Genomic DNA, 72089 nt, shown 5'->3' on the forward strand with positions numbered 1-72089 from the left:
TAGATGGGAGGAAAAAGCAAAAAAAAGTATTTCAAAGTCTTAAAAAGGCAGTAAAATACTTGAATGTTCAAAATGCCTATAATAACTAGCAGAAGCAAACAGTAGTTCTTCTCTGATGCATGCCTGTTAGAGCTTGTTGTCTGGCATCTTGTATTCTCTGAGGGTACTTGTGAATACCTGTTGATTGCCCTGTTGCTCCAGATAGTTCGGGTAAAAAGGTATAATTCAAAAGATTTTGCCCGGACATTATTCTCTCAGGGAATAGTGAGGTACACCAGCCAAAGGTTAATCATGGATGTGCTGTGGGACACAGGTTCATCATATAAAGACAATAAGGTGCATATTTATACTTGGCTTGCGCCGTATTAGCGCCAAAAATTCTGACACTAAAATGGTGCATAGCTAACTCCATATTTATATTTTGATGCTAGATCCGTCTAGCGTCAAAATATTGGAGTTAGAGTCATGTTTAGGATGCGCGAAACCACCCTGCGTTGATGAGATGCAAGGTAGGCGTTCCCGTCCTATACACAACGCTCTCCCCCAGTGCAATATTTATTCCCTGATGCAAAAATGGTGCTAGCAAAGGAATGGGACTCAAAAAATGGTGCAAAGTCCAATTAGCACCAAAAATTAATGCCTGGTCAGACCCAGGCGTTAAAAAGATGCTCACACACCACCACTCATGGAAAAAACATAGAAGGAGCCTTAGAAACTGGCAGGACAACATTGTAGTGCTACAGCTCCAGCTTGACACATGCCGAAGACATCTGCAAAGACAGCAGATCCAACCACCACCACTGCAGCAACTACAAACCCCACCACAACAGCCACAGAGGCAGCGTAGAAAGAGGGAGCGAATTTTCCAACAGCAAATCACCATCTTAAGAAAGAGGGAACAGGATGTGGTCCAGATCGTGCAGACTCCACTGGGAGTCCATCAAACGCCTGCTGCACTTGATAGCACCACACATCACGGCAAGACTGTACACTCCCCATAACATCCCACCCATTACAAAACTCCTCGCTGTCCTCCAAATGATGGCGTCTGGATCATTCCAGACAATGGGTGCCTTAGTAACTGATATCTCTGAGTCATCCTTCTCCGTTTGCCTGGAAGCAATCCTATGCCTCACGCCACAACACATCTGCTTCCCAAACACCCAGCAGCTGCAACATCAGACCAACCAAGGTTTCTATCAGATAGCTGGGTTTCCACATGTGCTTGATGTGCTAGGTGCAATGGACCCATGTCCAGCTGATGCCACCTGCAGCTACAGAACACCTCTACAGGAACCGCAGGCACACACATTCCATCAATGTGCAGGCTATCGTGGACCACCGTGGGCTCTTCACAAACATCCTGGCGAAATATCCAGACAGCGTACATGACGCAAACATCTTTCACCATTGCACCATCAACCAGCTTTTCCAGGATAGTGAATATGGCAATGGCCTACTCGTAGGTAAGTCACCAAGCCAATCATACGACATAACACACAACCATCAAGTGCAAACAAGACAAACTAAAAAAACATATACACATGGGGGGGGCACAACTGATAAGCCATATGCCACACCACACAGCACACATTGCATGTCACAAACGCATGCATCCTAATCTATATAACACAGCAACTCCCTGACTGGCAAACCACGTGTGGACAGGTGGAGCCAAGTTTCCTTTGCATGCAGAAGCTGCTCACAAATTACTACAAGTGTCCACAGGTTGACAAATAAATACAGATGACACACACACATCACACCAAATAATGAAGCACACAGGCATGTCATAGTCATAGGCTATGGTCATATTGAAGAAGTCACACATAGGCACAGTCACATGTAACTCATGGTGTGTAAGCTTGGGGCAGAACCTAAATCCAATGCCACCCAAGTGGCGCCATAACCAAGTATACATCAGCTACAGATACCTGACATACCTGTAGTGTACACATATACCTATCTGCTGCATTGTGTCCTACACATATGTTTACAAACATATTTACCATTGAAGACGATGGGGTTAAATCATCAGAAATGGGGCAGCACCTACTCCAGTGTCACCTCACATGCGCCCCTAGCGCCCACTACGAACACCATGTCTGTTCCAACTTCTAGAAAGACTCCACCATGGTCTGGTGTCACTAACATTTATTGATGACATAGTTGAATGTCTTAGGTGTATAGTGGAGATACCTGACCTTAGATGCATCATACTGAGGGACACATGTGAAAAATAGCTGTCCCAAAGCTGGCACTGTGCATGTGTTGAAAGTGTCTGTCAGAAATCATGTAATAGAAGCGTGCAAAAATTACTTCATCCTAACAATGTGAGACACACACTCACACACACTGCATGGCTGGCACAAAAAAGGAGACCTTCCTGCACATAAACTGCAATGTCTGGCACTTTCCTCCTACTAAGTGTGCTGCAGTATGCAGCACATATTGAATTTGCTAAAACACGAAGGTGAATCAAAGTACTCCTTCTTCTTGTGCCTTGCTAATGCCACCCCTGGGGTGGGGTGAGGTATTGGTGCTGCATCAGGTTAATAAAAACTCCCAAATCAGAGTCATTTAGAAAATGCTATGGGTGTCGTTGTTGCACACCCACAGCAACACCCACTGCATGCCCCTTCTACGCAAAGGGTTGTGTGTGAAGGGGCCGTAGTCACAAGGTGGCATCAAGGAACAAAAAATAGTATAATACCACCTTGAAATACGGGGCAGGACATAGCGCCACCAAAGCTTGTATAAAAGTGATGCTCTGGTGGTGCTAGGTGCTCAACATTATGCCCCTAAGTGTCACACTGCATGCATAGTGCAACATGTCGAAAAGGACAGCACAATCTTGCTTTCTAGGGCAACAATTGTCTCAACATCTGACACCATTTTGCTGCTAGGAAGTGGTACGTGCCATGTAAAACTAGTACATGTCTCCAAATGTGGACTATACAATACAAGGGCCCAAATCATCACCATCACTTCTATGAACAACATGGAATCTTCCCAGGCCTTTTAGCCACTACCCAAGTTTGCCATGTCCCTCAACACAGTTCAAAGAAACCATTTCACAAGAACAGGAAAATACAGTACACCACAAGCCAGTTTGTGTCACAACTCCAATGAATATATGAAAATGTACAACTGCCATGGGACAGACCAAACCACTATCAACATCTAACAACACATCTCCTCTCTATCCTTTGCAGCTGACCAAGGGTGTGCCATCCAGCCGTGGGTGATGACCCCTTTTGCTAATCCCACAATGGTGGAACAGCTGGCCTACAACGAGGGACACATTTGCATGAGGTAAATTTCATGCATACGCATTTGCCATACAATTGCCCTGTAGGCCCTGTACGTCTAGCTCACACCCACAGTATTTTTTCACGCTAATGTTGTGAAAATACGGCACAAAACCGCCATGCATCAAAAACAATGATGCATGACTGAAAGATTTGTCACACACGCGCAGAAAGTAATGTACCAGGACATCCTACCTGCAAACATGCTACAGTGAGTGTACTTTCACTTTCACTTTGCAGTCTGTTTCCTTGTGACTATGTGTGGTTGTTTTTTTTGTGGAGTGTTTGCAATGTGTGTTGTATATATTGTGCTGTGTCCTGTGTACATTTTGTATTATTAGTGTGTCAATACTTGTATTTTATCTATTGAGTGTACTGTAATTGTCTCTGTAATGTTTGTCTGGGGTAGTTAGGTAGTTGGGGTAGGAGTAGAGGTTGAGTTTCATTTCATTTTTTATTTGTGTGAACTGCATTCACCATTGGTAATGTCTGGGAAAGGGAGGATGAGCCAGATGTCTGCTGATGAGTTGGTGGGGGGTTCACCTGGCTAGTGGCCCTGCCTTGGTCTTCCTGCTCCTCTACCAGGAGCACGAACGCCGGCGGCGAAGACCACGGTGACTACTGTACCTACGACACAGGGGAAAGAGAGTGACACACACACGGAACACCCCCACCTTCACTAACCACAACGCACACACTAATACATCATGATACATTACAGTTACACCCCCCAACCCCCTGGAAGAATGCAAAGACAAAAGGAAATTAGGTGAACGATTGTAATCTATTAAAATTCAGTATTCAAAAAATATATATACACTATTAACAAATATATACACCAATAATATAAGTCCAAGATATTCCACCATTAAAGTCCGTGGACCACTGGGTCCAAAATGCATGGACAAGGCCCACAAAAGATACCCGATCAAAACAGAGAGAACACTGCTGGGGCATAATTTTGAAATACAACAGGCACCTCAGGGGGAAGGGAAGGGGGGCACTTCAGCCGGATTAATGCACAACGCCAGATCCATGAGGGGGCTCCATGCCCATTGATGTATCCTGGGGAGTGCAAAGCCACAGTCTTACAAGTCTCTTAGGTGGGTGGTTTGCCCACTGCTTTATCCTGGGGAGTGCAAAGCCACAGTCTCTCAAGTCTCTCAAGTGGGTGGTTTGCCCACTGCTTTATCCTGGGGAGCGCAAAGCCACAGTCTCACAAGTCTCTCAAGTGGGTGGGTTGCCCACTGCTTTATCCTGGGGAGTGCAAAGCCACAGTCTCACAAGTCTCTACGGTGGTGGTTTGCCCACTGCTTTATCCTGGGAAGTGCAAAGCCACAGTCTCTCAAGTGGATAACAGTCTCCACTGGTTCTGGAGGGGGCTTTGTTTCCAGAGTGCATCATCCTGCCGACGACTGAGGTAGTGGATGGGATACTCCACTGGTTCTGGAGGGGGCTTTGTGCCCAGAGTGCTTCATCCTGCCAAGGACTGAGGTAGTGGATGTATCTCTCCACTGGTTCTGGAGGGGGCTTTGTGCCCAGAGTGCTTCATCCTGCCAAGGACTGAGGTAGTGGATGTCTTTCTCCACTGGTTCTGAAGGGGGCTTTGTGTCCATAGTGCTTCATCCTGCTTGTGGCGGCCCCAGTAGCGTCGGAGCTTTTATTGCTCATTGGCCTGCGGTGCTGGTGGCGGCTGTGTCCTGTGAAGTGGTGCTTGTGGCGGCGGTGTCCTTGGCAGCGGTGCTTGTGGCAGCGGGGTCCTTGGCAGCGGTGTTTGTGGTGGCGGTGTCCTTGGCAGCGGTGCTTGTGGTGGCGGTTTCCTTGGCAGCAATGCTTGTGGCGGCAATGTCCTTGGCAGCAGTGCAGGTTTTCGGCGACTTGCCTGTGTTTCTGTGCCCCTTCCCCACCTTCGATGGTGGCGCAGCTGTCTTCCCACTCCCAACTGTACTCTTGGGAGAGGCTTTGGTGGTAGATGTTTTCCCTTTCTCCCACCGGGCACTGGCCAACTTATTATGCTTTTGAGGTGGGGGGCTGTCCGTGGTCTGGCTCCTTGGCACACTGGCTGCCCTGCTGCTTGGCACACTTCATAAGCCGGTTACTGCTGGCACCACTGTGCCCGGTGATGTAGTGGCTGAGGTGCTGGGTTGGGACCTGGAAAGGTGGGCCCTAGGGGACTGAAGGAGGGGTGGGGGAGGTTAGGGGAAGAGGTCACGGTTGGAAAGGAAATGTTTTTGGGACACACTGGGACGGGTAGATGGAGGGGGTTTGGGAGTGGAGGAAGAGGTAGTGGTTGTAGGAGGTGTACGTTTGCTGACATTGGGTGAAGGTGCATGGGCTGGAGGCTGTCGTGAGGTGGATGGCTGTTGGGTGGTTGTGTGGCTGCGTTTGTGTACCTTGGGAAGTGGGCTCACAGACACACACACACTGGGAGAGTACACAGGGGATGTGTGAATGGTAGTGGGGGTGGTGAGTGCAAGTGAGCGGGTTGTGGTGATGGGTGTGCTGGTGATGGACGTAGTGGATGAAGATGTAGTGCATGCAGGTGTGAGTGGATACGAGACTGGGAGGGAGGAGGGAGACTTGGAGGCGGGGGACTTAGTGGAGGCAGTGGATGTTGGTATGTGTGCATGGGTATGATGCTTGTGTGAGTGCCTGTGGGATGTATGGTGCTTATGTTTGCCAGAGCTTCCCTTGTGTGTTGAGGTGTGTGCATGCTGGTCTGATGGTGTGCTTGGGATAGGGTGAGGTTCAGGGGTTTGGGTCTGGGTAGAGGAAGTTGGAGGGGGGAGGCTGGACACAGAGACAATGGTTGCCATCAGTGCTGAGGCCAGAGTCTGAAAAGCTCGCTGTTGGGCTGCCTGACCAGAATGAATGCCCTCCAGGTATGCATTGGTCTGTTGCAACTGCCTCTCTACACCCTGGATGGCATTCAAAATGGTAGACTGCCCAACAGTGAGGGACCTGAGGAGGTCAATGGCCTCCTCACTGAGAGCAGCAGGGCTGACTGGGGCAGGGGCTGCGGTGCCTGGGGCGAAGGAGACGCCCACCATCCTGGGTGAGTGGCCACAGGGCACAAGCTGAGGGGCTGCTGGGAGGGCGGTGCTGGTAGGGGGGTGGCGGCTGTACCTGTAGATGCGGTGGGCACAGAGGGGCCCGCCACCGCAAGGAGGCTCCCATCAGAGGAGGAGTCCGCGTCGCTGGTCTCAGCTCCTGTCCCCGCCGTGGAGGTCCCCTCACCCTCTGTCCCACTGGTGGCTTCAGACTCCGTTGTCTCACCCTCTAGGGCCACGTGGGATGCAGCTCCCTCCTGCTCCGGTAGCACTGCTCCTCCGCATGATGATGCTAATGCACACAAGAACAGGGAGACCACAAAAAGGACCACAAAAAGGGGGGGGGAAGACAGAAGAAAGACATGTTGAGTGCATGCAATACTGCTACCGTTGGCGGACACTACAGACACAGAAGCCCCCTGCACTACGCCGTGCACTTTGAGTTCCCTAATTAATCACAGGGACATGGGTTACAAGGCCTATGCCTGATTGCTGCACACATGGAAGTCACAGGAGCCTGACTCGGTGTAGTTGGCTCTGAACACAGGTGGGGTGCCACATGGCCTGCCTTATGACGGGACCTTGCCTACTAAATTTGCCCTGGACTAAGGGAATTCACAGCCCACCTCCCCCACCCAGACAACTCCAGTGCGTGCAGAATCAGCTGAATGTGACTGTGCTCACCCCCATGTGGCTGCTGTGATGCCCTCAAGCGCCCATCCAACTCCGGCTACGCCACCGCTAGGATCCGGAACATCAGGGGGGTCATGATGCGATGGGCACCCCTCCCACTTTGGGAGGCCATCCCCAGCTGGGCCTCCGCCATCTTCTTGCTCCAGCGGCGAATGTCCTCCCATCTTTTACGGCAGTGGGTGCACCGTCTGTGGTGGACCCCTAGGGCCCAGACTTCCTTGGCGATGCACGCCAAATATCCTTCTTCTGGTGGGTGCTGACCTAAAGGAATAGTACAGGGGAAAAGGAGAAGATATAACCATCCGCACCATCACAGTCATTGGCCCGCATCCCTACCCTTACCATGACGCACATGCACTCACCGTTGTTTCATGCACGCCTCATTCCCCCACCCTATCTTCAATCCACACCACTCCACACAGGCATTGCCCATTCGGCATGCTCACAGTGTACTCACCTGTTTGTCTGGAGGACCGTAGAGTAGCGCGTACTGGGGAAGGACCCCATCCACTAGTTTGTCCAACTCCTCCGTGCTGAAGGCAGGGGCCCTTTCCCCAGACACATGAGCCATTGTCTCTTCCAGACTGAGGTCACAGCAGCACTTGCAGTGTAGGTCAACTCCTGTCGAAGATCAGGTATCAAGTGATTGAACAGAGAGAAAATGGCGGTCACATCTGCGGCGGTGAGTACCGTCACCGCTGGCGTACATCGTCAATGGCTCCTCGGACCCATCGGGTCCAATGTTAACCAATGCAGGATTGGCCCGCGGTCTATGACCACCTACCACGACGGTGTACAATGCCAGCGCAGTTACCTCATATCCCCTTGTCCCACATTACAGGTCAGGGAGCCGCCATTTCAGGGGGCCACATGGCATTCATGTTAAATGTATCACACATATCTAGGCCTTGCATACACACTAATACAGGCACATAGCGGTTTAAAAAAATTGAGGAATAAAGTTGTGTTAACGTACCTCTTTTTGGCGCTCATTAATTTCTCGCTGGGAATACGCGCACACCGTTACTGACAGTTTTCCCTGCCTATCGGGACCGGGAGACGTCAGGTGTGGGCTTATCAGGGCCCCATTAATACACCATCCCAAAATTTCTGGATGCTGTTGATGTTTACAGTCCTTTCACCATAGAGGACCTCCGTTTCCTGTTCATTAAGGGACAACATTGGATATACCGTTCTGTATGCCTTTAAAAAGTCTGTGTGGACGAAACACGTGTTGGCTGTCTCTGAACATCGATGTTTGATGTTTCTCAACATAAGGAAATAAAGAAATCTGCATCTTTCTTCATTGTGGACTGATTACTCGGAGTGCCCTGGTTCTGTTCCGTACCTCAGTGTTGGTTGACTCTCTGCTCGCTGTTCTCCTCCATGGAGCACGTCAGCTGGGGCAGATGAGGAGGTGGCGGCATCCTCCAGTGTACAGACCGCTGGTGGACCTGTCGAAAATGGAGGAGCGACATGTAATTGTCACCTACAGACTTGATCGTGCCACAATCCTGGAACTGTGTGCTCAGTTGGAGCCAGACCTGATGTCAGCTATCCGCCATCCCACAGGAATCCCCCCTCTAGTGCAGGTGCTGTCAGTACTCCATTTCCTGGCAAGTGGGTCTTTTCAAACGACAGTGGCCATAGCATCAGGGATGTCCCAGCCTATGTTTTCCAATGTGTTGTCCAGAGTGTTGTCTGCCCTGCTGAAACACATGTGCAGCTACATCGTTTTCCCTCAGGTGGAGGATTTGCCTACAGTGAAAGGTGACTTCTATGCCTTGGGACATATCCCCAACATCATAGGTGCCATTGATGGGACACATGTGGCCTTGGTCCCCCCCGCAGGAGTGAACAGCTGTACAGAAACCGTAAGAGTTACCATTCAATGAATGTGCAGATGGTGTGTTTGGCCGACCAGTACATCTCCCATGTGAATGCCAAGTTTCCTGGCTCACTGCATGACGCTTACATTTTGAGGAATAGCAGCATCCCTTGTGTGATGGGGCAACTCCAGAGGCACTGTGTGTGAGGACATGGATCCTATACAGTGTGACTAGGTGTCTGGGTCTGGGGATGTCCCTAAGAGTTAGTGTGTGTCTAACAGATTTCCCTCGACATTTGGAGGTGACTCTGGCTACCCCAACCTGTCATGGCTACTGACTCCAGTGTGGAATCCCATGACAAGGGCAGAGGAACGCTACAAAGAGGCCCACGGGCGAACTAGGAGGGTTATAGAGAGGACCTTCGGCATCTTGAAGCCCATGTTCAGGTGCCTCCATCTGACAGGTGGTTCCCTATTCTACTCACCAAAGAAGGTGTGATAGATCATCGTGGCCTGCTGTATGCGTCACAACTTGGCTTTGCGATGACAGGTGCCTTTTCTGCAGAAGGATGGTCCAGATGGAGGTGTTGTGGCAGCTGTGGAGCCTATGGACAGTGAAGGAGAGGAAGCAGAAGAAGAGGACATCGACAACAGAAACACAGTGATTCATCAATATTTCCAGTGAGACACAGGTAAGAAGACATCACTGCCTGCTACATCATGATATCATTGTTTGACCTCTCATCTGTCTGTCACCTTCACCCAGTATATGGACCCTGAGTTGTCACTTTCCCTTTCAATTTCACAGATGTCGGTCCCACTGTGTAACATCTGCTTTGTTTCCTCATGGACTAGAGCTGCGTGAAATAGGTATGTTGACAATACAATGGATACATAATTTTTACACAGTTAAAGCACAGACTGACTCCAGATTGTTTTTGTGCTTTAAGGGTGTTTATTTAAGTGCTAAATATTGGAGGGGTTGTAAAATGGTCAGGGGTGATGGTGGAGGAATGTCCATGGCAGGGTCCAGTCTATTAGTCTCACAGGTGCATTGTCCAAAGGGGCATAGGAAGTGGAGCTAGGGCAGTTTAAGGATGGACAGGGTGACAAAGTGGGACGGAAGGATGACAATCAGGGTGGTCTAATTTCTTGGCAGGGGTCTTAGCATTGTTCTCTGTCTTTGTTCTGGATCTCAGGGACCGCTTGCGGGGTGGTTCTCCATCTGCAGGGGCTGGGGTGCTGGTGTGGTGGTCCTGTGGCGGTGCCTCCTGTCCACTAGCGCCGGCGGAGGTGGTGGGCAGTTCATCATCCTGGCTAGTGTCAGGGGCCCCTTGTTGTGCCACAGTGTCCCTCCTGGTGTTGACGAGTTCCTTCAGCACCCCTACAATGGTGCCCAGGGTGGTGTTGATGGATTTGAGTTCCTCCCTGAACCCCAAATACTGTTCCTCCTGCAGCCGCTGGGTCTCCTGAAACTTGGCTAGTACCTTTGCCATCGTCTCCTGGGAATGGTGGTAGGCTCCCATGATGTTGGAGAGGACCTCTTAGAGAGTGGGTTCCCTGGGCCTGTCCTCCCCCTGTCGCACAGCAGCCCTCCCAGTTCCCCTGTGTTCATGGGCCTCTGTCCCCTGAACCGTGTGCCCACTACCACTGCCCCAAGGTCCCTGGTATTGTTGGGGTGGTGGGTTAGCCTGGGTTCCCTGTAGTGGTGGACACACTGCTGCTTGACGTGTCCTGGGGACAGAGGCATGGGCCAGCTGGGTGAGTGCTGTGCTGGTGTTTCCTGAGGGGGGAGGCTCTGTGGTGGCCTGTGACAGTGTGAGGGGAACCGACTATCCCGAGGTCCCAGATGGGCCGGGCTGGTCATCTAGATCCAGTTGGACAGAGCTGCTGTCATCCCTGTGGGCCTCTTCTGTGGGTGGAGTGGACATGTCTGGACCCTCCTGTCCGGTGACGTTGGGTAGGAGTCCTACAGGGGTGTAAAGGCATGATTATTGCATCTGTGTGTGGCATGGTGTACAATGGGTGGGTGACCCTGTACCCCAGTGCTTGCATTCTTATGTGGGACCTTGTGTGATAATTTTTTAGAGGTGTTTGTGGGTATGTGCAGTGGCCATGCATTGGTGATGGGTGTCCATGCTTTGGTGTTGCATGCAGGGCTTGGTGTTGGGATGGGTGATATGTGATAGTGGGACATATGTGAGGAGTTGGAGTGATGGGGTTGAGGGCGAGGGTGGGGGTATGTGATGGCATGCAGGTAGGGTGGGAGATGTAATAGTTAAGATTTAACTTATCAGAGTCCATTCCTCCAGCTACTCCTGCGAGGCCCTCAGGATGCAGTATAGCCAAGACCTGCTCTTCCCATGTTGTTAGTTGTGGGGGAGGAGGTGGGAGTCCGCCGCCAGTCCTCTGAACAGCAATGTGGTGTCTGGATACCAGAGAACGTACCTTCCCCCGTAAGTCGTTCCACCTCTTCCTGATGTCATCCCGTGTTCTTGGGTGCTGTCCAACTGCGTTGACCCTGTCCACTATTCTGCGCCATAGCTCCATCTTCCTAGTTATGGTGGTGTGCTGCACCTGTGATGCGAATAGCTGTGGCTCTAACCTGATGATTTCCTCCACCATGACCCTGAGCTCCTCCTCAGTGAACCTGGGGTGTCTTTGCAGTGCCATGGGGTGGTGTGGGTGATGTGTGGGGTGGTGTGTGTTGTAATGTGTGGGGTGATGTTTAGGGGCGTGTGGTGTTTTGTGCGTGGATGTTGTGTGAGTGATGGTGTTGAGTGCCTGTGGATGCTAGTTTGTAGATGGTGGTGTCTCTCTCTGGCCTTCAGTCGCAATTGTGGTTGTAAGGTTTTGTGGGTGATGTGGGTGTGTGTTTTAAATTGTATTGGATGTGTGGGAGTGGTGTGTGTATGTGTATCAGGTGTGTGTATTTTGAATTGTCCAATGTGGTAGCATTTTGTAAATGTGTGTGTATTTTGAGCGCGACGGTGTGTACCGCCAATGGAATACCGCGGTTGAAAGACCGCTGCATGGATTCGTGGGTCGTGATAGTGTGGGCGTATTCCTGTTACCGTGACGGTGGAGGTTTTGTTATGGCCAGTTTATCACTGACCTTTGGTGTGGCGGACTTGTGTGGGTGTCTAAATTTTGGCGGATTCTGAGCTATGGGTCATAATAGCCGTGGCGGAATTCTGCGGCTGCGGTGGTGTGTTGGTGGTCTTCTGCATGGCGGTAAGCGGTATTTACCGCCAATGTTGTAATGACCCCCTATGTGTTTTAGAGTGATCATGGAAGTTGATCAGCTCCTGCGATCTACCACTAGGATGACTACATCATTCAGCCTATATAGTGAACACTGTACAATGTGGTCCATGTACTGTAACTTGCCTTTCACACTAAGCAATGTTTTCCATTCATGTCTTGCAGGTGGACTAGCCCCCTACACCATTGGAAAGGTGGCTCGTATACAAAACCCCAAATCATCCAGTAAGTGTCACATTGTGCATCCTGTGTGCCAATCCAGGGAATGCTGTGAGTCAGTCAGAGGTGTGGAAGGCAATGACAGGGGTATTTGATCTGATATTATAGGAGGATGGAAAGTGACATAATGTATGTTGGAAAGTTATGCAATGAGGATGGGCTGTATGTAGTTCATGAGCCAATGTGTGTTGGCATGGAATTGTGCATAATTGGAATAGTTATGGCTGACCACATGTCATAGCTGTCTTCCATTATGGGTCACAGGGCAGCTGGGCTTGTACATAGCATCCCTGTTGACAACCACTGTGTCACAGCACCATTGTCATCCAGTAAGTGTCACATTGTGCATCCTGTGAGCCAATCCAGGGAATGCTGTGAGTCAGTCAGAGGTGTGGAAGGCAATGACAGGGGTATTTGATCTGATATTATAGGAGGATGGAAAGTGACATCATGTATGTTGGAATGTTATACAATGAGGATGGGCTGTATGTAGTTCATGAGCCAATGTGTGTTGGCATGGAATTGTGCATAATTGGAATAGTTATGGCTGACCACATGTCATAGCTGTCTTCCATTATGGGTCACAGGGCAGCTGGGCTTGTACATAGCATCCCTGTTGACAACCACTGTGTCACAGCACCATTGTCAGCACTGTGTGCTACACATAACATACACTTATTGACATGATGATACAAATGTGCATTCTATATGTAGAAGTCACTAGGGGGAATATGTAGGAAACACACACACCCAAGGTGCCTAAGTAACCTTCAGACCTAATGTGTTTGTAGGATAGAAGGCAGCCATAATATGCTGCACAACAGGCAGTAGTATATACAGTTTGTGGACAACTCCACTCCAGATCAGTGGTAGGAAAAGTATATTATTCTACCACACCAGGGGCCATATGTAAGAGCCCCTAGCACCACAGGAGGTGAGACACAATTGTTAGCGGCGTTGTGCCTCCTTGCAAAAATTGACCCCTCCGATGCAGTGCTCGGCATCAGAAGGGCATGTCATGGGTGTTGATGTGGGTGTGCTACAGCAACACCCATTGCATTTTGATGCTGCCTCATATCTACGAGATTCTGTAACCAGAGGCAGCACCCAAATCAATTGCCACCCCAGGGGTTGCGTTAACAAGGCGCTACGAGGAGGAATTCTTTTGTCCTTCTCAGTCTTCCCTTTCCCCATGCGTGCTCCATTCTGCAGCATGCATAGAAAGAGCAAAAGTGCCAGAAATTATTGTTTATGTGCCGGAAGGGACACATTCCTGCACATGAACCACAAGAGCCCTCAACGCAGACATCTATGCATGATGGTGCAAGGATGCCTGCATTGGCGCAGACAGATACATTTAGGGCCAATGCAGAGGACAAAATGAGTGTGAATTTATCCAAATAAATAAGGAGCATCCTTGCGTGGTGAAATTGACGGGGCTCGGCACAGCAAATTTTGGGGGTGCACGGTGCACCATCATTTTCACATGAATAAGGGCTCAGATGTCTGCAGTTTTCACACCATAGTCCTGCCACCATGATAATTGTGACTTATGTAGGCCACATCATATATGCAAACTATGTGATTTGTGTGTGTGTATGAGATGCATGTGCTAATGATGTAACACCTTTCAGGATACAATTGCAGCAACCTATGATGTGCCAATATCACTGTGGGCTTAAGGCCATCCATACAGCCACCTTGTATGTGGCGTTTTACACATGTAGGTCTACATAGCACAGCATAGGGGGCTTCAGTTATGTAATGTGGACACATAATGGGGTGGCCCCTTGTAAAGTAGGTCTTACACCAGGACACATGAATGTAGATTTACTTGATCTCAGAATAGCAGGTTGGAAGTTAGCAGCTCCACAATGCTGTGGGCCACACCATGGCTCCATGTGAGTGGTCAGGCCATGCTGTCTCACCAGGGGTGTTGAGGAGATGGATAGCATGCCCACGCCCCCTAATGGCCAGGGAGAAAGTTAATTCAGATAGAGGCACATGATCCTCACAAGTTAGATAACACAAATGTAGATGAGGGTTGTATTCATTTTTCTCAGCCCTGCGCCCTTTTGCTTTTCTATGGATAACCATCATCTCACTGACATGTGCATGATACTGGTGATGTCTGGTTGGTTTTAGACATAGATGAGGATAAAAGCAGTGTTGCGGAATGTGTGGGACTGTATGTGTTAGTTGCTGTTGCAGTGTTAATTTAGTCTCAGTATAAACTCTACCCAATACTGATAATGATGCTTTCTTGTCCTCATATTTCAGCTGCCAACTTGACTTTTGAGCAGCGGCATTTGTTCATGAAGATATGCTAGAAGTGGAAGTGGGATACCACAGGATGGGCAGGTGTTACGGGCATGAGAAAGCTTCCTGGGAATGGCGTGCCTTTCCACATGGTGGTCCCACAATGTAGGCACCAAGGGACATGGGAGCCAGCACTGCAGCTGCGCAGAGACGTAGGAAGTCTCAGCTCCACCGACGCCCTCACCATCAGCACCACCTGTCAGCACACAGCCACAGGTACAGCCACCACCAGCCGGTGCCCCAACCCAGTTTGAGGTGGACCTCAGGAGGGACTTAAAGGCTATCCTCAAGCACCTGGACAAACTTGAGGAGGAATCGGATGACAACCGGAAAATGTTGAAGTTCATTAGGAAGAAGATCAAGAAACAGAAAAAAGGAAATTTAGGACAATTTGGACTGCCCTCAGTTCCTTCCCCTCCCTATTGCGTTTTTTTTAGTTTTGGTTGGGTTTTAGATAGTTAGTAGTAGGTTAGTGTAGGGTAGGCATTAGTTAGGTTAAGTATGTTGGGGGTGGGTTTTTATTCTAATGTTTTTATTGGTGGGTGTTGGGTGGGGGTAATGTTGGGGGACGTGTATGTATATATTAAGTCTTTTTTTAAATACAAATATAAAATATGTTTTTTTAAACAAAACTAAAATATATGTAAATGTATAGTAAATAGGATAAGTTAGTACATGTGTAGTTTAGTAATTGTTGTCCTACTTGTATCTTGTCTCTTAGGTGGAGTAGGGTGCCAATGGTTTTAGTGTGGTGCTCCATGTGTAAGATAAGTTCAGATTAGGTTAGGTAGATGTAGTTGTTTTATGAGTATAGTTAGTGTAGGTTATCTAAGGATAGGGTAGGTTTTAGTTTCTATATAGGTTGTTGTTTTAATAATAGCATTCATTGAGTAATTGGTTCACAGAAAACATAGACATGCTAAACGGGTACAAGGTATTTATATACAGGTGAAAGTGTGAAAGTTACTTATTTACAATGTCCAGGTCTGAGACCCCATTAGTGAAAGGCATGAATATGTGACACAATCAGAGTCCAGGGAGGGACATGTCATGAGACATCCTCAGAATTAGTGCTAATTAGTGAGGAGGAACAACAATTGCCAATTGGTATCTCAGAGACAATGACAGTACATAGCAGACACGTCAACAGTGGGTGGGTGAAGAAAGCATAGTTACTACTGCCATGACACTGGCATGATCTTGAGGCCAGATCTAAGGAGAATTGTCCATGTGGCACATACTGGTGCTACTGGGTACTCTTCCTACTGAAAGTAATTTGTTCCACATCTTCATCCTCTGATATGTGTGGTGCCTCTTGTGCCATTGGTAGTGCTGTGTTGAGGTACAGGGGACCACACACACTTCAAGGGACAAAGATGTCCAAGTTCCCAGCAGCTGCCATTTGTGGTAAGACATAAGGCATCACTGCAGCAAAGAGGAACTGCAAATTTTTCAAGATAGCTACAACATCGCAGTGGTAGACAGCCATGTCTCCACTGAGGGAGGCCACTTCCCCCTGAATGTACTCCAGCCTGTTATCTGCTATGCTGTTGCCTGTTTGGGAGGGGAATTGTTGTGGCCTCTCCCTCATGGCAATAGTCAAGTCCTCCAGGGTGTGCCTTGGATGGCAGCTGCGTTCTCTTTACTTGTTATGATTTACATCTGCACTCCCTCCAGGATGCCTACCATAGTCTCCATCCCCACCCGCACCTGCTTGGCCAACTCCCACTGGACTCATACCACTGCCCTCTGAAAGGTGGTCCCTGGGACCTCAGTATCCAGGGCTGTGTCAGTACTGGCAGTTTGGCTATTCTGGTTTTGGTTGTTGGGTTGTTGGGTGGTTCATGTGGAGACCCCACAAAGCTGTCTCCTCCTTGCAACTGTAGGTGACGTCTGGAGGAATCCTAGGACATCCTGGAGAGTTGTTTCATTGATAATTGTCAGCTGGTCATCCAGGTCATCATTGAAATTCAGGACAGGCAGGTCGGCAGGAGGGACGCCATCACCCTCTGCAATGAGATATTTTGAAATCAATCCTAGATTGTTGAGGCAGTTGACAATGCACATAATGTATATGGTAGTGGAGGCTCAGTGACTAGTTGAAGGCCCAAGGTTGTTATTGTACATTATGTGACATATATTTTTAGCCCCTAGTACCACTAGAGTGACAAATGAAGGGACGCTCCAGTGGCGTCATATTTACTAGGTGGCATTATTGTGCCTTGACACCACCATGTAAATAGGTGCATGCATTGGCTGTTGCCATGAGTGGCCCATGCCAACACCCATTCCATTTTTACACAGCCCCAGATTTACATGTTTTTGTAGACCTGAGGCTTGCCCTATATCTATCACCACCCCAGGGTTTACATTGTCAGGGCGCAATGTCGGCGTATACTTTATTTCCTCCTCATGCTCTCTTTTGTCAATGTGTGCTGCATTACACCGCACACATGGAACAAGCAGATTGCCATATCAGTTTCTTGTTGTGCAGGAATGTCCTCCTTCCTACATAACAATATTCTCCCCCTCAACTCTGCCATCCTTGCACTATGGTGCAAGTGATGCAGTGTTGGTGCTGGACAGCTAATATATCACTGGCACAGGGGTGGACACATGGATGGCCCATACACTTCACATTTCTGGTCAAGAATGTATTTACTGAATGTCAGTGCATGATCCAGCCTAAGTTGGTACACAGGCACCTACCTTCATTTCCAGGTTGATCAGCACCTCTATCTTGTTTGATGGTGTGATTGCAGCTACTTGTACTACTGCACACATGGGCACTAATGACGAGTCTGGCGGTCCTCTGACCACCTGACTTGCAGTGGTGCTCAGACCACCGCCAACTGCAGAGGTCCAACAGGAACATTGGGACCATGTGTAATCACCACGGTCCAATGGCCTGACACTGCCAGGTTGCCATCAGCCTACGGGCTGGCGGTGCCACCAGCCTTGGTCCTCCAGGCCAGCACTGCAATCAGCACTGCCCTCCAGATTATTATCCCACTTTCCCACCAGCCTTTGTATGGCAGTCAGTCCACCATGCATTGGCTAGTGGTAATGGGGTGTGGGTGCCCCTGGGTGCCCCTGCACTGCGCATGCACTTGGCATGGGCAGTGTGGGGGCCCCCATGGGCAGCCCCTTTGTGGTTTCCACTGCCCAATTTACAGGCAGTGATGAGCACACCCTAAATTTGTCGCTGGCTACATTACAAGCCAGCACCAATGTTGTGGTGAGTTTCCCACAGAGCTGGCAGCCCGAAACATGGTTTCCACCGTAGTGCCAGGCAAAATCTCATAATGCCTACCGAGGAGGGAAGACCGCACTGGAAGTCTTTCCAGCACAGGACTTTGGCGGGCAGCCTCCTCCAGAAAATTTCATAATAGGCGCCATTATGTTCACAGACATGCACCTTGTGTTGTATTTGTTCAATTGTTTGCCCGTTCCCATGAGCGTAATATGGTTGTGTCTGAGTTGTTGTTGGTTCACCCCGTATGTGTTGTGTTCCACAGGTTGCAAGCTTTAGAGCAGATATTTCTCTTGCAGCACAGTTCAGGTCAGCAGCAATATGTGTAGCTAACACTGCACCAGGTTAGTTACACAGGGTAGTGCCATGTTGACTGCCCTGCAATTCCCCCTGCAGATGCACTGATTTGTTCTCCCTGCACCAAGACAGGCATTGTTGCTGCATGATGTAGGTGTGGCTACCTTGAGAGTGTGAATTGTTTCTGTGCAGGGTGGTGTCCCTTCCTGCACATGTACAAGTAATGTTAGCTAAGGTGGCATTTCAATGTGTGCTGCAAGATGTGACACACGTGTACTGGCAATGCTGCAAGGAGGTAGGGGAGCATTTGTGCAAGATACACCACCCTGAGCCCACTCAATGTTATTGACTTCTGTCCTAGTGTTAGATGTCTAAGTTGTGTGGGTACAGGAAGTTTGACAATATTAAGGGGTGTTGTGATGGCACAGCCTCAGGCTAAGTATATACACGTCCCTTCCAGCCAATGTGCTGCTTATTTACATGGTATAGCCCAGGTGATTGGTGTATTTGTTGGGGGGCATAGCACACCCAAGGCGTGTGTACATGTGTTGTTTGTATGGGGATGGGGCAGCTGGATTCAGGGTGCATGTGTCTCCATGCACTCCTTTAGCATGCATTGGCTGTGTCCTATCTTCCTAACCCTTCTGGCATTTGTAGGATTCCCATTATTTCCCCCATGCAATTTACCCTGCAGTTGTGTTGGTGGTTGATAGTCTGAACTGTCCTGTTCTGGGATTCCTGTGACCAGATCTTCTGGGATGACCACTGAAACCATCTCCTCCAGCTCATCCAGGTGCTCCTGTGGTGCAGGACTTCCACCTCCAGTCTGCAGTGCTCTCTGTCTGTTCTTGGCCAATTTCTCCTTAGTTCTCAGCTTGCAATCATGCCAGCGCTTCTTGCACTCACTGGCAGTTCTCTTCACCTCTGCCATGCAGTTGATGTTGTCCACTATTTGCTGCCATATAGCCTCTCTCATACCAATTGGCAATTTGGATGTGACGAAGAGCTGGTGTTGGTGCTCCGTCACCTCTCTGACAAGGATGTCATGCTCCTCCTCACTGATGCAACACTTGCACTTTTTCTTGTCCTTCTCCAGGAACTTCTATGGATCCTCCTGGCTGGTGCTTGGGTGATTGGGGTCTCTCCTGGCCTGATTCTTCCATTTTGAGTTGCAATTGCACTTTTTCCTGCTTGTGCATTTAAATTTAAATTTTGCGCTAATGCAGGTTAAAAAGGGAAGTAACCATGTTTACATGCCGTAAAACAGTTTTGCGCCACTTTTGTTGCATTAAAGTAATATTTTTTTACAACAGAGCGCAAAGGTTAATGTCATTTTTTTATGCTCACTATTCTTTTGTGCCGGCTAGCCCCATTGCCTGAATATGGCACCCATCTTTCGCTCAGGAATGGCGCTAGCAGGCGCTAATAATTTTGACGTAAAAGTGCGTTAGGGCAGTTTTACATCAAAATGTATAAATATGCCCCTGAATGTGTATACCTAGACAGTTTTAGTCTTTGGCAGAGGATTATTAGTTTACTCACTTGGGAGATTACTGGAATCAAACTTGTACATAACAAAACAGAAATGCCTACCACATTTGAGGTAAACGGTTGTAGCTAATATGCACCAGTGGTCATTCCTCATCAGACAAAACCGCACAAAGCAAGTGCAGAAGGAGAATGTTTAAAAGACCATTGCATTGAGAGAGAAGAGTGGACAAATTGCTGAAAACCCTATTTAAAAAAAAACAACAAAAATAAACACAAATGATCTAATTTCTAGCCATGGTAAATCTGCAACAGTGGAGTGGTCAAACAGTAGTATAAGAATAACCATAGACTCTCATGTTTTTGGTTGTCCCAAACTTACCATCTCTCCGTTCCCCAAGTGTGATTCATTCAGCCTAAAATGTTGTGAACAAATATATAACATGATGGAAAGGGCTTAAATAGTGTTTCAGGTATAGTATGCACTCTCAAATGTATATATTTTTTTCACAAGTAAACACTTTCTGCCATGCAAGGGGTAGGCATAGGGCACCATAAATAACAGGTCAATGCAGTACAATAATTTGGGCATGCCTGCCCAAATGGTTCTTCAACAAAACTTAGAGTGACTAATAGTCACTAGGGGCACATGTACAAAATAAACATTTTAACAAGGGTACCGAATAACGGTACCCATTTAAAAACACCCAGAAGCAAAACCTAGAGGACATGAAAACAAATCTATGGTACAGAAAATGAGATGGACAGCACCATACAGATAGGTCAGAAAGATAATCTGTTCTTTGGTTCTGGTTCAAGGCCTATCTCCTCAGCTGTGCTCCCACTCTCCACCTCTCCTCTCAAATTCAGAGGCTTATCCATGTGAAATAAGGTGGGGCAGTGAACAAACAAAGTTGCACTGATTGGTTACTGGGCAGGAAGAAATTGGTGCCCACACAGACAGGTAACACACATTTTAGAAATCACTGGCAAATTGTGTGCACTAATGACTTTCTTGTTTAATCATCTAAAACCGGGGATAAAACAACATTCACAAATGCAATAAAAATATGAACTGCCCCTTTTACATGTTGAGTGAATTTTTAATGTCCTTTTCATCTTGGGATCACAATGTGATCCCTTCACTTGCAGGAAGTAGAAAGTAGCAGTTTGGTCTTAGGGTGATCAGTTTTCTGCAGGAAATGCACAGAAGAAAACATTTCAAATGAGCCTCATGTTTCCAAGCAATTCAGGCTTGGATCCTGCCCACAAGAAGCCAGTCTATGTGGACCATGAACTTCATGGATACAGCTGCTGTGGCATTCTCTTAATACCTAGCCTCTTCCTGGGAATGAGGACCCTAGCAACTTGGTGGTCCTAAGAACTGGTCCTCTTCTTCCACTAGTTATTGCTCAGAACTCCTCCTTGAAACAAATGGGTGACTAAAGGACAGTAATATTGATCCAAGTTTCACTCTTCAACTTTAAGTAACTTTTAACATGCTATATAATCATTGAAGATTCTGCCAATTGATAGGAACCGGAGTATAGCATTAAAATTGATCCAAGTTTGTGACATTTTGTTAGGCAAAAACTGTGCAACCATAAAGACTTTAAGCATTTGAATTCAGAGTAGTGGTGATTTTCATGTATTTTCAATTGGAATAAAACATGGGAGAGCAGGTCATAGCAACTACTTAATACATCTTTGAACAAGGTAAAAAAAAACTTTGACATTCAAATTGGACAGCAGCAAAGGTTATAATGAGCTGTCTCCTAAAAACTTCAGCTAATGACCATATCTCACTTGACGATAACAGACAGCTCCTAATTATGTAAATATAAACTATATATGTGTAGGACAATACTTCTTTTTGGATGCTCGACCCCATTTTCTAGGACTGATGCTGCTGTTTTTTAACTGTGTGTACTGGAAATCTGCTAACCAGGCTCCAGTGTACATGATCTGACCCATAAAACATTATTTTTTGTCTATACCCCTAATTGACAAATTAGTGCGCCACCACTAGAGTGGCATTGCAAAACATGACTACAGACATACCACTGTCAGTGAAAATTCCACTTGTCAATTAACTTGTCAATTAACTCCTTTTAATAGACCTAGACCCTCCTTAAAATATTATTAAGTTACACTATAGTAAGCTTTAATGCCCATAGGGTAGAATCTATGGTATTTAACAGTAGGACATGGAAAGGTCTATTGCAAAACATTTATTGTGACAAATCTTCAAAAGCTATTTTCACTGTAGTATCATTCTTAGCTGTTCCATAGGGTAGCATCGGAAAACAATATTACATTTACTAATGTTATTTCCACAAAGAAAGCAGCCAGAAAGTTCATTATTGGACTTTGTAGCATATTTATTGAAGCCCTTTTAATTAGCAAAGTCAAATTTTAAACAACTATTTTGCAAAAGGAACATTTTTTAAAAAAATCACCTTCTACCTGCCTAAAGTCATTAAAAGTCCCCTTGCATGAGCTCCAACTGTCACCCAGGAGCTGAATAGCCTCTTTGCTGAGGTGTGAACTTACTCTCAAAGTTGAGACAAAGGCATTAGGTATGAGGAGGTGTTCTATTCCTTTGGGCGGAGGTCAAGAACATAACTTCAAAAAACTCTACCCTGTCAGAGGCAGATGTAGCTTACAACTGGGCCTACCCACTTGTTAGAAATGGGGTCTTTGGTTGGCAGTTAGGTTACCCCCTGTCCATGCAAGGACCCTCACTCTAGTCAGGGCAAAGGAGAAACCCCCACACACCCTCTTGGTAGCTTGGAACGAGCAGGCAGGCTTAACTCAGAAGCAATGTGCAAAGTATTTGTACCAAAACACACACAGTAATACAGTGAAAACACTACAGAAAGGACACCACACCAGTTTAGAAAAATAGATAATATTTATTTGAATCAAAAAAGACCAAAACGAAAAACATCCAACATACACAAGTTAAGATATGAATTTTCAAAGGAATAAGAGTCGGACTCCATAGAGAACAATGGAAAGAATGATTTTGCACCTGGTTTGTGCCAAAAATAAAGCCGCACGGGCGAGCGTGCGTCGGAAAAGGAAAAGTCTTTGATGCGTTGATTCCTTCCTCGAAACGGAGGCCATGCGTTATTTCTTCTCCAGTGGGGTCGGCGATGTGTCATTTTTCTCCTTCGCAAGCAAGTGATGCGAAGGAGAATCAGTGAAAGTCAGGCAAATCAATAAATTTATTACATGTAGCACTCCATATGTGATCTACATACTAGAGTGTCCGTGCCTAAAATGGTATGTTGGTAGTACTAAACACAGTGTAAAAAAACGGATTTTAGAACATATGCGTGCAATTACATCTAGTGATGACCATTATCCGGTAGCGAGGCACTTTAAAGAAAGAAATAATTCTGATTGCACTAAGTTATCCTATTTTGGTATTGAACATGTTCCTCCATGTCTCAGAGGAGGAAACAGAGAATTAACATTGAGGAAAAAATATATTTTAGAATTAGAGACTAAGACACCGAGAGGATTGAACATGGGGGAAGAATTGAATACCCATCTATGTGATAACTATTAGTATTTTGGACATGATATGTACACTATTATGATTTTATCCTATTACCATATTTTTTCATAATTTATTATAATTTAACAACTATAGGTCTCTTAGTGGACGTATTTTAGTTTCTTTATGGATATGGATGAAATTGACAATATTAAGAAATGGATTGGATTTATGATGTTGCTTCTGTTGGTGTTGAATGTATTTATTGAGATATTTATCTATTTATATATATATATATATATATATATATATATATATGTCTCTTTCTTTACATTTTTAAATTTTTACATTTATATATGTAACCTTTTCTTTTAGATGTGACGGGTCGGATGGAAACCTATTGTCATTTTTCTCTATGTGTCATGCTATTGTTGGGTGATCTCCTTTTGCATATTTTCAGATAAGAATATTTTACCTATAAGGAGTATGTTTGGTTTTATATGTTTTCTTGACAGGATCCCCGTATTTATACAGATAGAAATATGTATTTACAATGTTTGATGTCTTAGTAGGTGTTTTTATTCCAAGCAGGACCTTAGTATGTAATATGTGTTTATTTATCATATGGTCCGTGGAATATCAACTTGGTTAAGTTACATTGTTCTCTCCTGTTCTATTTCATTTCCCTTTGAGGGTAACATATAGGGATATGAATTCATCTCGTCTAATCGAATAACTAAATATTAAAAACCAAATTTCCATAATAGAAATTAATAGAAACTAATAGCTCCTAGGTATTGCTTGGTATTAAGATCTACATATATATTGAGGCTATTTGGGTGGGATTTGTTAGCTTTATTTTCTCAGTTTTAATTAGTTTGATATACTGATTTTCTTATTTACACATTTATTGTCCTATTTCCATGTTTATGGAGGGGAAGTACTTAAGGGAGTTTCATTGGTGGTAATTATCATGTGATCAAGGCTGCTGTGTCAGCCGAAATGTGTTGTGTTTTTGGAATAAACTGAATTTTTCTTGAATCCTGAGTGTGCAAGTGCAATCCCCCTTTCTTTTGTGATGTATGAATTACCGGCTTGCTCGTGCCGGTTCTTGCACCACCCCTTTTGGGCCGAAAGCTGTTCTCCTTTTCGAGCATGTGGACATTTATATATATATATATATATATATATATATATATATATATATATTCATACACAATGCATAGCAAATAATTAGTAAAAATTCATCACCATGGAGCCTTTCTGGTGCTTCATCTTTCTCTCAGTAGCTTCAAGCTGCAGACTCCAATGTCAGCTGTTGAAAAGAAAGAGATCTTCTACCCTCATGGAATGTCAGACATTTTGACGTCTCAATCTTGACCGAAGTCTCTGAATCTCCCACTCTCAATTCTGGGTCTCTTCTATACTTATATACTTTAAACAAGCCAGAGGGGAGATTTCTAGAAAACCTCCCCACGCTCTCTACTTGTTATTGAAAGCTACTTCAGGTCAGCTTTGAAAGAAACACGTTGGAACCGGCCAGTTTCCCCGGTGTCTGTTCCCTGCCGTACCATAAACATGATCCTAGTACATCCTTATCTTGCTGACTGACTGACTCCTCCACTTTATGTCCTAGCCCTTGGTGGGAAAGAACATGCATACTCGCAGAATACAAAAAAGAATGAGAAAACACATTGTAAAATGTGGGCATGAAAAAATACCTTCAGCTTTTAACGTGGAAGTGGCTCATGCTAAAATAAAGTCAACAGGCAAAATGAAGCTATGGTCACTAATGTGACGGTGTACTGCTAGGCTAAATGCAACGTGGAGTCAGTGGTAAAAATACAAATAGCAAAAGACCTCTTAAGAACACTACTGGACCTCTGAAACACAGGTGAAATAGTGTGCCACCTGTTGTTGAGCTCTGTGAGGAGACCTAAAGGCTTGGGCCTGTTTCCACTCACAACCAGGACAAATAAGTGGACTCCAAGGATATGTTTGTTGACCTCCTGTTAAGCTACAGGGACACAATAAGCAGCCAGACCCCTTTGCCTGAAGAGCTCAGTTAATCATTTTCAACTGGACCTACCAAGGACCATGCTGGGATGCTCGACTGAGTCAAACTGCACTCCTCCTAACATTCTGGAAAACCCAGTTTTTACAAACATTTTAGCTCCAAAGACCTCCAGATGACCAGTACAAAACTGTCAACTTTATCTAACAAAGGTGCGTTACCACTGGTCAAAAACTTCAGGTTGCACCAACTCTGAGTCCTTATTGGACACAGCCTGCTACCTTGTGCCACTGAGGATTTATGACTTCCATTTCAGAGACTTTATTCAGAAGGTAAAACTTCTTAATCACCAGAGAGGTTTGTGCAAGTGAAATTGATGATCTTGGTCAACTAAAATAACTTTTGGAGACTCTGGACTTAAACCATATGGGCACAAGCCAAAATACATAACATGCCCCATTCAATGAGGCCTTTCCTTGGCACCATGGAGCAGAAACAGTAATAGTAAGCAAAACCACTAGAAATTAGGCTACAGGACACAAACACAAACACCCCCATCAAACAGTGACTCCAACAGATAAGTGAAGATCACCACTAAAACTGCCTTAAGAGCTACCAATCACCTATAGACAGTGGATGCAACATTCTTGTTGGAACTTTATCTTGCTTACTTGTTTAATTTGAGTTTTTAGGCCTGGAAGTAGTTATAACTCTAATTTCATTGGAAACATTTAAATATGCTTTGTATATTTAGTTACTTTGACTGTAACTTTATAGAGTATCATAGATACCACTTTCTTTACTTACAAATCCTGGGAGATAGCCCATAGGCTGGAATTATTTGGTTTATTTACAGAACATGTGTTGCTCAGGTTCCATTATGACCTTATCTCCTGCTGTGGGGAGAGATCTATTTCATTGGCTGCAACTACCAATCAGGTTACAGGGTATATGCATACGCACACCCCAGAATCTCCCAGAGCATTACCTACTCTAGATCAGGATGTCTAACCAAACTGTTTACTAGAGAATAACCTTAGGAATAAATCCATAGTTTCATCTCAGTGGGAACCTGCTGCCAGGGCAAGAGCCTCCTTTTCCCCACAATAGGCGTAGCCCCACCTGTGTAGTATGTAGTGACTTGTTCACTCCTCATTTACAACCTCTCTCCAGGGTCATCCCCCAAATCTTTGCCTTTTCCCTCCACTTTTTTATGAATTAATTTTTGCAGGCTTTAGGATTCTGAGCAGTTTATCACTACTAACCAGTGCTAAAGTGCAGGTCCTCTGTACTCTAAACATGGTGATATTGGTATATCCCCAAATGACAGATTTAATTTACCTGTAAGTCCCTAGTAAAGTGCACTGTATGTGCCACAAGACCTGTACATTAAATACTACTAGTGGACCTGCAGCATTGATTGTGCCATCCACTACAGTAGCCACTTAAACATGTCTCAGGTCTGCCACAGCAGAGCCTGCATGTGCAGTCTTAAACTTTCATTTCTACCTGGCCAGTGCACCCACTAACTAGGCCCAAACCTTCCTTTTTATTACATATGTCACCCTCCTTGAGGTAGACCCTTGTTAGCCCTAAGAGCAGGGTGCAGTGTATTTAAAAAGTTGGACATGTACTCTTATGTTTATCATGTCCTGGTAGTGTAAACCTATTACATGTGTCTTTCACTACTTTCAAGGTCTATCTCTCCCATAGGTGAACATTGGGGTTACCTTGATGCAGCCTTTAAGTGTGGGAAAAGATAGAAATTTGAGGTTGGTGTCTCTGGACTAACAATTTAAAATCATAACTTATGGTGAAGTTGGATTTCAAATTGTAAGTTTGAAAATGCCACCTGTAGAAAATTGGCATTTTCTTACTTTAACCATCCTGTGCCTCTGTCTGTCTGAATACATGTCATGGGTGGGTGACAATTGGGGTTTGTGCATTCCCTCTAGACACACAAAGGGAACTAGGGTGTGACATTTACATCCTGATTGCCCATCAGCTAGATGGGAGGAAGAATCTGATACTTATACATGAATAGGGATGTGCCTGCTTCCACACAAACATCTGCATACGTCCCTGTGTCTGAAGCCAGGGCAGGAAGGGCAGGGATCTTGTGCACTTCAGTGGCCTCTCTTGAACGTCTCCCCCACTTCAAAGGTTCAACTGGGTATAAGTACTGGACCCCAAACCCTACCAATTCAGTACACTTCTGGGTCTGAAGGGAAATTCTGCCATGAAGAAGGACTGTTGTGCTTCCAGAAGGGACTGCTACTCTGCTCAACTGCATTGCTGTATTGGTCCCAGGGACTCCAAAGATGATCTGCAAGTCTGCTCCTGCTGCTGGCCTCTGCCATTTGTGAGCCTTACCCTTGCCTGCGATGACAGTCTAGTTGTAGGCCTTAGAAGTGTTTTTTTGCAGCTGTTTCTCTGCAAGAATCAACGCTTCTGAGCGGTTGCACTGCTCAGAACTGATGCAGTGCTCTCTGAGGCACTCCTCAATGTCGACACTTGCTCCATCCAAGATACTCTTTTCAGCAGGCTCTGAGTGAGTCCTGTAGCCGGCCTGCCCTCCATTGCGGTCAGCCTGAACTTTGGATTGGCCATGACCTAGCACGACCTCAAGTAACCTTTAGCACTATTGACTTTAACCGGTACAGTGCCTTGGACAAGGTGATCTCGTCCAAGGCACCGGTTCCCGGGTGCCTTGGACAAGATCACCTCGTCCTAGCGCTCCCCCAATGGTCCCCCCACCCACACACCCCGGTCGTGGATGGAAGGGGAATCCCTTCCCCTTCCACCCTGACCCCCCCCCCCTCGGCAATCCAATGACGTTAGCACGCTTACAGCGCGCCAACACCATCAAATATTGCCGAGGGACGCGCTGGAAGCTTCCAGAGTGTCGGGGAGAAAGGAGCTAAAAGGTAAGCCCTTTCTTCTTTGGGGGTTGGGGGGGGAATAGACACGGGGGAAAGGAAAGGGTTTTTCCTTTCCCCTGTGCCTGTTTTCAGTGGATTCATGCTCCACGATCGCGGGCGGGGCCCTTGATCATAGAGCAGGAATCCTCACTAGGCACCAGGGAGTTCTTTTGGGTGTTAGTTTTGGGAGCAACCCCTTGGGCAAGGGTCGCTCCCGTGGGGGGCAAATGTTTTCAAAATTTTGGCCCCCACCCTGGGGGCAGATCGGCGGATTTTTCAGCCGATCTGCCCCCAGGGGGGGGGGCTGAAATCCACTAGACACCAGGGACGTTATTTTTGGAACGTTTTTTAGGGAGCGACCCCTTGGGCAAGGTTCGCTCCCATTGGGGGCAATTTTTTTGCATATTTCGGCCCCCCCGGGGGCAGATCGGCCGATCTGCCCCCTGGGGGGGGAGCGAAATCCACTAGACACTAGGGAAATCATTTTTGGCATAAATTTTAGGGAGCGACACCTTGGGCAAGGGTCGCTCCCATTGGGGGATCATTTTTTCCATATTTCGGTCCCCCCTGGGGGCAGATCAGCTGATTTTTTGGGCGATCTGCCCCCCGGGGGCCGAAATCCACTAGAAACCAGGGAAATTGTTTTTGACATGTATATTAGGGAGCAACCCCTAGGGCAAGGGTCGCTCCCATTGGGGGCTAATTATTTCGGTATTTCGCCCCCCCCCCGGGGGCTTATCGGCCGATTTTTTGGCCGATCTGCCCCCAGGGGGGCCAGAATCCACTAGACACCATGGAAATTATGTTGGGCATGTATTTAAGGGTGCAACCCCTTCGGCAAGGGTCTCTCCCATTGGGGGCTAATTTTTTTTCTTATTTCTGCCCCCAGGGTGGGCCGAAAACCACTAGGCACCAGGGAAATTTTTTTGTTTTGTTTTAGGGCAGCGACCCCTTCGGCAAGGCTCGCTGCCCCGGGGGCAATCATTTCTTTATATGTTTCGGCCCCCCCGGGCTAAATAGGCCATGTTTTTGGCCGATCTGGCCCCGGGGGGGGGTCAAAACCCACTAGGTGCCAGGGATTGTGAGGTGTGTGTTTTGTGTGTTTGGGGACACCCCTTGGGCAAGGGTCACCCCCCCAAAGGGGGAAATTTTGTATTGGTGATCTATGCCCCGCTTGGGGGCAGATGGGCCTATTTTTGTAGGCCCATCTGCCCCCAAGGAGGGCAGAAACAACCAATAAGTCAGGGACCTACACTTAGTAATAAGGCCACAATCTTAAATAAGGTCCAGTTAAGGTCTCACTAAATGAATCCTTACTCAACCCTTGGCCGCGCTTGATCGGGACAAAGTCAAAGTTTGAGGCTGACCACGGTGGAGTTCAAGTCATACACTGAGCAGGAGGATGCAGTCAAAATTGTTCCTTCAAACTTAGAGCCTGACGTGACAGATATCCTGTCCGCCGTATTGTGATTTCCATAGGGTATAATGCAATTGTTAATACGGTGGACAGCATATCGATCACGCTTATGCCAGAATAACCCCATCCACCAAACTCTAAATCAGACCCTTAGTCTCTTTTCTGGAGCTTTTTCTCTTATGGTCGAGCAGGACTCCTCTCCAGACTGGCTTTGAATGTGATGTCTGCAGCTTGGCTCAGCGTGGGGTTCCGGTCAACTCCTGGGAGTCTCATCAACTGGGAAAAGCTTCTGTGAGACAAACCTGAAAATCAGGCCGGGTCACGGTTCAACATCGCTGGCTTGACTATCATCGACAAGTCAGTCACTTTATGGAACTTTTTTCCAAAGTTGCTCCAAACTTCTACAAACATATTCAGAAGTCCTTTTTGGGATCTTGCAGTGTCCAAAAACCTGATCCAAGGTTCCAGAAGCTCTGAGTTGCTGAGATGGGACTACAATTCCCAGAATGCACCTGGTCAAATTCCTAAAAGTATACTGGACACTGATCAGCTGGCCTCCTCTATAAGGACTTGATGCTTTGAACTCTTGGCAGCTCATATGTACCTGTTGCTTACAGGGAGTCCACTGCTGGAACTGTAGAAGCAAGGCAAAGTACTTTTTGTGGTAAAGCCCAGAGTGTGCAGCTTGTGCACTCTTTGTGGGTGCAGTCCTTCAGTTGCAGACCAGGAAATCAGCAAGGCAGCCCTTCTTCTTCTGATTTTCTTCCCGCAGGGACCTGAGTTGCTGGGCAACTCTTCCCCTTTCTCCAGGCTTCTGCACTATCAAGCAAGGGGGCACCCCTGACCAATAGGATACAGGTTGCCACCTTCTGTGATACTCCACTTTCTGCGCAGTGTGGCAAATTTAAATCCCAAAAAGCACTGGTTCTCAAACAATTAAGATGGAGAAAATCATTCCTGGAGGGTTAGGTCTGGCTAAGCACACCCACTGGTGCGGCTAACTTTCCCTAACAGTCTCCTTACAGCCCCTCTCCAAATCTAATTACTGGGTCTCGCATCTGGCTGGGGATGCAGGAAATGAAGGCAGTCTTGGTTCTGTCCGAAGTATCTTTCCCACCTTTGAACAACAGTCTGGCCACCCATCCCCATTCTGTACTGCCATCTGCTGTTGCAGATCTCCACCCACCAGAAGCTCCCTTTGTCTCAGTCCAGGCCTCTGCACACCTCGTTAAGGTAGCTTGGCTCAGCCTGCCAGAGGCTGACTAATCAGGAAAGGCTCCTACAGGGCTGATTTTAGGTACCTTTTAGAAAGAGTTCTAAAACATTTTCTCTGTAATGTGCATAATAAATCTAACATTGGTAAGAAAAAGCACCACTTTCCTTGCACCCCTTAGCGCCCCACTATTGCCACTATGTGTGTGCCGTATTTTAAACCATGGCAAAGTGTAGGAGGCAATAGCATCAGAATGTTTGACGCTATTGATGAACAGTTCAGGGTTAGCACCAAAATGTTGGCGCTAACCCTGAACAATTCATAGGGGCCCATTGTAATCAATTGTGTGCCCCCTTTTAACGCCTGCTCTACAGAGGCATTACAAATCTTGAACAAAATGGTGCAAATAAATCTTTTAGATTTCTTTCGGCCCCCTCTAATGGGGGAACGCCCCCTTGCATACATTATGCCTGGTGCAGGCATAATGTGGCGCAAGGGATTACAAAGTGGCGCAATGCATGCATTGCTCCACTTTGTACACTTGTTGGTGCTATTTTGTTCTTGTTGAGCCACATTAGCGTAAAAAAAAGATGCAAATGTGGTGCAAGGTGTCACTAGACCCTCTTAAATCTGGGCCTAAATTGACAGCTTTTCCCTCACCAGAACTTATAAAACAACCTTTTTCAATGTCCCAGCTCATACTTACACTGCACCCTACCCATGGGGCTCCTAGGCCAGACTTTAGGGGTGCTTTTTTATGCAAACAATAGGACAGTTGAAGACTTTGGAAGTACTTTTAATTCCAAATTTGATTTTGGGATTCATTTTATTTTAAAAGCAGCCAGCAAGGCTGGCCTGCTTTTAGAATGACACCAGACACTGCAGCAGTGCCCCCCCGTGGATACCCTAATTCCACTGGGCTTTCAAAACCTACATCCCTACCTTTTACTAGGGACTTACAGATAGGTTGTGAGAGCCAATTATAATTGTGCCTAATTCGTATATACCTTTTAAACAGAACACTGGCCCTGGGTCTTGTTAGCAGAGCCCAGATCACAGTCGGAGTCAGTAACTATCAGTATCAGTCAAACAATGGGGGTGATCAGGGCCAAATGGATGACTTTCTCAAACCTACCTTTTGCTTACACAGCACACTGCCATGTGGACTACCTAGGGCCTACCTTAGGTATGACATATATGTAATAAAAGGGGAGTTTAAGGCTTGGCAAACAAGGCGAAGTGATAGTAAAACTACATACACAGGCTCTGCAGTGGCAAGCCTAAGACAAGTTTAAAGGGCTACTTAAGTGGGTGGCACAATCAGTGCTGCAGACCCACTAGTAACATTTATTTTACATGCCCTGGGCGCATATAGTTCACTTTACTAGAGACTTATAAGCAAAGTAAGTATGCCAATTGTGGATAAGCCTATGTTACCACACTGTAAGGAGAAAGCACAGGCACTTTAGCACTGGTTAGCAGTGGTAAAGCGCACAGATTCTTACGCCCATATTTATACTTTTTTAGCCTGTGTTTGCGCCGCTTTTTGTCGCAAAAGCAGCGCAAACGTACAAAATACAATTGTATTTTGTAAGTTTGCGCCGCTTTCGCATAAAAAAATGCTGCAAATGCGGCGCTAAAAAAGTATAAATATGGGCCTTAGTGTCAACAAAACAAGGTCAGAAAAAGAGGAGGAGGAAGGCAAAACTTTTGGACTGAGCCTTTATAAACGCTATTTTCCAACAATAAGGGAAAGCTTCCTGCACAAAAACAGCCCTTAGAGGCAATTTCGTCTTGCTATGAGTGATGCATAGAAACAAGGTGTAGAGAGGAGGAAAAAAACATATTTCTCCTTGTTATGCACTGGTCTGTGGTATAATAATTTGGCACAATCCCAGGTTTACTGATTTCAGTAAATCTGACATTGCACCAGATTTCGTGGGTGGATGCACAGGAATGCCCATGCTCCACCCATGGAACGCCTGTAGTATGAAATGTAATGCAAGGCAGAGCAGGTCACCGCATTACACAAATAGCCCCTTCAGTGGCTTTGTAATTCTTGCAAGCCTTGCTCGTCTCAAAGACAATGTAAAGGCTTAGTAAACCTGGGTTCTAAGTTGTAAAACCACAGCTATGAACTATCACTAGTAGTAGTCATTATTAAGAGAATCTTAACTTTGCTACATATCATTTTAGTTTATTGCCTTAAAAATCCACTCTCAAAAATATTTTCATTGGTATTTTCTGAGGTATACAGTAACTTATTTCAAACTTTTTGATGTCTGAACCTGTGCTACAGATGAATGCTTTTAGGAGAGTAAGAAAAGTAGCGCGAGAGCTGTCCTCTCTGTCTTGCAGGTTAATCTTCAGTGTGAAGTATGGTGATCGTGTTCAGCTTTGTAAGTAAACATTAGTTCAAAAATGTTATCCAGCTGTGATTTGCATTTCACGGTTTTGAAATCGAGAGGGTGATACACTAGTGACCGATTTCCTCAACAAGAGTATAATATTGTTCAGGCGAGAATTGAAGCCACGTGAACAAGTTACTTGGAAATGGGCATAGGAATGGATATTTCAGTTTAATGAAAGAGTTTGGAGCAGCATTTTAACCTTGACATGCTTTACACTTTGGTGCATGTAACTCTGAAGACTTTCATGGCATCAATAATTTCTGTCTTGAATCAGCAGGCTGAGTGCACAGTAATGAGACGATTGCCCTATGGCATTAACAGAATATATGCTAGCATGTATTTTTTGTGTACTGTTTTACGTTGATGGTGTACTTAACTTGTCCCAACCTTCTGTATGCCTGTAATGAGTCTGCTCTTTTGTTGTTACTTAAATTATATTTTAGTTATCAATAGATTCAGCTGGTTGTGTACCCTCTGGAAACATTTATAATGCCCCTCCTCCCTCCCCCCTCCCCCATGCCCGTTAGCCTCTTTGCAGAGGCAAACATCTGTTTCATGTGCGTATTGTCTGTCCCTTTAGTAGTTGTATTTGGATATGCTAATTGTGTTTCTGCATCTCTGTGTGATCCCACGCATTCTCTGAGTTATCATCTACATCCTCAATGAAGCAAACTACTCCAAAACAATAGTGTGAGAGGGGGTGAATATGATGCCTGTGGGCTTGAAACTCAATGAGAACCAATGTAGCTGTATTGAGAATACAGGTTATGCAGAACATAAATCAATTAACAACAGCCTGCAGACAAGTACACTAGTCACCTCACTCCTTAAACGCAAAATCTTAACTGTATATTGGTCCTGATCAAATTGGCAAACTGAGATGGAGAATTAATTTTATCCAACATCGATAAAAATGTTCCACTTCAGCAATTTGATTAACTTCTGGAAAGATTTGCCTTCTTGTTTGATATCTCCTTATTTTTTTGCCTGTATGACATGAATTTACTAGCATCTTATGATTCTAAGCACTGGAAAACCACTAAAAGGTCCCTATGCACGTGCTCTGATCCTAAAGATGGCAAACGATTGGTTAACTCCAAACGACTTATCTAACTTTTTGGTGAGGTCACAGAACACTTATTATGTATGTAATTCACATATTTATATATCGCATGATCACCAGAAGTATAGATGAGCGTTAAACATATCCTTGTGTCTGACTCAAAGTCTTAGGTAAGACTGGAATTAGTGAAGAAATAAGGAGACGGTAAAGAGGAGAGGTGAAGGGATAAGATGGAAATAGGTAAATGACCAACTACATATAAAATGAGGCGAGAGTCTAATGAAAAAATTGAAAGAGTTATAGTGGGGAGAGGAAGGATATGACAAGAGAGAAGGGAGAGAGTTGGAGAGCTGAGTGTGGCAGTGAAGGCGAAGCAAACGTGAACAAGAGTGGGTAAAGGTGGGAAGAATAAAGAAAAATAGGTGAATAGTGCACTTTATAAAGATCATCTCTGGTAGTGGAAATGAACAAGACTGCAATCCTGCGGTACAATGCAGAATACCCGAGTCAGGTAAGTCTACACAGGTATGTTATTAGCAGAAAACAAAAAGACAGAAGGAACGATGCAGGCCTACTTTGAGTATTCAGTGAGTTCCAGAAGGTTGTGGCCACTGTTATTAAAGGATGCTGAAAAGCATTGAAGTTCAGAATAAAGGCATTTATCAAAAGAATATTTTCTCTACTGCTGAAATTCCTAGTTTCTTTTGGGATTTTGGGAAGGTCGATTATATAGAGTGGGCGTTTGAATGTATTGCTTTGAAGGCTAGGCAACCCAGACTGAAGTTGGTTCTGACCTAAACATGAGGAAACATTGTATTATGGTAAGTAATGGGGAATTGTGGTATAATTTCTTACCAGAGGATAACAGCCCGGCAGCTTAATGCAAGACAGCTTTTAGTAGTGTAATGGCGGCTTGAGATGCCCTTCCTAGAACTGATTTACCAAATTCAAGTTGAGAAAAAATTAGCGTATGTGCTCACATTTTTCATGTTCTCTAGTTGTAGGACTGACTTCAACTGTTTTTGTCATCTGAAGGTTTATATTAACAGATGTGTTATTTTTTTTATGTGAGGGACAAAAGGTCTGATGTTGGTCAAAGGCAGGGTGCGGATTATGACAAGTTGTGGATGAAATCCAGAAGGTTTACGAACCTTACTGAACCTGGGTAGAAATTGTTTTTAGTTTTTGGGAGAATTTAATGAAATCATTTTTTTTTGGACTAATGGTGAGAAACGTCCTCTTCATCCAAGTTAGGATGTTGAGTAGAACTGCTCTTAAAATAAAGACGGTTGTTAATGTTGAGGTTTCTTAGATAAATACGTGTATTATCTGCATCTTGTGGATATAGATGATTGAATCTTTGCAGATTTCAGCTAGTACTTCTACATGATGTTTCCGGAGCAGGGGAAATTGGATGAATCCTTGTAGAAGCCCACAAATTGGGGCTGCCATCGATTTTTATGATTTAAGAGTTTTTGGCAGGAAGGAGGGAAGCAAATTAAGGGCTGTGTCTTTAAATCCAAAGCTGTGTCTGAGCAGCTCAAGTAATCTCGCGTGATCAATTGTGCTAAAGGCTATTGTCAGGTCTAGTAAAACAAGTAGACAGGGCTCGGCACCATTCAGCATTTAGTATTTGCCATTCAGAGAGATGTTTCAGTTCCATGGCCAATTCTGAATCCAGATTTGTGGACTGATAGTCAAATGCAGATCAAAAGTCTTTCGTAGCCAAGCATGTCATCACAAGAGTCCATTTCTCGTGGGTGAAGTACAATAAACATGTAGCCGCAAAGAAGCATGACAAAATATTACACAGAGTTGATATCACAACATTCCAAACCGTCTCTCTATGCATTCTGAACGAAAGAAAAAATTCAAGAAAGTAACAACACGCCCACTGGTAATTTCCTTTCCACCGTCTCTTTATTTTAAACAATAAATGCCACACTATATTGAAGGGAGACGATGTGCTGATCCTAAGTCTTTCTCCATCTTGAATTGAAGACCAAACTAATAAACAACATTTAAGAAAATGGCAGTCCCTCACACACAACAATAAGTAAAACTGAAAGAGACACACCAGGAGCTAAAGACTGGAGAACAACAAAAGTTATCTTTAAAGGAACAGCAAAAGTAACGTTTTGTATATCCTTTAAATATTCATGATGAAATTAGAGCTTATGTTTAGCATTAATGTGGTAATAACTAAATGCTTTTGATGCGAACAAAAGACACATGCCACGTAGTTAAAACCTCACCTTTCACAACAGTATGGTCCATAGTTATGGGCTTTTGATGCGGGGTAGTGAAGCAAGCCACCGCCCTACCATTCCCTGCATCAAAGGGAAAGAGCATTTTGGTGTATCTATGGTGTATGACGTATTCCTATCCTTTCCCACCATGCTGGTGGCATGTTGGCAGCCTATTGCCAATGCAGGCACCCTTGCACCATGGTGCAAGGGGTCCTGGGCTGCATGCAAGTGTGTTTTTGTGCAGGAAGGGGCACCTACCTGCACAAAAAAAATCATGGGAGGCTTTTTCCACACTGTGGAGAGAGGAGAAAAAGCCACCAGACTCTTTCTTATACTACAAATTGAAACTGGTGCAAAATCACAAAAGTATGAAGCAGATTAAAAGACAAAAGGAGGCATGATTAACCACACAGCATGATGTAACATAAGAATTACAACTATTGTACCAAGTTGTGTGCAGTGGAAGAAATGCTTGTTATAACTCAAACACAATAACTAGCTTATATCACGTTCTCTTATCTACCAATCAATTTTTAGAAGCTTCAGAAGATCCAGTAATCTTCCAGAAAATAATAAATGCAATCTCAAAGGTTTAAAAAAAGATGGACCTTTGCCCAGATGGGTTTCCATCATACTTCTATAAATCATTTTAAAATGCTCTAGCAGAACCCATAGCCCCCATGTTCACTTCAATTGCAAAAACAGAAGGGGATTACAAAGTCTATGATAGAGTCTGAAACTATTCTGCTCCTAAAACAACATAAGGAGCCACCTGCATGCTGATCGTATAAACTCATAGCCCTCCTCAAAAGAGATATCAAAATATACATGAAAATTCCAACATCTCATCTAGAAAAATATTTGGCCCCAGTTATTGCATCCGGTCCAGTTTTGATGTATATAAAACAGTATCAATGGATAACTTAGATTTAACTGATACCACTGCTAAGCAAAATTCTCAAATGTTCTTTCTCGTGGTAGATGCAGAGAAGGCATTTGACAGAATAGATTGGAAATACAAACACAAAATTGAAAAACTAATTACATTAGCTAAATATGGTTGGTGATCTTTTGCCCTTCCTCCAACAGCCCCTGGTTGTTTGCAATGTTAGGGGATTAAACTACCTGATCAAACATCGCACAGTCAGGTGAGCCTTTTTGTTGGAATCTCCTGCAATTATTCTTTTACAAGAAACCTATTTAGTTACAAGTGTTTACCTGCTGGCATTGCACAAGGTTTATCCCACACCGTTGTTTGTGTCAGCTGAACAGTAGCTGAATGTACTGTTGATCACTGTCCATAGGGGTCACACACTGAAAAAGAGGAGTGACAATAGATAACAGTTGTGGACAACTATGCCACAAATGTTTGTCAGAATCAGCTACTTATTGATGTTAGGAGATTTTGTGTGGCTAGGTGACTTTAATATGATACCTAACATGTCAGTAGATATGCAGCACCAATTTAGATTTGTTAGCAGTTGGATGTTACAAACTATGACTGATGCCTCTGAAGATCTGGGTTTGCAAGACGTATGGAGAAACACCCGCCTCACTAGGAAAGAATGTACTATTTCACAAATAGCCCATGAACATACTTCAGAATAGATATGACGTGGTGCACTGATCTACTCCCTAAATCATCTCACAGGATTGAGATTGGTTTAATCTTGGTCTCAAACATGCCATGTTTATCTGGAATTGTAACATAGAAGAGTCACCCCAAATACTACACCTTGGACATTTGACTTTGATTAAAAATGAAGTGGAGGAACGCACATCAATTATCTATTTGTGGATGTGACAGATGCTCGGCCAACCTTGACACTATTGGCTTTCCATTGACTTCATTGTGGCTACCCGTATGATTTTTTTCCATGGCTTTCCTTCTTATATCAAAAGAAGTACATAAAATGTTATTGCAGTTGTCAAACAATACAATTAATCTCCCCATGGGCGACAATTTACTCACTGATAAAACTGTTTTTGACTGTGTGAAGTATTCAAAGTGTAATTTCTCTAGTTGAACATCGGGTTTTGGATTAAAAATTTCATCAGGACTTAAATGCATTATAATGTTTAATATTATAAAAGGGGCAAGTTTTTTTGCGACCGTGGGAAATTGTAATGAGTTTTGCTTTTTTTGCCTGAGCAATGCATTGCAAGCGTGAATAAATATTGCTGGTTTAAATTAGATTGTGGATGATCAGTTCACCAGTGTGTTTCTTCTTCATGTAGATTCTACATAAATATGCAAATGCATGCTGCTGCTTTATTTGATAATTCTTGCACGTTTTTCATAGGGCTGCAAAATAAATGTTGCGAATGTCTTATGAATTAGCATTATTTTCAAAGTGGTTTATACATGGGCTGTTCATCTTATACCAGATAAAATGTTCTATTATTTGCCATAATAACTATCAAAACTGCAAAAAAAAATATGCATTGAATTTTAACACTGGAATGGCAGGAATGTGGTCGTCGCATCTAATGATAAAATTGTGAACACCAGCTCTGCAGTTGCCTGATCAGAAATCTCCTAGAACACATTGTATAAAAGCTTACCTGCCTGCCTCCGTTTTGAAGGTCATAGCCAACAAACTCACATGAATGTTAGCGGTTTACAAAACAAAACCTGGTGTACAAAACTGGTTGGTGGTTCTAAAGCCGCCAAACATCAAGTTACATTGTGTGAGACGTAAACTTTTTTCTCGTTCACAAAGTACTCTTGGGCGCAGCTTTGAGGGGGGTTGTTTGGGGCATGACACCAGCACCCTGGTCCAAATAAATTAATTCCTGGCTTGGTATTTGGGTCTGCTATGTCTGTGTAGGCTTTTTCTTATCCTGCACCAAGAAAAAAAGCCAAACCAGTGACCTTTAATGTAAAGCAGGAGCCAGAGAAAGAGAACCGAATTTTAAAATGGGAATTCTGACAACCCGGAATAAGTATCTCCTTTCGTGCTTGTGCAAATTGTGTCATATTTTCAGGCACACATTTTATTTCAGAGATCCCTTTTCTTTATTATTACTATGAGAGCACTTTTAAATACTTGAGTTCATCACCTCCTATGTTTGATTGAATAGCCTATATAGTTGCTCCATCTATAAAAAGATTTTGTGCCACAATTAGACCTTACATAGTGGTGACTGGTGAAATTTGAAAGTGGCGGAGTGTCAAAGTTGAGTAGGACTTTTAGGTAGGGAGTGAATCAAGCAAGCTTGATGGGGGTGGGATCCAGGGGTGGGTGCTCCTTCAGAGAAAGAAATGAAAAAAGTTTGGCAAATGGTACATTAAAAAAAAAAAAAAAAGAATTAAGTGAGAAAGCAAGGTGTACCAAGCAGTGACAATGTATTGTTGTATGACCGCTTTGGCGCCAGGTTTACCATTACAGAATCATCATTTACACTGATGGTTCAGCTTAAACAGCTGTAGGCACCAAAATCCAACACTCTGTGGCTTTTGCAGCCTTTGTGGAGTTATGAGAGCTATAAACCTCCACGCTATACAAGCCTATACGCAGTCCCTAGGGGATGGCACAATACAACTAGCTGAGCTTAAATCATTGCTTTTGGCTACAGAACATATGGATCCTGAACTTCCTACACTTATTGTGTGTGCTTTGTATTTTTGTGTCCAGTCTTCTAATGAAAATGTACACTATTGAGGCCCTAATGGGTTTAGCGATTCCAAAGGTTAACATCATAAAACACACGTTTCTGTGGGGGAAAGTGGCAGGTCTTATGGACAAACTGCCAGGGGCTCATGTAGTACATACATTGGGCCACCAACATGTTGGAATAGATGTTGTAGGAAAATCATTTGCTGAGGAAGCCACCAAGTATGCAGTTGCTACGACATCTGTTGCTGTGATAACTAGTTCTCATACAAGGGTGGATAATGAGATCTTGGCTGCTGTGAATGCTTCGGCTGATGGCAAGACTTTACCAAAAGCATACTCTACCAAATATTCCTACCATTTAGTTGCCCAAAACATTGCCTTTGTAACCATACCAGGAGTGGATGATTGTGTGATCCCCAACATAGATCGTAGGATAGAACTGATCAAAGCAGCTATTACCTCTGCCCATTGTGTTGTGGGGGCTACCTTCTCTCTTTTACAAAAATGCTATTGGTTGCACAGTCTATACAAACAGACCAAACAGTATGTCCTTAGCTGTGACATCTTTCAAAAAATTAAAGGCTCCTCCATCAAGCACCCATCCCAGACACCCTTCTTAATATCAAACAAGCCTATGCAGTGTGTATACCTGGACCATTGTGGTCCCCTAAATTCACAATGTGCATACAAATGCATTATACTTGCAGTGGACTCTGGCTCCAGATTTCAGATTCCTAATGGTGTGGCCGCAATGTTCAGCTGATGCTCTAACTGTTATTAAAGATTTGCATGTCTTTTATCAGGACATGCATTTGCAGCATTCCACTTGGACCAGGGCCCTGCTTTTGCCTCTAGGGCATACATGGGTGCCATGGGAACAATGGTTATTGCAGTGCATTATTCTAGCCCCTACCATCCCGAGGGTAGTGGAGAGAAGAAATGAGACATAACCCAATCCTTAACAGCTAGAGTACTAGGCTCATGTTGTAGCTGGATCCATCACTTGTATGGAGACTAGAGAACATTTAATAATCTACCAAATGATTTTGGGAGGCCGTACTCCTTATGAAGTCCTGTTTGGCTTCTCTATGCATGACTCAGATCTTGATGTTTCCGGTGGCGGCAGAATCACGTTTTGACATAGATTAACATGTCATTGTCTTACAGGAATTACAAAAGTTTCGAAATGGACATTCTTCAGAACATGTAGCCATGTTGGGAATGAGGGATTCAACAACATCCTCAGGCTGGATTCCGAAAATTGGGGACCTGGTTCAAGAAAATATACCTGTGAAGAAGGAATTTGGCCCATCCTACCGGTTCTTCGAATACAAGGTACAAGAACTGTTATTCTACCAATACTGCCTGGCTCCAAAGACAACTGCTTTGTCTCCATTGATCACATAAAGTTGCTTATTGTGGCAGATTCTGCACAATAGACCATGAGGATTCCTAGGTAGTTCCCTTGCCCCTCTTACCACCAAACATGAGATACCTCTTCAAGTACTAAACAATGATGAAATTATTTCTCCGAGGTTAGGGAGGGCAGAGAATTAACTTTTGGTGATTCCAGTTACTGCTACAACTACAAGAAATGTCCAAACTGTTGATTTGCAATTTATAAATGCAACAGAAACAGATGGGATTGTCTACAACAACCCCCCTTTGGATACATCTACCAGTTCTCTTTCACCTACAATGGCCCTGGTTTTTTGTGCAAACTACTTCTGGTTATTGTGCCATCATTGATGATTTTTCTTCAACTTCTTCAGCACCAGCTATTGCACCAGCACATGGTATTCATAAGCTTGTTAACTGGCCTTAAGCAATGATTTGATTCGTCAATAGTGTTATCTGTGGATTATATTGACCTTGCTTACTTTCCTTCTATGGATTGGACTTGTTATTGTCTTTTTCCTGCTTATACATGCCCATTACCTTCCAGTTCGCTCTGCTGTTTAACTGGTGAATGAGGTTTTAAAGCTTTATTTGACTTCCCATAAAGTGTGTAGCGACTTATCCCTTGTGAAACTTTTGGCTGTACAAGTTCCGGACAGGATTGTTTGGGATAAAGTACCTTTTGATATATTTGGAATGACTCAACTGATACAAATTCCATATGTTTTAACATTTTCAATTAATACAATTGTTACACCTGGGGTTGTTTCTGATGACTGGGATGTTAAAACAGTTGATTCTATGTTTTCTGCTTGAATAATATACTATGTTTAAAAGTGAATATACTACTCCCAGTGTAGATTGTAATTGCACACAATGGGAATATTGCCCTTCTCCACCACTGGGAAGTTCTAAAACATATGTAAAGAAAATCTCTTATTTTTCAGGGATTGATGTCACTGCTGCTGAGTCATATTATTTCAGATTACCTACATCAAAAGCATGGAAAGAATTGTTAACTGACAATAAATTAATTTATTCAGACTCCTTTGTTTCACAGTTAGCCATCTAAGGATATGAGTATTGGGAAGAACCAACAGACTTTAAAATGGTTTGGGGAACGTACGATTGGCAGATACAAGGTATACAAGCTTTATTTACAAGATGTTTAATTCCATTACAAATAAGTTTTTGAATGGGACTGTTCAGAAAATAACCTGCCTTGGGTCAGCAAAAGTAAAAAAAATTAATAGGCCCAGTATTCCCTCCATACCTAAATTTGACAATTGGCAAACATTGTGAAATTTTGGGAAGACCAGTTCCATGGTGTGGTTCAGAGCAGTTCCTTTAATTCATCACATTTAGGTCTCAATGGGCGGTTATTGTGGCCAACGGACATAAATGGTTGTCATGCATGTTTTATCATCTCCAGGTGGGGTTTTAAGGCGAGCAAACGGGACCCTCATTACATCATTAAACAGCACTCAGGTATAATCACTATACAAGTGTGGGTAAATTATGTCAGCAATGGTTGCAATCCCCCATGTTAACAGCTGTAAAAGAACACCTCTCTCTCCTTTCTGAAGACATACAGTTACAAGATTTGTTGCTAGGTCAAAGAAAACCAAGCTCCAAATGATTTCTATATGCAGTACATAGCGAAATTTGAAAACTTTCACAAATGGAGGCTGCTGCTTGTTTAAGGCAAATAGATTTGGAACATTTTAAGATAGCTTTAGCAGATGTCAATAATGGTATGAACACATTGTCCAGTCACATAAACACATGAAACAACATAATGTCCTCTGCTGGTAGCCGCGGCAACAGTCTTTTGCCGGCCGTCGCTGCGGAGGTAGGCGGTATATACCGCTAATGTTATAATGAGGGCCAAAGTGTCAATTGTACAATGGCTTTATAAAATATGTATCGCAAAATCTTTCTGTCTAGAAAGTGTCAGCTGATTAAAATATAAATACAACAAGCTAAAAGCAGGCAGTGCTAAGAATATGAAAATGAATAAAATACACAAGTGTAAAAAGCACAGGCTGTGGACTAATGCTAAAAGAAGAGTGCCCAACCTAGGTGCTAAAGGGGGCCTACAACACCATCCTCTTGCCAGAACAGGAATTCGAACTCTTGTACCTAAAAAACTAGCATCAGACTTATAAAATCTTTAAAGTATGTAAAAGATTTCTGCTAATAAAAGCAGAATGAACTATAAAATCTAAAACCAAAGTGAAAAAGGATGTTTTTGGAATCCCCATGAGGTAATCAATCATTGTAGCAAAGATGGAATCCAAGATACACCCCACTTCGGCAGAGAACAAAACCACCAGGGCCTCCTTTGAAAGGTTAATGGGGCCCACATGATCCATATTCTCAGTCATAACCATTGTTGAGGAAGCAGTGTTCTGTGCTGTGACAAATGTCAGGGCACTTGATCCATGAAGACTGGCTCATAGAAAGCATCATTAAGCAACCTCAGTCTTTTGGGACAGCTTTGGCAATGAACCCTCATTGAGAACATCATCCGATTATGTCCACAGAAAATAATTCTTGCAGGACAAGATACATTTCCAGTGCATGTTTGAAAGAGTACCAAAAGCAACAGAAAACAGGCAGCACACAACAGAATACTGGTTGAAATCACATTCACCAGTCCTTATCAAGTTCTTCCTACAGTCATGCTCCAAAATACTGCATCTCTTCTCTTTTTCAAGATGGAGCAGCCATTGTGAAATGAAAATAGCAATAGCAAGATTTCAGCAATTAATGTCAAGACAATTGGGAAACCTCCAAAAACCCTAAAAAAGGTGAGTGAATTGCTGATGGCATTACTCTAAAACAGTCTGGAATGTACTTACAAATTCAGATCCAACAGCCATAAGAAGGTGTACAATCCCTGCAATGTTATATTAATTAAAAATGCAATTCACCAATTCACCAAAGTGTCTTGAAAGGTTGGAGTTTAAATGGACTGTATCTCAGCTGACGACCTTGCCGCTTGCATGTCATACGTTTCACTGGCAGATGTGAGCACCATGTGTTTTTGGAAACAACTGTGTCTTTATTCTGCTCACCTTGCTGAAATTAACATTTTAAGTAGCAATGTGAGGCCACAAATGTGCTTGTTTTATCTCTTGTGTGGGAGGGAAAAGTACATTTCATAGCAGGACACTATTTGAGAAACAGAAATCACATATGCAACATCTGCTCTCATCCCACAACAGCTTTGATCACTAAGCATCAAGTAACTCCCATTTGAGAAAAACAGAGATGGGAATCCCTTCTACGTAGCAAGCTAAGTTAGCTGCTGACGCTTTGCAAGCACTGTGCAACGACACCTGTTTACAAATTATTGAATGCCATACAGAAGTTTCACATTTGTTTCCGCTAAGACAAAAACCTTTTTTCACCACTCACACATTTGAAATCAAAGGACAGCGCCCATACGGCATGGATGTAACTATCTCCTAGATATTCAAACCTACCAAAAGGAAAATGCTTCAAAAACGTGGTGAATTGGAATTTTGATATCAGCAAGGATATCACCCCATGGATTAACCACAATGATAATGGTGTTTCACCTAGTGTAAAAGGCAACTTTTCTAGCTTATCTATGTTAAGCAAGATGTAAATTCCTTCTCTGACATTATCTATTGTTTACATGTAAGATTGAACACAGCAAATAACTCCTTGGAGTTAACATTCTTCCAAGGCATGCAACCTGTCTCCAGAACTTGTAAAGTCCAACTCACCTGTATTATGGAACTAGGTTGCGTCATTAAACTGAATCAACTCCAGCAACGCAAAGAGAGTCCCATAGGAGAAAGGCCTGGGTCAATTTTATGCCTTCTATGAGCAGGTGGAAAAATGTTGATGCAGTGAAGTCACAGAATGGCGCAGTGAAAAGTTGTAAATTTCACTTTGTCAGTTCTATGTGGCTTTTTCAATGGAAACACCTACCCTGCATACATTATATCTGCCTCAGGTAAAATGTGGTGCAGGGCTTTACAAACTGACGCCTTGGGCTCAGTGCATCAGTTTGCAAATACGGAGCAGTGTAGTGCACTGCTAGCACTAGTGCTGCAAAAAAAGATGACGCAGCCATGGCACAAATGGCTTGTGAGTGAGGCCTTATGTTTCATCTGCCTTATTAATGCAGCTCATGCTTTTTATACTCAAATGCAATTACTTCAATAAATGTATTTAAATCCAGTTTGCATCTCATGTCTCTGAGCAACTGAATGAAAGGGGTATGATCTGTTTCCACAACTTCCCTGAGGAGTCAGAGTGACAGAGTTAAGATGCCACAAATAACCTTCTCCTTTTTAGGGTTTGGTGAGGCACTGCGGGCTAGCCAGAAGTTAGACAGACAGCCTCCAAACTGGTGTACGACTGATTCAGTCTCCCGCTCTCGGTGGTGCTGCCACCCTAAAACATGCAGTCTTATTACAATAATTGGAACCACATGACAGTATAGTCTTGAAATAATGAACATATTAAAAAACTGCACCAGACCTTAATGTATTAGTATGAAAAACACTTACTGTAATGTGAAAATCACACAGCATGACAACTTCATTGTGTGCTTGCTTGCCCAGTATCTTGCACTGATTGCAGCATCAACTTTGGAAGAAAATGCTCTAACCAGGCTTCAAGAAACACCCACAGCTACTGGCCACAATCAGTCATATAGAAATTTCTGCAGAAAGGTCTTTAAGTGGGACAAAAAAGTGGGAGCTCTCTAAAAGGAAACATGTAAATACATTTCTGTGATCCGGATAGCATGCCACCCAACCAGTATTTTGGTTTCCCTCTGAGATGTTATTGTATTCCCATAGATAACTCAACAACTAACATACACAAAAAACTGCCAGTACTATTGGCTTTGTCAGTGGTTGTTAACTGACCAAGATAAATGATTACCAACAAAGATTTGACATAATTAATTATCATTCTGAAATTGTGAGACTGTGAATTAAATATTATTGAGGCCTGTGGAAGTAGTAGTTATGTGTGCTATTTGTTAGACATGAATGCCATTTTTCACTGCAAATCGCATCCATTTGCACATCTTCAACATAATCTCTTTCCTCTTCAGCACCCTCTTTTCACTCTCCCCTAATGCATTTCCTCACATCTCCTTCACTTCACCACCTGAAAACATGCACTGCACTCACTCACATGTAAGTCATTTTTTTACGTTTGTCCTGTAAATATTTTGACATCCGTGTACTCATTTCACACACAGAAATTCAATTGCAACTGGAAGACATGACCAATGCTCTCTGTACTCAGCAAAAAGGCAGACTCAGTGACTGGTCATTTGCTTTGCCTTCAGCTTCAGAGCCAGAGCACTCAATCAAAATCCCTCATAAACACCTGACACGACTCAAAGTGTGTGCTGTACAAGAGTAAGATGATGCACAGCAAACATACAGGAACACAACATAATGAAATAGCTAACACTCTTGGGAAATGCAAGATTAAGTGAAATGTGAAATAAATCATGAAGTAAATCGCTGAAATACAACACCTTAACTTTTTTCACATTCATTATTCATGAATCAATCCATGTTTTTGGTATTAATGTTAGGAGTGTGAAGATGGGGCCAGTTTTAAAACCATATAACAAGTAACTGTCTTCACTATGAGCACATATTACTCCGGTTGCTTTTGACTCAGATAATAGGATCAACTTTGCAAGGGAAAAAAACCCTGCTCGTCTTTTGGATCAATTTGCCCAGGGAACAAGTATAGCAGCTCCACTTCTAAAGGGACCAGCAACTTGGGTTCTCAAAGTGGGGGAGTTTAGTGTGACCAGGGGTCTTGGCACAATATACATAACTCAAGATTAGCTTTATAACACTTTCCGTTACCAAAGACAAGGTACCATATCACTTGTGCTTGCATCCAGTCCTACCATATGACAAATAAAAATGAGTGGGATCTGTGCCTGTAAATGACTGATGTCTGGCCCTCCACAGGGATGCAGACTCCAAAACTTAAAACTGTGATGCTGACAGCATCACTGGCTTAAAGTGGATACCACCGTAGACTACAATTGAAATGAAATGATTTAGAAAGGTGAGCCCTGTGTTCATCTAGAGTTTGTTTCCAGTCCTTCAAATGTATTGCCCTGTCAGTGCCAAGCATTCCTACTGCCCTATGGTGTGCCCCCTAAATTACCATTTTCACTTTATACAAAGCAGAAATAACCAATTCATGCTTTTAACATGATGCCTGATTGCAGACACTCATCTTTTCTACATGTGGATTAAGCCAATAGAAAAATTGATTTTCAAATGAAGGTTACTTTGCAGGTCCTTGTCTGTCCTACGGTCAAATTACATCTATTTCACAAATATATTTTATTTTTACATTTGTAATGGTGGAAACAAACACTGCTGGACTGATGGTGGCATTGAGTCCGAAAATAGAGCCGTCTAAAGAAGGCATTATCACAATTAAGCGCAAACTATAGTTCCATGAGCATGGGTTTGCAGGAAACCACATAATGCAGGATTATTATAAAGTGGGCCAGGGATCCTGCAGGTATGGGACTATTAGAGTAGAGTGCAGACAAATTATGTGAAGTGTGCTGAGATGCTATTGTTAATTTGGATTGCCCGGGTTTGTGCAAGAGTGAACCACCTGTACAAGTGGTGTAACACAAAATGTTCACTGCAGAGTATCATAAGGGTTCCCTGAGTGTCCCATATCTCACAAATATTAATTGGTCCTGGACTGAATGGGGTCCCTAAAGGGTTTGCATGCCCTGCACCACAGGAATCTAAGTTACATCACTATGGCCCTCATTATGACCCTGGCAGTGAGTGATAAAGTGGCAGTAATACCAACAGGCTGGCGGTGAGTACCGCCAAATTATGACCATAGCGGTGATAACTCCCATAGACAACCAATGTACCACACCCAACACCAGAGCGGAAACAACACTCACCACGGTGGTAGCAAACAACAGCCAGGCGGAAGACAAAGTACTGCCCACCACATTAAGACACATCATTCCGCCACCTTTTCCAGGGCAGTACCAACGCCATCAAAAGCCTGGTGGAAATGCATCACTGAAGAGAAAGGACTCAGCATCGGAGACACAGGGAAGAACAATGCCACCAAGAAACCGAACTGCAAGTCTTTCTGATGATCTTCTACGTTGTGATCAACTCCGACAAAGACGACAACGGTGAGTACAGCCGCTTAGCACAAGGGGGGGAGGAAAATGAGAGTGACACACAAACCTACGACACACACCTGACACAAACACACCATACACACAATCAGCTGCACATGAAAAACTATTTGTCCCCGAAAAATGGCAGAATAATGCAAGGACAACAGGAATGAATGAAAGTGATTGTATCCAAACCAAAATCAAAAATAATAATTTGATTTGTCAATGAAACAGATATGTACACATGTACGCAAAGGGACACTGCCCAGTCCAATGTTCAAAGGGCCCACATGGCCACAGGGCACAGTCTAAGGCCCAACTCGAATCCTGACCACAACCAGAGAGTACACTGCAGGGGTATCAGTTTGCAAATAGGCAGGCACCTCAGGGGCAGGGGGGGCACCTCAGCCGGATGTGGGAACAAGCCCACTGGTTCTGGAGGGGGCTCAATGCCCATTGCTCTGTCCTGGGGAGTGCAAGGCCACAGTCTCTCAGGTGGGTGACATGCCCTCTGGTTTTGGAGGGGGCAACTTGCCCATTGCTCTGTCCCAGGGAGTGCAAGGCCATAGTCTCTCGAGTGGGTAACTACCCCACTGGTTCTGGAGGGGGCTCCATGCCCAATGCTCTGTCCTGGGGAGTGTAAGGTGACAGTCGAGTGGGTGACTACCCCATTGGTTCTGGAAGGGGCAACTTGCAAAGCAGCCCCTGAAGTGTGGCCTACATGGCGTCCGCTGGCAGTGACAGCTGAAGTGTGGTGGTGGATGGAGGAGTCTCCTGGGCCGCCTCTGCACTTTCCAATGGCTGCAATTCATCAGCTGGTGGTCGGGGCCCGTGACATCTGGTGGTGGTGGAGTTGTCACCCTGACAACCTCTGCTAGAGTAGAGGGCTTTGTCTCCTCCAGCACATGGGGCGTGGATCCCTTACCCTTCCTGGCAAGGGTGGATGGTCTCTCCCCCTTCCTGCCTGGTGGTGCAGGCTCCTTCCCCTTCTTGCTTGGTGGTGTTGGCTCCTTCCACTTCTTCGATGGAGGTGTGCTATCCTTACCACCACGAGTAGCTGGTGCTACTACTGTCCCCATGGACTGTTTGGCTGAGGTGCTGGGCTGTGTCCTTGGTACCCTACTCATACAGGCAGGTCGGGGGAGGGGTAGGGAAGAGGTAAAGTTGGGAAAGGAAAGGTTTTGTATGGACGTGGGGAGGGAGGAGGGAGGAGTAATGGAAGTGGAGGTTGAGGGAGTGGTTGTTGGAGATGTATGTCTGCTGGACTTGGGTGCAGGTTCATGGGCTATATGCTAATGTGAGGTGGATGGCTGTTCAGTGTGTGAGTGTTTGCGTTTGTGTCTTTTAAGGGAGGAACAGACAGGGTGGGAGAGGACAGGGGGGACATGTACATGGCTGTTGTGGAGATGTCTGCCAGTGAGGTGTGTGTTCTGCTTGGTGTGGTGATGCTGGTAGTGGATGTTGATTTAGTGCATGCAGGTGTGAGTGTGGACGTGAATGGAAGGGAGGTGGTGGAGGAGGAGGAGGAGGGGGAGACAGTGGAGGCAATGGATGTTGTTGTGTCTGCAACTGCATGGTGTTTGCATGAGTGCTTGTGGGATGAAGTGTGGTGCCTGTGTTTGCCTGTGCCACTCTTGGGTGTTGGCTTGTGTGCATGCTTGTCTGTATGTGTGCCTGGGATGGGTTGGGGTTGAGGAGAATGGGACTGGGAAGATGGAGCTGGAGGTGGGACAGTAGAAACAGGGACAATGGCTGCCATCAGAGAGGAGACCAGAGCATGAATCGATCTCTGTTGGGCCGCCCATCCATTGTGGATGCCCTCCAGGAATGCATTGCATTCCTGCATCTGGGATGCCATCCCCTGGGTGGCATTCACAATGGTTGACTGCCCTACAGAGATGGATCTCAGAAGGTCAATAGCCTCCACACTCAGGGCAGCAGGGCTCACTGGGGCAGGGCCTGAGGTGCCTGGGGTGAAGGAGATTCCCACCCTCCTGAGTGAGCGGGCACGGGAAACTTGCTGAGTGGCTGCTTGGAGGGGCGGCGCTGGTACGTGACGTGCGACTGTACCTGCAGCTGGGGTGGTCGCAGAGGTGTCTGCCACCACCAGGGAGCTTCCATCGGAGGAGGTATCTGACTCTGTGTTGTCTCCTCCAGTCTCTGTCGGCACGGGCAACTCACTGAGGGGCTGCTGGGAGGGTCGTGCTGGTACGGGGGTGGCAGCTGTATCTGTAGCTGGGGTGATCACTGAAGTGTCTGCCACAACCAGGGAGCTTCCATCAGAGGAGGTATCTGTGTCCAAACTGTCCCCTCCAGTCTCTGCCGTGGTGCTCCCATAACCCTCCGTCCCACTGGTTCCCTCGGCATCGGTGGACTCTCCCTCCTGGTCATATGGGATGGAGCTCCCTCTGTTGCCAGCGCAACTGCTCCTCCACCAGATGATGCTAATGTGCACAAGGACAAGATGACAAAACAAGAAAAGGGGGAGGAGACAAAGGATACACTGGGTCAAGGACTGCACCAACACCACAGTTGGCATACACATCATCGTCACACACAGGGAACAGGCTTAAGCACTATGCATTGCACTATCAGGGAAATGGCTAGACCCACAATGCCCTGCCTGAAATGGACTGCTTACAAGCTAGGTAACTTTAATTTGCCATACACCCATTAACCTTCAGATGACCCACGTTGCAATGTCTGGCCTGGCCTTGGGTGCACCCACTAACACACATCCCCCTCCCAGATATCACCCCATCAGCCAAAATATATATTGATACCCACTGTACTCACCCCTTTGTGGCTGCTGTGATGCCCTCAAGCGCCCATCCAGCTCAGGGTAGGCCACAGCCAATATGCCAGCCTTCAGGATGGTCAGTGTCCAACGGGCACCCCTTCCTCGTTGGGAGGCCATCCCCAGCTGGGCCTCCACGGTCTTCCATGACCTGCATCTCAGGTCCTCCCACCGTTTCTGACACTGGGTGCACCGCCTGCCATAGACCCCCAAATTCCGCACGTCCTTGGCGATGGCATGCCATAATCCCTTTTTTTGCTGGGCGCTTCCTGCAGAGGCAAGACAGACAGGAGAACACCATTAAACAAACAGTCCAGCCTGTCACACAAATGGCCCACCATACCCATTTCCATCACTATTGGCACACACATGGCCCAGCACTCAACATGTACACTGCCAACAGACAATCCCCCGACCCCCCATACACCCTTACACGACGCTTGCACACATATCTTCATGCATCCTTGCCACATGCATTGTGGCCAAAGTGTACTCACCTGTTGGTCTGGAGGCCCATACAGCTGTCTGTACTGGGGTAGGAACCCATCCACCAGTCGCTTCAACTCCTCCGAAGGCAGGGGCACTTTCCCCGGTCACATGGGCCATGGTAGGTTTCAGACACAGGTCACAGCATCACGCACAGAGTAGGTCTTCTCCTGTTGAAGGTCAGGAAACAAGTGAGGATTGAGATAGAAAATGGCGGTCACGTCTGCGGCGGTGCACACTGTCACCACTGGCGTGGATCTCCATTGGCCACTTGGCCACTGTACTCCATAGAGCCCCATATTATCCAATGAGGAATTGCACAGCGGTGCAAGACCGCCTTCCGCCACGATGCCCAACATTGGCGGAGTTAGCTCACTTCCGCCTGTCCCTACATACAGGACAGGCAGTCCCCATTTCAGGAGGGGAACAGGCATATCGACAATTGCTGCGTCACAGATTAGATTGCCACATACTTCGCCATTAACACTGTACCAATACATAAGTGCACTATGTGGACTGCTGTTGTGGTTTTGTTGTTCAAATTGTGACAGCCTACTCACTCTTGTGTCCCTTAGATACCTACTGCTGTGGATGTATAGGAGGTGGAGACATACCCCCGTGTATAGACCCCTGATGGACTTAGCTACACTGAAGGACAGGCACATTATACTCACCTATAGACTGGACAGGGCCACAATCACAGAGCTGTGTGCCCAGTTGGAGCCAGACCTGATCTCATCTATCCATCATCTGACTAGGATCCCCCCTCTTGTGCAAGTGCTATCAGTGCTCCATTTCCTGGCAACAGGTTCTGTCCAAGTGACAGTGGGCTTGGCAGCAGGAATGTCACAGCCAATGTTCTCAATTGTGCTGGCAAGAGTGTTGTCTGCCCTCGTAAAACACATGTGCAGCTACATTGCTTTCTCCAAGGTGGAAGATCTGGCCACTATGAAGGTCGGATTCCATGCAATGGGACATATCCCTAATATAACTGGGGCGAGTGACGGGACACATATTGCATTTGTCCCCCACCCCCTGCCAGAATGAACAGGTGTACAGGAATCGTAAGAGTTTCCACTCCATGAATGTGCAAATGGTGTGCCTGGCGGACCAGTACATCTCCCATGTCAATGCTAAGTATCCTGGGTCAGTGCATATCTTTGTCCTGAGGAATAGCAGTATCCCAGATGTGATGGCCCAACTACAGAAGCACAGGGTGTGGCTAATAGGTGAGCCTTGGTCCCTACCCAGTGTACGTTAGTGTATGCCTCTGGTGTTAATCTCATAGGATAGTGTGTGGCTAAATGTTGCCTCTCAATACCTGCAGGTGACTCTGGCTACCCAAACCTATCGTGGCTGCTGACCCCTGTGAGGAATGCCAGGACAAGCGCTGAAGAATGTTATAATGAGGCACATGGGTGAACCAGATGGATCATCGAAAGAACCTTCACCTTCCTGAAGGCCAGGTTCAGGTGCCTCTATCTGACAGGTGGATCCCTGTGCTACTTTCCCAAGAAGGTCTGCCAGATAGTCACGGTATGCTGCATGTTGCACAACCTGGCCCTCAGGCACCATGTACCTTTTCTGCAGGAGGAGGAGACAGGAGATGCCCCTGTGGCTACAGTAGACCCTGATGACATTGAGGATGAAGAGGCTGAAGATGAGGATGAGAATGACAGAACATCAGTTATCCATCAGCACTTCAATGACACACAGGTGAGACCGTGCAACTTCACAATTCTATGACTATTGGTGTATTCTGTGTGGCTGTGTCATGATGACATTAACTACCTTTTAACCCTTCTTACTGTCACCTATGGTTTATCATTTTACAGATGTTGGTGCTATGACAACTATGTACTAATGTGCTGACTACAGCGAACTACAGGTCATTATTTCTATGCTCCTACATTGTACAGTTCATTTGCAATGGATATAACTGTTTCCATAAATACACTTTTTCAACATGTGACATACAAGTATTCGAGTTGTGTTCAAGGGTGTTTATTTTAGTTCTAGCAAATTGAGGGAAAAGTGCAATGGATAGGGGTGATGATGGAAGAAAGTCCAGGGTGTTGTTCCAGTCTGTTTGTAGCACAGGTGCAGTGTCCAAGTGGCCATAGGAAGGGGAGCAATGGCAGGAGACAGGACAGTCTTATTTCCTGGCAGTGATCTTGGTAAGTGTCTCTGGCTTCTGTCTGGGTCACAGGGAAGGTTTGCGCAGTGGTTCACCTTCTGCAGGGGGAGGGATGTTGGTGGCCTATGGGTCCTGCGGCAGGGCCTCCTGCCCACTAGTGGAAGTGGAGGGTTGGTCAATGTACTGGCTGGTGGTAGGGGCCCGCTGGTGTGCTGTTGCCTCCCTCATGATGTTGGCCATGTCTGCCAGCACCCCTACTATGGAGATCAGGGTGGTGTTAATGGCCTACAAGTCCTCCCTGACCCCCTGATACTGTCCCGTCTGTATGTTGTCAAGGATCTGGGCCATTGTGTCCTGGGAATGTTGGTAGGCTCCCAGGATCTCAGAGAGTGCCTCCTGGAGGGTTGGTTGCCTGGCCCTGTCCTCCCACTGGCACACAGCAGTCCTCCCAGTGTCTCTGTTGGACTATGCCTCTGTCCCCTGAACGGTGTGCCCACTGCCACTGACCCCAGGTCTCTGATTGTCTTGGGTGCGAGGTGTGTCCTGGGGTCCCTGTACAGGTGGGAACACTGCTGATTGATGTGTCCTGGGGACAGAGGTGTGAGAATGCTGGGTGGGTGCTATGGTGTTGGATCCTGATGGGGTGGCTTTGCGGTGGTCTGCGAGTGGGCTTGGGTAACCGGCTATCCAGTGGTCCCTGATGGGCCAGGTAGGTCATCCAGATCCAGAAGTCCAGAGTTACTGTCATCACTGGGGGCATCATCTGTTGGGGGACTGGAGAGTCATGGCAACTCCTCTCCACTGACATTGGCTGGGGTACCTGTGGGGATGTAAGTGATGTATTATGCTTCATGTGTATGACATTTGTACATTCCTGGCTTCCCCTCTATCGCTGGTGTTGCCCTGCCACCTTTTGCTTGTGTATGGTGATGTATTGTAGGAATGTTAGTTTCACTATGCTGTGTATGCTTTAGTGATGGGTGTCCATGCAGAGCTGGGAGGGGTATCTATGCATTGGTATAGCATACAGGGCTTGGCATTGTGGTTAGTGATATGTGTAGGTGCAGTGTGTGGATTGGAGTGGAGTGATTGGAGTGAGGGTGAGGATGTGAGATAGCATGCAGGTATGGGGCGGTGACAGGTAGTAAATGTTGCCTTACCAGTGTTCAGTCCTCCGGCTACTCCAGCGAGTCCCTCAGGATGCAGTATTGCCAGTACTTGCTCCTCCCCTGCTGTGAGCTGTGGGGGAGGAGGTGGGCGTCCACCACCAGTCCTCTGTATGGTGAGCTGGTGCCTTGCTGCTATGGAACATACCTTCCCCCGTTCTACCTCTTCCTGACGTCATCCCTTGTTCTTGGGTGCTGTCCCACAGCATTCACCCTGTACAGGATTCTCTGCCACAGCTCCATCTTCCTTGCAATGGACATCTGCTGTACCTGTGCTCCAAACAGCTGTGGCTCTACCCTGACCTTTTCCTCCATCATGACCCTTACCTCCTCCTCATTGAAAAGGGGGTGCCTTTATGGTGCCATGGGTGTTGTGTGGTGTGTGTTGGTGAGAGTGTGTTAAGTAATGTGGTGGGGTATGTAATGTGGGGTGCAGGAGGGATGCATGGGTGTATGTGGTGTGTGTATCTAGTTGTGTCTTTGCTTGTGGTGTCACTCTTCTGGAAGTAATTGTTGTTTGCAAAGGGTTGTGGGTAATGGGGTGTGTGTTTTATTGTGGTGTGGGGGTGTGGTGTGTGTATGGGTGTGTTTTTGGTATTGGCCAACGTGGTGTTGTTTTGTATGTGGGTGTCCATTCTGAGCGTATGTACTGCCAATGGTTTACTGCCGTTGAATGTCCGCCGTGGTGATTTGTGGGTCATAATGTGGTGGGCGTTGTTTTGTAGGCGTAACGGTATGGGTTTTGGGACCTCCACTTTATCACTGACCTTTGGTCTGTCGGATTTGTGTATGTGGCTGTATTCTGTCGGATTGGTGTGTGTGTGTGACATAACATGGTGAACGGATATTTGCCACTGTGGCGGTATGTTGGTGGCTGTCAGCGTGGCGATAGGCGGCATTTACCGCCAATGTCATAAGGAGGGCCAATGTGTCTTAATAGTAAACAAGTGAATTCTTCTATCAACATGTTTGCTGACATCAGTGCTTAGCTTGTGAAAGAATAAGTGCCAGTGTGCAAAGATCTCCTCAGAAGCTTTCCGCTGGTGCAGTTAATTGTTGGTGCACTGAATATCAAGACTGCGTAGCCTTAAAACCACCTGTTGCCACTTTCATCCACTACCAGAGATTCCCTATACATTTACCTTACTTTAACGGGTTTGTGATATTCCCCCTTTCTGACAATTTTACTCTCTTTCTCTTCCTCTGTCTGTCTGCTTTGTTTTTTTTCCCTTTCTTGCTGTTTGATTAATGATTGATGAGGAAAAATAAGTGCTAGTCCACAAACATTAATGCCTTTGGTTCCCGCTGGCAAACACTGGCTCAAATTAAGCACTGACTGACATTGTTAGCAAGTGAAAAAAATCAAAACGTTTCTATCCATCACATTTTTGCTGGTTAAGTCTCTTTAAGTGGTGCTGGTATTTTAACATGTGAGTCCCAAGCAAGGCTGAAACACCACCTTACTTGTGAGGTGCACAGGCTGAATGTGTCTGAGGTTGCTTGATTTTTTACCGCTCAGAAAGAGCTTCAGCAGCAGTCTAGGCTGAACTGTTTCTTTTGGGGCAAACCAAGGTTGATTTGCATATTTTGGTCCCACCTATATTCAGGTTAGCCTAAATGATATAACAATATAAAATGCAGATGGAGTAATTAATAGAGGGTTCAAATAATTCAAGCATTTCCACCAAACCCCATTCAACTGCCAGTTAGCACATTACTGGAAAAGTGTGGAGGACATAGACATGAGCTGTGGTTCACCAGTGTTTATTTGCAGTTGAATCCACTATCCATTGATGAGGCCCCTTTATGTCCCCATACAGATGGTACTACTCCCTTTACGTGGCCCTCAGTCTCCCTAGGTCTAGGAATAAGGAAGTCTGTGCATTATCAAACCTATGCCCACTCTTCCAGTGAAAGTAATTGGTTAAATTTGGAATGGCAGTCCTGTCTTTAAGGAAATCCATGGTAACTGATTCTACAGGGCTTTTGCCATACTCTTTGTCCCACTCTTAGGGGTAACAATAAGAGTGTGCTAACCAATTGATTCAACCATACTCTTAAGTGCTTCTTGTCCTATGGGCATGCTTCAATAGTATGGACCGTTAATTTTGGAAAAGACAGTCCCTCATTTGCATGTGGTCATGCCCATATGCATATAGGAGAAAACAAATGATCAAATGAATTCCCAGTGCTAAAAGAGGCAAACATTTGCTCATAAATGTAAAAGAGGAATCACTTATTTCATTGGAGTAAGGATAGGCCTGTCCTCGAATCCTCTTCATCTATTCAGCTGAATTTGATATTGTTGAACATAAAGCTATTCTAGTCCAGCTGCCATCATTTTGTAGCATTGGAGGAATAGTCCAATCAAGTAAAACTGGTCTTAATCATATACATCCCAAGTTTCATTACCAAGGTGTTCTCACAGGGATCATCACTCACCCTTTTTAACATCCTTGACTACTACAATATGGGTTACCATCTGTACAGTGTTAACACCTAGACTGATATCTGAATTTTCAATGGTGAGAGAACTCACCTGACATTTGTTTCCACCTTGCACTCACCCAATCCTGGATGAAATGACTGGTTGTGCATGAACCATTTTAGGACTTATACTTATTAGTGATGCCAATAAGTCTGGCTTATGAATGAAAATGCCTTTTGTGTTATTTATGAATGTAGGCACCCAATAAGCCATCATTCATGCTCTCTGTCACTCACTGTTGCACTCATGCATCATTCAAATGAATTATTCTTGTATTCGCCCTCTGACATATTGTCGATAAACACACACAAACTCAATAACATCTGCAAGATAAATTAAAAGAATCCAAGTAGAAAAAAGGAAATACATGGGAAAATGCTTGCGAAAAGAAAACTAAAAATAGCAGGGGGTGTTCATTTTGTATAGGTATTGTAAATATTCTAGCATTTTTTCAAAAGTTTAAGTGTGACCACTACATTTAGAATCAAAATGTTGCTGTGCTAATTGGTAAAACAAAAATACACCATTGTCAAAAGGATTCCATAAAGATCTCCTGGTTTATAGGAAGTGGCAACTTGGGATGCGACACACTGTATATGAAAACTGGAGGACTGGACAACCACCCCAGAGTCTGAAGTTCACTAATTTTCAAGTGGATGTACACATGCAATCATCAAATGGTAATATGCACAGGACAAGAGAGCCAATGACTGATTTGACTGACTACCCCATTCAGTTTGCTATCATGGATGGAAATGACGCTCAGATAGACCACTGGCAATACATAACTAAACCAAAGGCTCTTCGTGTATCTATATGGATATGTGAATATGTGAATATATGTGAGGATGTACATATTATTTAAAGATGTTTTGTTACAAAATCCTGCCAGACAGGTAAGAAGAGATTTTATTGCAGAAATTATTATTGTACAAACCATCTCACTATAGGGTTTGTTAGAGGCAGTAACCAACACCAAAATCATTCCTACAAATGTACTCAAAGACATTTCATATAGGAAAATACCTACCTACAGGCTTTAATACAGAGAGAGATAACAATCTACCCTTAAATGCCTATTCATTTAAATGTATGCTTTTGAAAATCAATATGTCGTGCCCAGTGCATTTATCACAACTTTTCATCATAAACAGACCTACGGCAACAGGAATATTTCTCCTAGTGATCAAATCAGGCCTACAGCTGTTATCAATGTTTTATCACCATGACCATCCTGTACTGAGTGAAAGCTTTCCTACAAGACAACCATCAGCCATGCAGTCATAAAATTGCACAGAATACAAAATTACAGTTGACAATACAAAATACTATGGCCCTCATTACAACTTTGGCGGTAACTGCCACCTACCACCACGGCGACGGCCGTCAACATACTATCGCCGCGGCTACCAGCCACCCACCCACATTATGACTGTAGATGGAAATCCGCCAGGAGGGTGGCGGAATACCGTCAACGGTCATGGTGGCACACAGTGGTAACGTGGGGCTGCTGACAGCAGCAGCCCAACGCCAGCAAATCACAGCTGATCGTATCATGAGCAATGATACGGCCCGGTGGTGTTTTGCTGGCAGACCCTGCTGCTGACAGCAGCACTGCGTCCCGTCTCGTGCCGGAGGACCCCCTGCAAGCAGGTAAGTTGGGTTCTCCAACAGGAGAGGGTGGTGGGGGATGGTGTGTGCGTGTGTGGGGGTGTTGTGTGTGTGGGGGGGTGTGTGTGTCTGTTTTTGTATGTGTGCATACGGGTGTGAGTCGCGTTGAATGTGTGCATGAATGACTGAATTTTAGTGTACATGTATGTTGTGTGTTGTGAATGCCCGTGTGCGACAATGTATGTTGGTGTGTGTTGTGGTGTGTGGGTATGTATGTGTGCATGCGTGGGTGGATGTGGGTATGCGTGTGTGTATGAGTGTGTATGTGTGCGTGTGTGGGTGTGTAAATGTGCGGGGTCAGGAGAGGGAGGGGGAGAGTGGGGGAGGACTCTGGGGAGGGGGCGGGGGAGACCCCTATCAGTGTCAGGGAAGGAATTCCCTGGAACTGATAGTGCCTCCCACCCTGGTTTTTGTGTGCGGTAAACTTGCCACGGAAACCATGGCGGTATGTGGGGTCATAATCCCGAGGGTGGGATTTTGACGGCCACCTGGTAAGAGACCGAAGTATCCAGCCCAGCGGCTGTGACTACCTTGGCGGACGGAGTGGTACATTGGCGGTTTGAGCCAAACCACCAATGTCATAATTTGGGAAAAGGTACCGCCAGCCTGTTGGCAGTACCTTTACACAAATTACCACCGACTGCCAGGGTCGTAATGAGGGCCTATGTTTTCTTGTTTTCTGAGTGGGTCTGACAAGGAATCAGACAGTAAAAATCTTCTATTTCCATAGGTTTGTCAGAAGAGATAACCAGCACCAATTTCCTTACCTGGTATTGTAATCAGTAAGATATAAAGTAACCCAAAATATATATATATATGTTGGTGTTTTATACAGAGTAATAGCAATCCACCATAAAATACTTATTGATTTGAATATATATTTTTCACAATGAAAATGTCAGGTGTGCTGCCTTTATCACAACTTTTCATTTCAAAGAACCAGGATTATAAACTTCATCAATAGCTTGTCAACATAACCGCCTCAGGCTTATGATGCTGGTTCAGACTTCTTCCTACAAAGCAACCCTCGGGTATATTGTGAGACAATTACAAATATGTACAAAATACAGTTGTCAAAACAATATATAAACCCTACTAATAGTGACTAATAACAATTAAAATAACGTAAGTTGTTTATGCTGGTTTTTTCAGGTGGGTCATCAACACCATAACATTTGCCACTAATCTGTGAGATTCCATGTAACACAATATTGGTCTACAGGCTCAACACAGTGGAATAACAATCCATGTTTAAAAGCCTAATTGCTTTAATACATGCTTTTCTCAAGAGGTACTATTGTACCCTTGTCAAATCATTTGATTATAAACAGATCACAAATAAGAACTCTGACATAGCATTTACCCGTGATGTGACAAGGCCTCCAGTCTTTAAACATGGCTTAACACTATATACAATCCACTCCTACTGATGCTCACAAACCCTAACAACCCTCAGGCATCCTGTGAGGATATGGGTGTGCTATATGATACAGCTGTGGGGCCTTATCATGCAGTACACTCACAAATACCGTCTTTGGTCCAATCAAGCTTGTTTACCTATCTTTAAGCTCAAACCTGGGTAGCTGTGGCTGCTAGCTGTAAAGCTTGGCAAAATAACTATTGTGAAGCATTAAACAGCACCAACCAACTAAAGAAAAAAGTCACAACACACAAAAGAAAGAAGACATATATTTTTATGAAGTTTTTGGGCCAGGTGTATCAAGCAATTTTGCATTAACAAATGGTGCGAATCGCAAAATTAGTTTGATTGCAAATGCAAAAATTCCTTTCAAGATGTATGAAAGGCATTCGCTGTGCAATTTTAAGGAATTGCAAAAATAGCAATTCCTTAAAATTGCAACCTCATTTAGAGAATCGCAAATTGCAATTCTCTAAATAGGAAATCGCAAATAGGGAATTGCTATTTGTGATTTCCAAAGCACATGTATCAAGCATTTCCTAAATGCGAATTGGGCATTTAGGAAATGCAATTACCACCAAATCCAATTTGGTGGTAAGCATGTGCAATTTTAAAAAATGCATTACAAATGCATTTTTAAAAATGACATTTAGCACACACATGCCCCTAAGGCATGTGTGTGCTTCACATGTCCGCAAATATTTTTTGGGGGTGCATCAAGGGGGCCCAAGGCACCCAGCACCCTGGGGTTTGCATTATCTAATATGCAAATTCCCAACTGGAATTCGCAAATTGTGAAATGTAAAACCATTCACACCTAGAGTCCCATTCTCTAATTGCGATTCGGTTATACCGATTGCAAATTTTAAGAAATCGCTATTACCGAATCGCAAATTTCATACATCCCATTTTGAATTTCTTAAATAGGATTTCTTAAAATTCACTATTTAAGAAATGCAAACCGGGAGCTTGATACATCTGACCCTTATAGCCCTTGATGAGCAAATTTCACCAGAGAGTTCAGGAGATACAGATTTCAGAAGATATTATCACTTTTAAATGCAACCACAAACAAGGATTGGTCATCAAAAATTTGGGAAACTTTAAAAAAGTTTGAAACAGTTAGTGAAGACTGGAAGGACAGTGTTTACACTGCCAGTTTGACTTTGCCATTCATGCCAACGTCAAAGCCACCCTATCCCTCAGCAATACATTTATAGGCTTCCCTGAAGAAGAGCCATGTGGCAGGAAGCTATTAACCCCTTCGCTGCCAGGCCTTTTCCCCCTCCTGTGCCGAGCCTTTTTTTGGCTATTTGGAGCAGTTCGCGCATAGGCCCTCATAACTTTTTGTTCACATAAGCTACCCAAGCCAAATTTGCGTCCTTTTTTTCCAACATCCTAGGGATTCTAGAGGTACCCAGACTTTGTGGGTTCCCCAGAAGGAGGCCAAGAAATTAGCCAAAATACAGTGAAAATTTCGTTTTTTCAAAAAAATTGGAAAAAGGGGCTGCAGAAGAAGGCTTGTGGTTTTTTCCCTGAAAAGGGCATCAACAAAGGGTTTGCGGTGCTAAAATCACCAGCTTCCCAGCTTTCAGGAACAGGCAGACTTGAATCATAAAACCCAATTTTTCAACACAATTTTGGCATTTTACTGGGACATACCCCATTTTTACGATTTTTTGTGCTTTCAGCCTCCTTCCAGTAAGTGACAGAAGTGGGCATGAAACCAATGCTGGATCCCAGAAACCGCAACATTTCTGCAAAGTAGACAACATTCTGAATTCAGCAAGGGGTAATTTGTGTAGATCCTACAAGGGTTTCCTACAGAAAATAACAACTGAAAAAGAAAAATATTGAAATTGAGGTGAAAAAAACATCAATTTTTCTCTACGTTTTACTCTGTAACTTTTTCCTGCAATGTCAGATTTTTGAAAGCAATATACCGTTACGTCTGCTGGACTCTTCTGGTGGCGGGGACATATAGGGCTTGTAGGTTCATCAAGAACTCTAGGTACCCAGAGCCAATAAATGACCAGCACCCTGCAGTGGATTTTCATTCTATGCCGGGTATACAGCAATTCATTGGCTGAAATATAAAGAGTAAAAAATAGCTATCAAGAAAACCTTTGTATTTCCAAAATGGGCACAAGATAAGGTGTTGAGAAGCAGTGGTTATTTGCACATCTCTGAATTCCGGGGTGCCCATACTAGCATGTGAATTACAGGGCATTTCTCAAATAGACGTCTTTTTTACACACTGTTTTACATTTGGAAGGGAAAAATGTAGAGAAAGACAAGGGGCAATAACACTTGTTTTGCTATTCTGTGTTCCCCCAAGTCTCCTGATAAAAATGATACCTCACTTGTGTGGGTAGGCCTAGCGCCCGCGACACGATATGCACCAAAACACAACGTGACACATCACAGAAAACAGAGCTGTTTTTTGCAAAGTGCCTACCTGTAGATTTTGGCCTCTAGCTCAGCCGGCACCTAGGGAAACCTACCAAACCTGTGCATTTCTGAAAACTAGAGACCTAGGGGAATCCAAGATGGCGTGACTTGTGTGGCTCGGACCAGGTTCTGTTACCCAGAATCCTTTGCAAACCTCAAAATTTGGCTAAAAAAACACATGTTCCTCACATTTCTGTGGCAGAAAGTTCTGGAATCTGAGAGGAGCAACAAATTTCCTTCCACCCAGCGTTCCCCCAAGTCTCCCGATAAAAATGATACCTCACTTGTGTGGGTAGGCCTAGAGCCCGCAACAGGAAACACCCCAAAGCGCAACGTGGACACATCCAAATATTTGAAAGAAAACTGAGGTGTTTTTTGCAAAGTGCCTACCTGTAGATTTTGGCCTCTAGCTCAGCCAGCACCTAGGGAAACCTACCACACCTGTGCATTTCTGAAAACTAGAGACCTAGGGGAATCCAAGATGGGGTGACTTGTGTGGCTCGGACCAGGTTCTGTTACCCAGAATCCTTTGCAAACCTCAAAATTTGGCTAAAAAAACACATGTTCCTCACATTTCTGTGGCAGAAAGTTCTGGAATCAGAGAGGATCCACAAATTTCCTTCCACCCAGCGTTCCCCCACGTCTCCCGATAAAAATTATACCTCACTTGTGTGGGTAGGCTTAGCACCCGCGACAGGAAACGCCCCAAAGCGCAACGTGGACACATTCAAATTTTTGAAAGAAAACAGAGCTGTTTTTTGCAAAGTGCCTACCTGTAGATTTTGGCCTCTAGCTCAGCCGGCACCTAGGGAAACCTACCAAACCTGTGCATTTCTGAAAACTAGAGACCTAGGGGAATCCAAGATGGTGTGACTTGTATGGCTCGGACCAGGTTCTGTTACCCAGAATCCTTTGCAAACCTCAAAATTTGGCTAAAAAAACACATGTTCCTCACATTTCTGTGGCAGAAAGTTCTGGAATCTGAGAGGAGCCACAGATTTCCTTCCACCCAGCGTTCCCCCAAGTCTCCCGATAAAAATGATACCTCACTTGTGTGGGTAGGCCTAGCGCCCGCGACAGCAAACACCCCAAAGCGCAACGTGGACACATTCAAATTTTTGAAAGAAAACAGAGCTGTTTTTTGCAAAGTGCCTACCTGTAGATTTTGGCCTCTAGCTCAGCCGGCACCTAGGGAAACCTACCAAACCTGTGCATTTCTGAAAACTAGAGACCTAGGGGAATCCAAGATGGTGTGACTTGTGTGGCTCGGACCAGGTTCTGTTACCCAGAATCCTTTGCAAACCTCAAAATTTGGCTAAAAAAACACATGTTCCTCACATTTCTTTGGCAGAAAGTTCTGGAATCTGAGAGGAGCCACAGATTTCCTTCCACCCAGCGTTCCCCCAAGTCTCCCGATAAAAATGATACCTCACTTGTGTGGGTAGGCCTAGCGCCCGCGACAGCAAACACCCCAAAGCGCAACGTGGACACATCCAAATATTTGAAAGAAAACTGAGGTGTTTTTTGCAAAGTGCCTACCTGTAGATTTTGGCCTCTAGCTCAGCCAGCACCTAGGGAAACCTACCACACCTGTGCATTTCTGAAAACTAGAGACCTAGGGGAATCCAAGATGGGGTGACTTGTGTGGCTCGGACCAGGTTCTGTTACCCAGAATCCTTTGCAAACCTCAAAATTTGGCTAAAAAAACACATGTTCCTCACATTTCTGTGGCAGAAAGTTCTGGAATCTGAGAGGAGCCACAAATTTCCTTCCACCCAGCGTTCCCCCATGTCTCCCGATAAAAATTATACCTCACTTGTGTGGGTAGGCTTAGCACCCGTGACAAGAAACGCCCCAAAGCGCAACGTGGACACATTCAAATTTTTGAAAGAAAACTGTGGTGTTTTTTGCAAAGTGCCTACCTGTAGATTTTGGCCTCTAGCTCAGCCGCCACATAGGGAAACCTACCAAACCTGTGCATTTCTGAAAACTAGAGACCTAGGGGAATCCAAGATGGTGTGACTTGTGTGGCTGGGACCAGGTTCTGTTAACCAGAATCTTTTGCAAACTGCAAATTTTGGCTAAAAAAACACATTTTCCTCACATTTCTGTGGCAGAAAGTTCTGGAATCTGAGAGGAGCCACAAATTTCCTTCCACCCAGCGTTCCCCCAAGTCTCCCGATAAAAATGATACCTCACTTGTGTGGGTAGGCCTAGCGCCCGCGACAGGAAACGCCCCAAAGCGCAACGTGGACACATCCAAATTACTGAAAGAAAACAGAGGTGTTTTTTGCAAAGTGCCTACCTGTAGATTTTGGCCTGTAGCTCAGCCGCCACCTAGGGAAACCTACAAAACCTGTGCATTTCTGAAAACTAGAGACCTAGGGGAATCCAAGATGGGGTGACTTGTGTGGCTCGGACCAGGTTCTGTTACCCAGAATCCTTTGCAAACCTCAACATTTGGCTAAAAAAACACATGTTCCTCACATTTCTGTGGCAGAAAGTTCTGGAATCTGAGAGGAGCCACAAATATACTTCCACCCAGCGTTCCCCCAAGTCTCCCGATAAAAATTATACCTCACTTGTGTGGGTAGTCCTAGCGCCCGCGACAGGAAACGCCCCAAAGCGCAACGTGGACACATCCAAATTTTTGAAAGAAAACTGGGGTGTTTTTTGCAAAGTTCCTACCTGTAGATTTTGGCCTCTAGCTCAGCCGGCACCTAGGGAAACCTACCAAATCTGTGCAGTTCTGAAAACTAGAGACCTAGGGGAATCCAAGATGGGGTGACTTGTGTGGCTCGGACCAGGTTCTGTTACCCAGAATCCTTTGCAAACCTCAAAATTTGGCTTAAAAAAAACATGTTCCTCAAATTTCTGTGGCAGAAAGTTCTGGAATCTGAGAGGAGCCACAAATATCCTTCCACCCAGCGCTCCCTCAAGTCTCCCGATAAAAATGATACCTCACTTGTGTGGATAGGCCTAGCGCCCGCGACAGGAAACACCCCAAAGCGCAACGTGGACACATCCACATTTTTTAAAGAAAACTGAGGTGTTTTTTGCAAAGTTCCTACCTGTAGATTTTGGCCTCTAGCTCAGCCGGCACCTAGGGAAACCTACCAAACCTGTGCAGTTCTGAAAACTAGAGACCTAGGGGAATCCAAGATGGGGTGACTTGTGTGGCTAGGACCAGGTTCTGTTACCCAGAATCCTTTGCAAACCTCAAAATTTGGCTAAAAAAACACATGTTCCTCACATTTCTGTGGCAGAAAGTTCTGGAATCTGAGAGGAGCCACAGATTTCCTTCCACCCAGCGTTCCCCCAAGTCTCCCGATAAAAATGATACCTCACTTGTGTGGGTAGGCCTAGCGCCCGCGACAGCAAACACCCCAAAGCGCAACGTGGACACATCCAAATATTTGAAAGAAAACTGAGGTGTTTTTTGCAAAGTGCCTACCTGTAGATTTTGGCCTCTAGCTCAGCCAGCACCTAGGGAAACCTACCACACCTGTGCATTTCTGAAAACTAGAGACCTAGGGGAATCCAAGATGGGGTGACTTGTGTGGCTCGGACCAGGTTCTGTTTCCCAGAATCCTTTGCAAACCTCAAAATTTGGCTAAAAAAACACATGTTCCTCACATTTCTGTGGCAGAAAGTTCTGGATTCTGAGAGGAGCCACAAATTTCCTTCCACCCAGCGTTCCCCCATGTCTCCCGATAAAAATTATACCTCACTTGTGTGGGTAGGCTTAGCACCCGTGACAAGAAACGCCCCAAAGCGCAACGTGGACACATTCAAATTTTTGAAAGAAAACTGTGGTGTTTTTTGCAAAGTGCCTACCTGTAGATTTTGGCCTGTAGGTCAGCCGCCACATAGGGAAACCTACCAAACCTGTGCATTTCTGAAAACTAGAGACCTAGGGGAATCCAAGATGGTGTGACTTGTGTGGCTGGGACCAGGTTCTGTTACCCAGAATCTTTTGCAAACTGCAAAATTTGGCTAAAAAAACACATTTTCCTCACATTTCTGTGGCAGAAAGTTCTGGAATCTGAGAGGAGCCACAAATGTCCTTCCACCCAGCGTTCCCCCAAGTCTCCCGATAAAAATGATACCTCACTTGTGTGGGTAGGCCTAGCGCCCGCGACAGGAAACGCCCCAAAGCGCAACGTGGACACATCCAAATTACTGAAAGAAAACAGAGGTGTTTTTTGCAAAGTGCCTACCTGTAGATTTTGGCCTGTAGCTCAGCCGCCACCTAGGGAAACCTACAAAACCTGTGCATTTCTGAAAACTAGAGACCTAGGGGAATCCAAGATGGGGTGACTTGTGTGGCTCGGACCAGGTTCTGTTACCCAGAATCCTTTGCAAACCTCAACATTTGGCTAAAAAAACACATGTTCCTCACATTTCTGTGGCAGAAAGTTCTGGAATCTGAGAGGAGCCACAAATATACTTCCACCCAGCGTTCCCCCAAGTCTCCCGATAAAAATTATACCTCACTTGTGTGGGTAGTCCTAGCGCCCGCGACAGGAAACGCCCCAAAGCGCAACGTGGACACATCCAAATTTTTGAAAGAAAACTGGGGTGTTTTTTGCAAAGTTCCTACCTGTAGATTTTGGCCTCTAGCTCAGCCGGCACCTAGGGAAACCTACCAAATCTGTGCAGTTCTGAAAACTAGAGACCTAGGGGAATCCAAGATGGGGTGACTTGTGTGGCTCGGACCAGGTTCTGTTACCCAGAATCCTTTGCAAACCTCAAAATTTGGCTTAAAAAAAACATGTTCCTCATATTTCTGTGGCAGAAAGTTCTGGAATCTGAGAGGAGCCACAAATATCCTTGCACCCAGCGTTCCCCCAAGTCTCCCGATAAAAATGATACCTCACTTGTTTGGGTAGGCCTAGCGCCCACGACAGGAAACGCCCCAAAGCGCAACGTGGACACATCCACATTTTTTAAAGAAAACTGAGGTGTTTTTTGCAAAGTGCCTACCTGTAGATTTTGGCCTCTAGCTCAGCCAGCACCTAGGGAAACCTACTAAACCTGTGCATTTCTGAAAACTAGAGACCTAGGGGAATCCAAGATGGGGTGACTTGTGTGGCTCAGACCAGGTTCTGTTACCCAGAATCCTTTGCAAACCTCAAAATTTGGCTAAAAAAACACATGTTCCTCACATTTCTGTGGCAGAAAGTTCTGGAATCTGAGAGGAGCCACAAATATCCTTCCACCCAGCGCTCCCCCAAGTCTCCCGATAAAAATGATACCTCACTTATGTGGGTAGGCCTAGCGCCCGCGACAGGAAACGCCCCAAAGCGCAACGTGGACACATCCACATTTTTAAAGAAAACTGAGGTGTTTTTTGCAAAGTTCCTACCTGTAGATTTTGGCCTCTAGCTCAGCCGGCACCTAGGGAAACCTACCAAACCTGTGCAGTTCTGAAAACTAGAGACCTAGGGGAATCCAAGATGGGGTGACTTGTGTGGCTCGAACCAGGTTCTGTTACCCAGAATCCTTTGCAAACCTCAAAATTTGGCTAAAAAAACACATGTTCCTCACATTTCTGTGGCAGAAAGTTCTGGAATCTGAGAGGAGCCACAAATTTCCTTCCACCCAGCGTTCCCCCAAGTCTCCCGATTAAAATGATACCTCACTTGTGTGGGTAGGCCTAGCGCCCGCGACAGGAAACGCCCCAAAGCGCAACGTGGACACATCCAAATTTTTGAAAGAAAACAGAGGTGTTTTTTGCAAAGTGCCTACTTGTAGATTTTGGCCTCTAGCTCAGCCGCCACCTAGGGAAACCTACCAAACCTGTGCATTTCTGAAAACTAGAGACCTAGGGGAATCCAAGATGGGGTGACTTGTGTGGCTCGGACCAGGTTCTGTTACCCAGAATCCTTTGCAAACCTCAAAATTTGGCTAAAAAAACACATGTTCCTCACATTTCTGTGGCAGAAAGTTCTGGAATCTGAGAGGAGCCACAAATTTCCTTCCACCCAGCGTTCCCCCAAGTCTCCCGATTAAAATGATACCTCACTTGTGTGGGTAGGCCTAGCGCCCGCGACAGGAAACGCCCCAAAGCGCAACGTGGACACATCCAAATTTTTTAAAGAAAACAGAGGTGTTTTTTGCAAAGTGCCTACTTGTAGATTTTGGCCTCTAGCTCAGCCGGCTCCTAGGGAAACCTACCAAACCTGTGCATTTCTGAAAACTAGAGACCTAGGGGAATCCAAGATGGGGTGACTTGTGTGGCTCGGACCAGGTTCTGTTACCCAGAATCCTTTGCAAACTTCAAAATTTGCCTAAAAAAACACATGTTCCTCATATTTCTGTGGCAGAAAGTTCTGGAATCTGAGAGGAGCCACAAATTTCCTTCCACCCAGCGTTCCCCCAAGTTTCCCGATAAAAATGATACCTCACTTGTGTGGGTAGGCCTAGCGCCCGCGACAGGAAACGCCCCAAAGAGCAACGTGGACACATCCACATTTTTGAAAGAAAACAGAGGTGTTTTTTGCAAAATGCCTACCTGTAGATTTTGGCCTCTAGCTCAGCCGGCACCTAGGGAAACCTACCAAACCTGTGCATTTCTGAAAACTAGAGACCTAGGGGAATCCAAGATGGGGTGACTTGTGTGGCTCGGACCAGGTTCTGTTACCCAGAATCCTTTGCAAACCTCAACATTTGGCTAAAAAAACACATGTTCTTCACATTTCTGTGGCAGAAAGTTCTGGAATCTGAGAGGAGCCACAAATTTCCTTCCACCCAGCGTTCCCCCAAGTTTCCCGATAAAAATGATACCTCACTTGTGTGGGTAGGCCTAGCGCCCGCGACAGGAAATGCCCCAAAGTGCAACGTGGACACATCCAAATTTTTTAAAGAAAACAGAGGTGTTTTTTGCAAAGTGTCTACCTGTAGATTTTGGCCTCTAGCTCAGCTGGCACCTGGGGAAACCTAGCAAACCAAACGCATTTTTGAAAACTAGAGACCTAGGGGAATCCAAGATGGGGTGACTTTGCGGGGCTCTGACCAGGTTCTGTTACCCAGAATCCTTTGCAAACATCAACATTTGGCCAAAAAACACTTTTTCCTCTCATTTCGGTGACAGAAAGTTCTGGAATCTGAGAGGAGCCACAAATTTCCTTCCACCCAGCGCTTTCCCCTAAGTCTCTCGATAAAAATGGTACCTCACTTGCGTGGGTAGGCCTAGCGCCCACGAAAGGAAATGGCCCAAAACACAACGTGGACACAACATGTTTTTTGCAAAGTGCCTACCTGTGGATTTTGGCCTCTAGCTCAGCCAGCTCCGGGGGGGGCAGAAATGCCCTAAAATAAAATTGTCCCCCCACCCCCCCAAACCCCCCCTGCCCAGGAGCGTCCCATGCCTACGGGGTCGGTCCCCCTACGTGACATTGGCGCCTAAAAACAAATCCCCGGTACCTAGTGGTTTCTGCCCCCTTGGGGGAAGATTTACCTAAAATCGACCAATCATAGGCCGATCTGCCCCCAGACAGAAAAGGCCTTCCCAAAAAAATGCCCCCCCTGGGAGCGACCCTTGCCCAAGGGGGCGCTCCTGTTGCTTGAAATTCGCGCGCAAAAAAAAAAATCCCTGGTGTCAAATGGTTTCTGCCCCCCTTGGGGACAGATTGGCCTCATCAAAATAGGCCAATCTGCCCCCAAGGGTGGCAGAAATGGCCTAAATATATATTTCCCCCTAGGGGAGTGACCCTTGCCTAAGGGGTCGCTCCCCACCTAAAAAAAAAAGAAAACATCACAAAAAGAAAAAAGAAAAAAAAATCCCTGGTGCCTAGAGGTTTCTGCCCCCAGGGGGGGCAGAAAAGGCCTTCCCAAAACAATGCCCCCCCTGGGAGCGACTCTTGCCCAAGGGGTCGCTCCCTTTTGAGAGTTTCATAAAAAAAAAAAATCCCTGGTGTCTAGTGGGGTTTCAAAAGCCGGATTGCAAGCAATCCGGCTTTTGAAACCCTGTGAGAGACTTCAAAGGGAAGGAAATACATTTCCTTCCCTTTAAAGCCTCTCAGGGCCTCCCCCATGGGATTGAAAGAGAAATGCTTTGCATTTCTCTTTCAATCGCGCTGGAAGCTCTGCTTCCAGTGCGATGGGGGAGACCCTGTGACTAATCAGCGCGCGCTCTGGGCATAGCAGCACTGTGCCTCAGGACGTTACCATTACGTCCTGGGCACAGAAGGGGTTAAGTAGGGCATTTATTTTTCATGTCTTAACAGCAACACTTCAAAAAATTTGTTTTGCTGTGGAAAAGTTTGTAGCCCCTCTGGCTAACACAGGGTTACGGTTTGGCACCCCAGCCTGGCTAACTTCTGAATGGGACCATCTAACTGAGTACTGCAAGGTCAAATTATGTACCCCCATCCTAATGCCCCAGTCAAATTTTGTGTCACAATTAGAGTTCTGAAACTTTTAGAAAGTTGCTGCTCTGTGCCCCAGCTGGTCTAGTAGCCTCACATGGGTTCCATCACACAGACAGCTTTCTGCCTGCCTGGGGAGAAGTGTGAATGTCTCCTAGGCTTAGAAGCAAATGCATTTGACTGCAGAGCGAGTTGTTACCTTCTCCCCAAGGAGGGCCAGTCAGGATATTAGCCCAAAAGGTGAGCTTCAAGGGGGAAGCTTCCTTTGAAGGGCAAATAGTGATAACACTCTTGAGCAAGCTGCCTTTTGTCCATGTAGATAAGTTGGAGACATTGACAAATAGGGAAAACCCTTCCCAGAACTGTTGTTCCA

The sequence above is a fragment of the Pleurodeles waltl genome, chromosome 11 (assembly GCF_031143425.1).
Source record: "Pleurodeles waltl isolate 20211129_DDA chromosome 11, aPleWal1.hap1.20221129, whole genome shotgun sequence".
Classification (NCBI taxonomy): domain Eukaryota; kingdom Metazoa; phylum Chordata; class Amphibia; order Caudata; family Salamandridae; genus Pleurodeles; species Pleurodeles waltl.